At 35.3% G+C, this 72,089-nt stretch overlaps 3 protein-coding genes across 3 annotated transcripts; all 3 read right to left on the minus strand.

Moving 5' to 3' along the window:
* Positions 1 to 28,183: 28,183 nt before the first annotated feature.
* Positions 28,184 to 31,292, minus strand: LOC121421930 (piggyBac transposable element-derived protein 4-like). Its single transcript, XM_041616729.1, has 3 exons — positions 30,740 to 31,292; positions 29,559 to 29,744; positions 28,184 to 29,105 (listed from the first exon to the last, which is right to left on the minus strand). Exons 1-3 carry the CDS (start codon positions 31,222 to 31,224, stop codon positions 28,184 to 28,186), a joined length of 1,593 nt encoding a protein of 530 aa, XP_041472663.1. The 5' UTR covers positions 31,225 to 31,292.
* Positions 31,293 to 40,480: 9,188 nt separating this feature from the next.
* On the minus strand, positions 40,481 to 43,240 carry LOC121421487 (tripartite motif-containing protein 59-like). Its single transcript, XM_041616212.1, has one exon. The coding sequence runs from the start codon at positions 43,230 to 43,232 to the stop codon at positions 41,238 to 41,240; it is 1,995 nt and encodes a 664-aa protein (XP_041472146.1). The 5' UTR covers positions 43,233 to 43,240; the 3' UTR covers positions 40,481 to 41,237.
* Positions 43,241 to 64,864: 21,624 nt separating this feature from the next.
* On the minus strand, positions 64,865 to 66,864 carry LOC121422149 (probable RING finger protein 207 homolog). The gene has a single exon (XM_041617046.1). It carries the CDS (start codon positions 66,862 to 66,864, stop codon positions 65,032 to 65,034), a length of 1,833 nt encoding a protein of 610 aa, XP_041472980.1. The 3' UTR covers positions 64,865 to 65,031.
* Positions 66,865 to 72,089: the final 5,225 nt, after the last annotated feature.

Below are 72,089 nucleotides of genomic sequence, written 5' to 3' on the forward strand. Positions count from 1 at the left end.
AGTTAATGGATCCACATGTAAATGAAACTTGGACATAAATGCAACCATGTAGGCCTATCCCTGTATATCCTGTGCGCATAAATGACCAAGATCAAAGGTAAGGTCAATTAACTTTGGCCATGTTAGGGGTATTTTTTAACGTTGGCATCATATCCTAGAAAGTTTATGGATCTAGTTCATGAAACATAAACATATGGGTAATCAAGGATGAAGGATTGTTTTGCACACATGTTAGGTCTTTTGATGATGGTGTCAGATCTTGGGACTGAAATTCCCAGTCTGGTAATAGATTTGGTTCTGTTTGAAACGAAAGTAGTTACCACTTGCAATAATCACACAATCATTCAATATCTATATGTAACATAAATTTAATTCAGAGCGACCAGCTCTATAAATGTACATATAGTTAAAGAAATTGAATAATCAGAATTAAATCATGAATCACATGCATATCAACATAACATCAAACTGTATTCAGCAGTTAACATCAGCATGAATTAACCTATACTGAATATGTTACAATATGTATCTAATGAGAGTGATTTATTTATATTTAATCAAGGCCTAATAATTTGGCATTCAAACGTGACAATATTCTTGGTTATTAATTCCACCAATTAAGTTTCATCAAAAGAGGGTTTATACTTGGATGAATACCTACACTGGACCGTAGTATATCTAATCTGGTTATAATTTAAATAGTTCAGAATAAGGACCCCTTCGACATCGTCAATGACTATCGTTGGTCCGATGAATATAGTCGTCTAAGAGCGAACTGCGGTGGCTTCGACGGCGCGAAGTAAAGCGAGCGAACTCTCGACGAAAAGCCAGTCCAGATTCGCGGACGAAATGATGAGGGCTGAGAGCCACAGTACGAAGATTGCTACGATGAATCACAAGTCACGAACTCTGAGTTCAAGGATGAAGTACGAGCCCAGCTCGTCCCTAAAGAGAGTAAATAAATAACCATCTCCTAATAGACAAGGTCCAGTAATAACACTATAAATGTTCACAAGTCAGTTAAGATATACTAGCTTGAATTCACTGAGCTACTTACGGAAAATAATGTAAAAACAAACTACGGTATCTTTTATCCCTAAATAGCAAAAGGAAATCTCTCTTCTCATAGAAGTATATCTTCTCAGTTTAATGAATATTTACATCAACTATATCATATACAACATCAATACACTGATCCTGGCTATTACTCTTGTTCAGTTCACAAGCCATATATCACATAACTATCAGTTTAAAATATATGGGAATCATCATTGTCATTGAGCGTATAAACCAACAATTCTTCCATAATAAAATGTCTACTTTAATAACATTTAATTACTTCATCTTTATATCATTACTTCATGTTTAGTTGGTTTCTCCTTGGTTTGATTTCACAAAGTTTTCATTTATGAAATATGATTTACTATACAATACAACAAAGCATTTAATATTCTTTGCACTTTAGTGTTCAATACTCCAACATTAATCATAGGCAAAATAATTACTGAATTTCTGTTTTCTTTGAAAACACTAAGTTTTGCTTTTAATTACAATAATTAATTATACCAATAAAATAGTGAACTTACAGTTCTTTGGAACAGTCGTGCCTGGTGAGATGAGGGCAGATGTGGTGGCTTTACCTGGCCTGTGCTGCCTGGATCCAGCCTGCCAACGATGGGGATTAAGACTCCGCTGTGCCTGCACTACACAGCCTGCAACATACACCCAAAGTAATGGCCTACGAGAACCACACCCTCACACTCCGAGTTAAGACCAAATGTGGAAGGGTCTTCCTCTCCCGAGAATCAAACGATTTCTGATTTGCTTTTACTCAAACACCACTCCATCTTGACTCTCACAAAGACAAAGTCATTAACATTCTCAATATTCCTCTGCTTTACTCTTCCACGCTGAACATATCCAATTAAAACTATTTAACTATCCAAGCTTTAATTTCACCTATTCAAAACTCCCATCTCAAACATTCTCAACAATCTTTTCCTCTCATACATAAAAACAAACATCTATAGAATTTTAGAGTCACATCGAACTTAACAAAATATATCAAGTTAAATGACCCAATGCTCATGACCTAAGCTTGTCAAGAAGTCAAGTAAAATTCTAATCCTTACACCCCAGCGGGTTTGATCACTTACTTAAAGATACAGTTGATTGACTCTGGGACTATGACAAGAGTCAACCACCCAAATTCCTTTTATTATATACAAGCTGAATGGTTACTAGGGGTTAACACTAAATAGACTTACAGTCGCATTGTGACAGATGGTCTAAGACCATTTTGGATCAATGGGCATCATATGAATTGTTCTTACGTGAATATTTTATGCAATAGCTGTTTTCATAGTCAAAACTGCTGCTATATAAAATCGCGTAATGCAGGCGAGACTGCCAGAGGCGTTCCACCTTGATAAGCTCATTATGCCAATTAAGCTAATTACACCATTAACATTGTTTAAAGTGAAATACGATATCATAAATGAATTCCTCGTCATAGAAAACTATGAAATAGCTGTATTATTCATGTTTTCGACATTTTTAAATATAAAATTACAAAAGAATATAAATATATATACATATATATATATATATATATATATGTAATTACATTGTTTATTATGTTAATTAGCGCAGTATACTGATTGCACTAATTACACAATAACATTCGTGAAACGGGGAAAATAATGTCACAAAATAATTCTTCATCATAGAAAACCATTGGATAGCAGTAATTGTTTATGTTTTCAGGCTTTCTCAATATGAAATGACAAAGGAATATAATATGTTAATTAGCGCATTATGCTAATTACGAAAATTACATTGGTAAAAGGTAAAAAATAATAACATAAGTGAATTCCTAGTCATAGGAAATCATTGGATAGCTGTACTATTCATGTTTTCGGGCATTCTTGATAAAAAATGACAAAGGAATATATATATTTATATGTAAAATATTGCTAATAAGTTAATTAGCGCATTATGCTAATTACGCTAATCAAAAATAACATTTTTTAAACGGGAAAAATAATTTCACAAAAGAATTTCTCATAGAATAATACCATAGGATAGCTGCATTATTTATGTTTTCATGCTGTTGTAGTACTTTGACAAGTAAATCTATATGTATATGTTAATTAGTGCATTAAGTTGATTATGCTAATTACAGCGACTGCATTGGTTAAAATGGAAAAATAATGTCATAAATGAATTCCTCGCCATAGAAAACCATAGGAGAGCTGTATTATTCACTTTCGGGCATTCTCGATATGAAATGACAAAGAAATATGTATTTTATATATATATTACACACATATATGTTAATTAGTGCAATATGCTAATTATAGCGATTACATTGGTTAAAATGGAAAAATTATGTCATAAATGAATTCCTCGTTATAGAAAACCATAAAAGGGTTGTATTATTTACGTATTGGGAATTTTCTGGATAGACATCCAGAAATACATATATACAGTGTATTACACTTATGTTAATTAGCTCATTATGCTAATTAGGCTGATTACGATAATTGCATAACTTAGATATTTAAAATATTATAATGCATGGATACAACGTCACAGGACCTCTTAGAAAAATGATATTGCTTATGTTTTTAGTCTTTCTGGTTTAAGAGAACTAGTATATTACATATCGTACATATGCTAATTAGATGATTATGCTACTTAGGCTAATTAAAAAAAATTGCTCAAGGTTGCCAAGGTGGCAACCAAGCTGAATTTACTTCAATACCCACCTAGAATACGAATCAACAAAAAACCTTGTACTTAACAACTTTTCCAGGTCTTGTACATGGCCTATATGAGACCGTCTAATGGACTAGAACGGAATAGGAACACGACAAGAATCTGTACTTATTCATGGAGACAGCAAAGCGAGAAGGCTTAGTGTTCAACAGCTCCAAGTTCACAATCAAGAAAGAAGCTATCAACTTCTTTGGCTCCATTAAGCGCACTAGATCGGATATCTACCCAGATCCTAGCAAGGCAGAAGCCAACATATTACCAAATGACAAAGAGAATGCTCAGAAATGCCTAGGATTGTTCAAATATCTAGCAGCATACATTTCTAAATTTGTCGGAGAAGTCAGCACTACTTCGATACCTTCTTCACACGTTATGACTGTTCATCTGGGACGATGATTATGAACATTCTTTGAACAGCCTGAAACGTGCAGTATCATCAGGTGCATGTCTACAATTCTATGACCCAAAGAAAGAGACAACTCTCGAGGTAGATGCATCGATGAAAGATCTAGGAGCATGCCTGCTTCAGGAACTTAAGGTAAACCGGTTGCGTTTGCATCCAAAAGTCTTTCCACTGCACAGTCCAACTACACAAACATAGAGAGGGAATTATAAACCTTAGCCCTTGTGATTGGTATCAAACGATTGTACATATCTAGTGGTCTGTGATTGGTATTCATAACCAATCACAGACCACTGGAAATTATATGAAAAAAAAACATCTTAGAAGAGCACCACCACGTCTACAGCGATCGCTTATCAAAGTCCAAGGATACAAGTGTCAACGGTGGCGTAGCTAGGATTTTTTTCTTGGGGGTGGGCACTGGGGGGGCCTTGCTATTTCAGGGGGGGGGCACCATTTTTTCCACCATGAAAAGTTTCAGAAAAGTATGTAATTTATTACTACAAAATTTAAACTCGAAACATTTAATTTCAGGAGAAAATTTTCAAGGTTAAATATTGAAAATTGTTATTAACCATAGCCTGTCAAGTATAGCAAACTCGCTCTATATATAGAAGTCAATAACAAGATTCGATGGTTAGGTGTAGGATAGGATTAGGATAGGATATACGAATTAGGGTTAGAATGTGGGATTATAGGATATGAAAAATGATAGGGATTAGAATATTGTGTTGTAAAGTCACCTTAATGACACAAATTAATATATTTTTTTTAATTGATTGAAACATCGTGAACCTACATTGGGCCCACATTGGACCAATATAAAACACAGTATCATTTTCATATGGGGCCCAGATGAGCCATGCGAGGTTTACATGGGTTTCATGTGGGCTTGACCAGATTTTCCCCATATGAAACCCACATGACCCATATGGGCCCCTGATGGTTTGGATGGTGCAAAGCCCATATGGGCCCCATATGAGCTGCCCTTATTGGGCCCATTATCCAAGCCCAGATGAGCCCATATATAACCCACACGAGCCCCAGATAGTTTGCTGACTGGGTTCCGACCTAAAAAATTGTTATTCTAAGCAGTTTTTGTATTAATAAATGGGATAGGTGTGTAACTAAACAATTGATGCGAGCGAGAGGAAGAAATTTGAGATTTTAGACCTAAAAGCGGGACACTCTATTCATATTTTGTAAATCATAAAATAAGATATAGTTAATTGGGTATCATTAATAATGCGATCGTGAAGCGTGAGCGGACAGTAATTGATATTCTAATGTAAAACTGGACAATTTAAGTACACTTTGAATAAAGAGCATGCAGGCCATTGCACATGTTTTAGTTTTAGACCTAGAATCTGGGCATTCTGAGAACATTTGTTTAATGAAACATCATAGAATACACGTAGAAAATAGGGACTTGGCAAATCATACAATATGACCGAGCAGCGTGAGCTTAAAATGCTGATATGTAGACCATAAACGGACATTTTACAGAGCACTTAAATTTGTAAATGAAAAAAAAATAATGAAAGCTCGATTTTCGAGCTAAAATATATTTTGTATATTGACTTCAAAACTTTTTTCTTTTTTTTAAACAAGTTCACACCTAGTTACCAATAATGCATAGAGCATTTCCATTTATTTGAAAGCAGGATAAAAGAGCATTGTAGAATAAATGCCTTGCTCACGGGCATGAGGTGCCGCGGCCGGGGATCGAACCCCGGACTTTACATGTATAGCCAGGCGCCTGAGACCACTCGGCCACGGCACCTCCACCTAGATGTCAGAGTTAAATCCATCTGCTCTGAGGTTAGAGATTCGCATGCTGGAAATTATACGGAAAAAACCTCTTACAAGTGCACCAGCACACATCTACAGCAATCGCTTATCAAAGTCCAAGGAAACAGGTGTCAAGTCAATTACTGACCTGGAAGCGACATGATCGTTTCCGATACGTTGAGTCGACTTCCTAATCCCAAGGAAGCATGCGATGTACCGTTAGGTGTCAGAGTTAAACCCATCTGCTCTGAGGATAGAGCAGGGTGACCAGACGTCCCGTATTTCCCGGGATTGTCCCGTATTTTGCTCCTGCGTCCCGGCGTCCCGACAAACCCTTCCCGGGACGCCTATTTGTCCCGTATTTCAGAATATTGAACAAAATGTAGTTAATACATTTAAAAGTGACGAATTTTTATTAAATAACCAACAGCTGACGAAGCAGGGACAACAATTAAATCGATAACTGTAAACTTTTGCAAGTTCTGCGGTGATTTCTTGCTTACCCAATACATTGCAAACGAACTGGCCTCCTGCCTGTGTGTGGCAGGCTACTAGCTAGGCATGTAGGATCGAAGCAAATTCTCAATGGTGAAAACAATCTCACATGATAAACAGTTTTTCCACCAAAATAATCACACAATCAGCGGGAAATTCTTATAATTATACTATGGATTCTCAGATTAATGATTGGAGATGTAATCGGAGGAACACATTATTGACCTTTTATAGATCTAGTTGTTTCAGCTTTCGTTTTGAGTCTTGGTGTGCACGATGCGGCGATGTTTCATCTAATTTTTAAGTTCGACTATGGTTCACTTTGAAATCTTATTCATTTCTAAAATATTTAATTTTTCAAATTTTAAAAATACATTTAAAAAAACACCAAATAAAATTATGATTTTTATTAGATCATTGGATTTTTTTGTTTACTTGAAGTTTGAACTTTTCCCTTTTTCTTTCATTTCCCCTATCCTTTCTGCTTGCCCTGTTTTGTTCCATCTATCTTTATTTCCAATACTTTATCCGTATTATTTATTTTTGTAATTATCTGTGTTATTGTTTAAATATTTTTTGTGACTTTATTACCTTGTGAATACATCGCAATTCGGCCTTAGCCGCGATGATGTCTTGATTTTTATCACTAAACCCTTTATCTATCTATTTCCTAACTTCCTTTCCTAGACATTTTCTTTTCTCTCTCTCTCTCTCTGTTCACTTTTCTTTCTTTCCTTCTTTCTCTTACTTTCCTTCTTTATTAAATATCCTTTTTTATTTCCTTCATTTTTTTTTCTTTCCTTATAATTACCTTGGCTTCCTTGTCCCTTCCACTCTTTTTCTTTTCTTTATTTTTTCCCCTTCTCATTCTTTTCCCTTATTCTTTGTTTCTTTCTTTCCCTTCCTTCCTTTCAGTTTTCTTCTTTCTTTCTTTCTTTCAAAGAATGAAGGAAACATGTTTATTTCCTTCATTATTTCTTTCCTCCTTCTTTTTCTTACTTTTCCCCCTTTAATTATCTCCTTTATTTTGTCTTTCAAACATTTATTCATCTTCCCTTCCTTTCTCTTTCTTTCTTTCTTTCTTTCTTTTTTTTTCTTTCTATATTCATTTCAAAGAATGACGGAAACCTTTTTTTATCTCTTTTATTATTTCCTTCATCCTTCTTTTATTCTAACTTTCTGTTATTTTTTCTGTTTTCCGTTATTTTTTTTTCCTTCTCAAACATCTCTTTTCTTTCTCTCCTTCATTCTTTCGTTCACCTTCTCTTCCAATTCTTTATATTTTTTCACAAGTTTTACACTTTGTGTGGGGCTTCTTTGTTGATCTTCGTTTGTCAATTGTCCCGTATTTCATTTTGTGAAATCTGGTCACCCTGGGATAGAGATTCGCATATGCGATCGACTTATTACTCTTCGGACATCATAAGAGGACAGAACTTCAGAGAGAAACGGCTAATGATCCAATTCTCAGATCATTTTGGCGGATACTTACTCAGGGTTGGCCCGAAACAATCCAAGAGTCACCGAAATCCCTTAGGCAGTATTGGTCGTACAGAGATGACATGGGAGTATCACATGGAGTACTCTTCAAGGGAAGTCAAGTCATCATATCGAAGACACTGAGGAATGATATCCTTAGACAGCTTCACCTAGGACACATGGGAATCGAAAGTACCAGACGACTTGCTCGTGAGACAGTCTTCTTGCCAAACATCAACAAGGACATTAACCAGTTGATAAAGCAGTGTGAAACATACCAGAAACATCAAGCAAGGCAGCGGAAGAAAAGAAGTGGATTATCAAGCACATTACTTCTTCTCCACACCATCCAAGACCAACGGATTAGCTCAGAGGATGATTCGTACAGTCAAGAATCTGTTGACAAAATGTTATCAGACTGGCCAAGACATTCAACTAGCAATGATGAACCTGAGAGCAACATCAGTCGAAAGTAACTTGAGATCACCAGCAGAAATGTTAATTGTTAGACCCATCAGGACCACATTGCCAAGTCACTATATTTCTCGAGAGATTCTACCACCATTGATTTTCTCTTGAATAGGCAAGACAAGATGATGGAAGTGCATTATTTACATGCAAGTTCTGATCTACCACCACTGCTAGTAGGGCAGCCAGTGAGAGTTCTACGTCCAAGAGACCACACTTGGATACCAGCCAAAGTATTCAAAGTCTGTGAGGAACCCAGGTCTTACAAAGTATCATTGCCAAACATATTTATACAGGATGACAAGATCAGTTAAAAACTGTTTTACATCATGGTCCTGACATTAAAAACATAAATACATGTAAATCAATAATATATTATAGATGAGATAAAAATCAGAGTAATATCTAAAAGATTGTGTTTGAAATGATACAATGCAATACAAGAGCATTTACAATATGTTATACAAAGAAATGAAGTAAATGTAATTAAATTTAAGTATTAAATAACCAAAAAAGTACACGATTCATGGACGAAATGTATGAATTAATGATTATAGAACTATATAAAAATCGGTAAAACTCAGGCTAATAAAACATATTCACAAGTTGAACATTGATATGTAATAGGAATAAAAAAAGTGGTATAATTTACATTAAAGTATGAGAATACATAACACTTGTGTTCCATGTATTTATATGAAGCAAATTGAATTATAAGATATATAAAACATAATACATTATAAATTGTAACGAATTACGACAAAGATAAAGGTACTAAAAGAAAAAGAAAACAAGGTTTGGATCGAAGTGTATTAGAAAGAAATGGTAGGTTAAAGTACATGAAACTGTATTTCGGGTTTTGAGCTACAAATCCATTCCTTAATTATTAAAGCTCTCAGGTAATGTAGTACGTATGAATTGCACATCAGGGTTTGGGAAATAATTTCTTGTATTTAAATTTAAAATTATCGAATGATGCTGCATTTTGGAGACTGGGTGGAAGCTCGTTCCATACTTTAGCACCAGCATATTTAAATGATTGTTTGAATAATTCTAGCTTAGGTTTAGGTATTATTACATTTAAAGAATGTGCGTTTCTTGTGTTAAAACCATGGCGGTCACAATACATCTCAATCTCATTACATAATCTTCCAGGAGCTGTGCCATTAATGCATTTGTACATGAGTGTTGCAAGAAAGTAGTTGCATGTTTGTTCAATGTTTGGCCACGACAAGTCAGTCATTAACTTAGTTCCATTGTATTTATCATAATCAAAGTTTTTCGTTACAATTCGTGCTGCTCTTTTTTGTATTCTCAACAATTTCTTTTTGTAAACTTCCGGGCAATTACCCCATACAGAACATGCGTAATCATAGCATGGTTGAATTGTGGATTTATACAATATATTCAATAAGTTAGAGTTAACAAATTTACTAAGTTTGGCAAGAATATGGACTTTGTATGCGACTGATTTACATAGAATATTAGTGTGAGCATTCCATTTCAACTTATCATCAATCATGAGTCCAAGATATTTTACGTTATCGACTTGCTCAATCTTGTGCCCTTCAATATAAATGTTAAGTTCATTTAAGGATTTTGATTTTAATAGCATCACCTTAGTTTTATCTTTATTAATTCGAAGTCTGTTATTAACATACCATTTATTGATTTCAACCATGTTTGCCTGTAATTTTGCATTTGCATCAGTATTATCTTTTCCACTAACATAAACAACCACATCATCAGCGAATATATTGCATGAACCATTTGTAACATATTCCGAAATATCATTAATAAAGATCAGGAAAAGGGTGGGGCCAAGGGCACTACCCTGGGGAATACCTATAGTAAGGTTCCTCATCTGTGAGCGTTTACCTTGATGTTGTACAGTTTGCTTTCTATTAGCAATATAACTCTGAAACCATCCAAGCTGATTGCTACGTATTCCATATTTTTCTAATTTATTAATCAGTAAATCATAATCAATGCAATCAAAGCATTTGGAAATGTCTAAGAAGCAAGCAGCTACCTTTTCACTCTCATTTATGGCTTCATAAAAATCATCAAGTATACGATGTAGACTAGTAGAGGTAGAGTGATTAGGTAAAAAGGCCGACTGGTCGACATTGATCATGTCATGTTCATTTAAGTATTTCAATAGTTGGGATTGAACCTCTTTTTCGATGATCTTAGCAACATGGCTCACAACAGAAATAGGCCTGTAATTATTTTTATCTTTCTTTGATCCCTTGCCTTTATAAACCGGGGTTGTTCGTGCTATTTTCCAGTCGTCGGGTATTTCGCCAGAAGATAAACTTTTATTATAGATTAGGGTTAGAGAATCACATATGTATGGTGCTGCGATATTTAATAATTTTGTATCTAGGCCTAAAACATCCACCTTACTGCTTTTGTCAAGGTGAGTTAGATGTTTTAAAGTTTTGTTTATCTCAATATTTCTAAATTCAAAAGAATAAACACATTCAGGATGTTTCCATTCAATTTTTTTTTCAGGAAAAGTGTTTGCTATCATTTGACCAATGTTTGCAAAATGCTTGTTTATTTCATCACAGTCAACCTCACATGTGTTATTCTCATATTTATTGTTGCCTGTTACAGCGTGTAACTCATTCCATAGTTTTTTGGATCATTGTTGTGTTCATGAGATATATTATTGTAGTACTCTTTTTTCTTTTCCCTTATCATACTAGTAATTTTGTTTCTTATTCTCCGATATTCATTTAGAGTTTCTTGACATTTAGAAGTATCAAATTTACGTTTTAAATAATCTCTCCTATAAATTAGATTAACGATGTCTGGGGTTACCCCGGGATTAAATCGCTTTTTCATTCTTGCTTCTTTCATTGGAGCAAATTCATTACTTATTTCTAGAAAAGCATCCTTCCATTTTGTCCATGCTGTCTGAACACACAAGTCCTTTAATACATTATTACCGATAACATCGAAACACTTGGTATTTTTCAATCTTTCGATAAAATCATATTCATTAAAATGTTTATAATCTCTAAAACGCCTGACGGTATGATCCTTTGTTTGTTTCTTAAAATTAACACATGTATATATCAAGTAATGGTCACTTAGTGAAATGTTTGCTACATCACACATGCTATGCTTATTTGGAATCGAACTCAGAATATGATCAATGCATTTTGATGACGTAAGAGTAACCCTTGTTGGTTTATCAACCAGTTGGGTGAGGAGAAATAAGTTTTCAATATTAGCAATAAGATTATTGTGTTACACATAAGAATAATTTTAGAAGAATTGTAAAAGCAATTACATCCATCTATTAGTTATTTCCCTTTAAGGCTAGCCAAGAATTGTAAAGAACATTCAAGAATGTCTTTTTATTATGCAGGCCTTGCCTATTTAAAAGGCCAAGGAGTTGTATTGTTATTTCTGAATAGAGATTAGGAACAATAGGCTTAGCTATGCTATTGACACTCTTGATTTCAATGAGGTCATTCAAGAGTGTTCTGGATTTTGACTGCTCCTGAAAGGAGAAAGTTTTTTTAAAGAAAATGCTAGAACCTTCCTTAATAGTGAGTTCTAGAAGAATAGCTGCAAACTATATAAAGCTGGCGGATTCTTCAAGATTATCACCACATCATATTAGATCGCTTCATCACACCATCACATCATATTAGATCACTTGATCATCACATCATATGAGAGCAGGAGATCACATCATATGAGATCACTTCACCAGATCAGATCAGAGCAGTTTATGCATCAATGAACTGTTTGCAGTTATTTTGAGAGAGAAATTATCAGTTCTCATCGAGATCATCAACATCATCAACCTGTTCAATGAACACGCTTCAACCCATGGATTACTGAAATTGACTGTTAATCATCATCAACATCGTCTTCACGGACATTTCAACTCGTTGCAGTGACTCTTATTATTCATCGGACTTCAACATCAGTTTCATCATCGCCATCATTGTGAATTTTCGCCAGTCAACTGGGATTTTATCATTTGGATTATTACTTGGATATAGTATCATCACTTCGGAATTTTACATCGGACACTTCAAGAGATTTATGTAAGATCATTATTTGTTTTATTTTATGTATAATTATTTCCTGTAATAAAAAAAAAGGAAAATTCAAACTTTATATTTAAAAATCTTCTTTGTTATTTGTTGCAGTATCGTAACAAATAATTTTGGGGGCTTGTCCGGGAAACAAAAACCAAATTTGTATAAGCCAATTTGAAACTAAAACCAGTTGTCCGGGAAACGAAAACCAAATTTGTACAAGCCAATTTGAAACTAAACCAGTTGTCCGGGAAACGGAAACCAAATTTGTACAAGCCAAGGCAATTTGAAACGAAAACCAAATTTGTACAAGCCAATTTGAAACTAAAAACCAATTTGAGACGAAAGCCAATTTGAAACAAAAGCCAATTTGAATTGGAAACATTTTGGAAAGTTCTAGAATATACTGTACTGTGTTATTACGTGCTTGTATTTGTGTATATTCACTATGGCTACATTTGATGTTGAAGAATTTCTTGCAATGACAGAATTGTCATATGATCATTTGAAGTCACTGAAGAAAGATGATTTGATAACAGTTTGTGATCATTTGGGTGTATCTCTAGCCCCAGGATTAAAGAAGGCAGAGATAATTGACTTGTTAGCTAGTCACATGAAGCTTACAGAGGAGTCTGAAACTTCTATCAATATGTCAGATGATGTTCAGATCCAACTGGCAAACATTGAATTGGAGAAAGAGAAAACATTGAAATGGAGAAGATGAGATTGGAGTACCAGTTGAAACTTAAAGAAATGGAGTTAGTTCATGCAAATACTAACTCTACTAAAGATAAATCTCCCCAAGGCTTTGATGTGGCGAAAAACATTCGCCTTGTGCCAAAATTTGATGAAGAGGGAGTTGATACATATTTTGTGTCATTTGAAAAAGTGGCCAAGAGATTGAATTGGCCCGAGGAATACTGGACTCTTCTCCTTCAAAGTGTTTTCGTTGGAAAGGCTGCAAAAGTCTATTCTTCGCTCTCTGAAACGCAATCATGTGACTATGCTACAGTAAAAGAAACAATTCTCAATGCATATGAGTTAGTACCAGAAGCGTACAGACATAAATTTAGGAACATGCAAAGACAAACAGGCCAGACATATGTTGAATTTGCTTGGGAACAAGAGATGATGTTCGATAAGTGGTACAGATCACTGAAAGTTGACAAAGATTTTGTTCACCTTAGGGAAGTTGTCCTCCTAGAAGAATTCAAAAAGAGTCTTCCTTTTGGCATTAAATCTCACTTAGATGACCATAGAGTTACTGAAGTCAGTAAAGCAGCCATAGTAGCTGATGAATTTGAGGTCACACATAAGGGTAGTGGAGATAGGCCTCCTTTCAAGAATTATTGGAAAAAGAAAGGTAAAGGGTCATTTGAATCCCACAATAAACCTAGTGAGGGAAAATATGCAAGCAAGGACAAAGACGCTAATAAGAATCAGGCTAGTGGGGGCACAGAATCAACCAAACGGTCTGAGAGTCGTAGTTCCAAAATTTGTACTCATTGTCATAAATCGGGACATTTGAAAGAATCATGTTGGAAATTGGTTGGAATGCCAACCAAAACTAAGAAAGACATGGGTTTTGTCAAGCAAACAAGTGTTCCCTCGATGGAGTTTGTTCCATCAGAGCCCAATCGAGATGTTGAGAGTGTTTCTCTAGAATTTGCTGATAAAGTCAAGCAGGTTGATGAAACTTTTAGAAGTTTTTTGCATGATGGTGAAGTATCCCCTTGTTCGACTGGTACTGCTGGTAGGTCAGTGGTGATCCTTAGGGATACAGGGGCTGCACAGTCCCTGATGGTGCCAGGGGATTCGGCTCTTCCTCCGGAGAGTTCAGAGAATGCCAACGTCTTAGTTCAAGGTATTTGCCCAAATTTCATGTCGGTTGCTTTGCATAAGGTCGACTTAAAGTGTGACCTAGTTAGTGGTCCTGTGACTGTTGGTGTCGTTCCAGAATTACCCATGAAAGGTGTTGATTTCTTGTTAGGTAACGACTTGGCTGGAGATAAAGTTGTTGCATCTCCAGTGGTTTCAGAGAAGCCCGTTGAGGTAGCTGAAACTGAATTGTTGCAGGAAGATTTTCCAGGGATTTTCCCGGATTGTGTTGTTACTAGGTCTCAGACTCGTAGAGCTGAAAAGGATGATGCGGAATCTGCTGATGTAGAGGAGAGTACTGATGTCTGGTTAGCTGAAACCTTTTTCAAGGATTTGAATGGGGATAGTGTTGAAGGCTCTGTTGCTAACAATGGTAGTTTGTTTAGTAAATCCTCCCTTGTACAGGCACAACAGGCAGACCCAGAATTAAAAAGCTTGTTACAAAAAGCATGTTCTGAGGCTGAGGCTGATAAGGTTCCTGAGTGCTTTTATGTCAAAGATGACATTTTGATGAGGAAATGGAGACCTCCCCGGAGACCAGCTGATGAAGATTGGTGTATAATTCACCAGGTTGTAGTTCCTCCTTGTTACCGCACAGATATTCTGAAAATGGCTCATGAGTTACATATGGCAGGTCATGTTGGTATTCGGAAGACAGAAGATAGAATTATAAGGCATTTCTATTGGCCTAAGATGCACAAAGATGTTGTGCATTTCTGTAAGACATGTCACACATGTCAGATTATTGGTAAGGCACAGCCTTCTATCAAGCCTGCTCCATTGATACCCATTCCTGCATTTGATGAACCTTTTACTAGGGTTCTTGTTGATTGTGTCGGACCCTTACCCAGAACGAGGTCGGGTCACAGATTTCTCCTGACGATTATGGACTTGTCTACACGGTTTCCAGAGGCGATACCTTTGAGGAGTATCACTGCAAAGACAGTGGTGCAGGCGTTAGTGCAGTTTTTCACTAGGTACGGTCTGCCGAAGGAAATTCAATCTGATCAAGGGTCAAATTTTATGTCAGGAATATTTCAGCAAGTTATGAAGGAGTTGGGAATAAAGCAGATCAAGTCCTCTGCTTATCACCCACAGTCCCAAGGAGCGTTAGAATGCTATCATCAGACTTTGAAGACCATGATTAGGGCTTATTGTGAATACTATCCCGATGACTGGGATAAAGGGATCTCATTCCTACTGTTTGCAACTAGGGATTCCCCGAATGAGTCCACAGGTTTCAGTCCATTTGAATTGGTCTATGGTCATGAGGTTAGGGGTCCTCTAAAGCTTATCAAAGAGAGGTTTATGGTTCAGGATGATGATGTAAACCTTCTAGACTATGTGTCAAAGTTTAGAGAAAGGCTCTCAAAAGCTTGTGATGTGGCTAAGGAACACTTGAAAGAGTCGCAGGGAAAAATGAAAGCTCAAGCTGACAAAAATGCAAAAGAGCGAAGTTTCAAGCCTGGAGACAAAGTATTAGTGTTGTTGCCTTTGCAAGGTGAGCCCTTGAAAGCTAGGTTTAGTGGTCCCTACATAGTCAAAAAGAAATTGAATGATGTCAACTATGTGATCAGTACCCCTGATCGAAGAAAGTCTCAAAGAGTTTGTCATGTAAACATGTTGAAAGAATACTTTGAGCGAGAGGCTAGTCAGCCAATAGGTACAACACAGGTCAAAGAAGAAGAAAAACATGTAGATGTACATGAAGAAGAATGCTATGGAAAGACAGATAATGAATTGTCTTATACAGATGTATCTAAGAACGAACCATGTGGTATAAAGTTGTCTAACTCAGAGATGTTAAGAAATATGGATGAGGCATTAAAACACCTGCCTGAAGATCAGAGAAATGATATATCTGGCCTGTTAAGAGAATATGAGAATGTATGTAAAGACAAACCAGGTCGTACACCTTTAACTGTACATGATGTAGACATAGGTGATGTAAGACCTATCAAACAGAATCCTTATAGGCTCAATCCAAGCAAGTTGGAAATGGTGAATAATGAAATACAGTTTATGTTAGATAATGACATAATCGAACCGAGTCAGAGTAGTTGGAGTTCTTCCATTGTAATGGTTCCAAAGCCAGACGGCTCTCAGAGATTTTGCATTGATTACCGAAAGGTAAATGCAGTAACTAAGACTGACTCGTATCCAATTCCTAGGTTAGAAGATTGTATTGATAAGGTTGGAAATTCTGCCTATATCACAAAGATAGACTTGCTTAAAGGATATTGGCAAGTGCCACTGACTGACCGAGCCAAAGAGATATCAGCCTTTGTCACACCTGAAGGCTTGTTTCAATGCAAAGTCATGCCTTTTGGAATGAAAAATGCACCAGCAACCTTCCAAAGGTTGACAAATCAAGTGATTGCCGGACTTGACAATTGTGTCGTATACATTGACGACATCCTAGTATACAGTGATACTTGGAATGATCATCTGAATCATTTGCGAGCACTGTTTGACAGGCTGGAGAAAGCCAATCTAGTAGTGAATCTGATGAAAAGTGAATTTGCCAAGGCAAAAGTCACATATCTTGGTCATGTGGTTGGTCAAGGGCAAGTGCTACCAAGAGAAGCCAAGATACAAGCTATCTTAGACTTCCCAATTCCCACAACTAAGAAAGAATTGCTCAGATTCTTAGGTATGAGTGGCTTCTACAGGAAATTTGTTCCAAATTTCAGTACTGTGGTTAGTCCTCTGACAAACCTGCTGAAGGCAAAAGTGAAGTATGTTTGGTCTGACGAATGTCAAAGATCATTTGAGAAATTAAAGGCCATTTTGGTGAATGAGCCTGTTTTGGCAGCTCCAAACTTCACAAAGCCATTCAAAGTAGCTATTGATGCATGTGATGTTGGAGTAGGAGCAGTATTGCTCCAAGAAGATGAAGAAGGCATCGAAAAACCAGTGTGCTACTTCTCCAAGAAACTCAATCGGTTTCAAAAGAAGTATTCAACTATTGAAAAAGAGGCCCTGAGTCTCGTACTAGCCCTTCAGCAGTTTGAGGTGTATCTAACCAATGGAGAGATTACAGTCTATACAGACCACAATCCTCTTGTGTTTTTGGAGAAATTCAAAACAAAGAATCAAAGACTGTATAGATGGAGCCTAATGCTCCAACCATTCCCTTTGAAAATTGTACACATAAAGGGAAAGAATAATGTAATTGCTGATGCTCTATCAAGAGTATAAAAAGTGAAATTATTCATGATTTTGACCAAGTGTGTCATTTGAAGAAAACATCTTTGATGTTCATTTATTTTAACATGTTCGTTAAGTACTATATCTTTGTACACGATAACTGTAAATGATTTATCAAGATGACTTTAAACAGTTAAAAGAAAAAAGTAATCTTAAAGAAACCTTTACTACGGTAAAGCTTTCTTTTCCCCGGTGGGGGAGGTGTTACATATAAGAATAATTTTAGAAGAATTGTAAAAGCAATTACATCCATCTATTAGTTATTTCCCTTTAAGGCTAGCCAAGAATTGTAAAGAACATTCAAGAATGTCTTTTTATTATGCAGGCCTTGCCTATTTAAAAGGCCAAGGAGTTGTATTGTTATTTCTGAATAGAGATTAGGAACAATAGGCTTAGCTATGCTATTGACACTCTTGATTTCAATGAGGTCATTCAAGAGTGTTCTGGATTTTGACTGCTCCTGAAAGGAGAAAGTTTTTTTAAAGAAAATGCTAGAACCTTCCTTAATAGTGAGTTCTAGAAGAATAGCTGCAAACTATATAAAGCTGGCGGATTCTTCAAGAGTATCACCACATCATATTAGTATAGTATAGTATTTATTTCAAACCATATCAAACACAAACAATAGTACAGAATACAACATCATAGAACTCAGAATGATAGGTTTGGGACCCCAGTGAAGCACAGCTTGTTAACGGGGCCCCTTTACATAGTAAGTAACATATTTACAATGGGTGTATTAAACTTACATGTAACTTAAGAATAAATGATTTGACAGTATAATAAAAGGGGTAGGTTATAAAATAGAGATGTTTCAGCTTGCCTAGGGTAACCCTATTAACAGCCTCAATGAAGCAGGGCCAGGACATTCCCCAAAGTATCAGACAACCTCATTCATTAAAATCGGTCAAGATTTGTGAGTGCACAAGAAATGCTTAGGAAAGGACACCTCATCAAATGAACAGGAGCCCCAAGAAAACCGAAACACCACCCTTTTTGACCCCTGTATAGACAACCTCTAATAATAAACACACACATGACCCCCCCATACACACCCGATTACAAATGCACTCACACACACACACACACACCCTCACACACACATGGAGACCTCACTCATTGCAATCTGCTTCATGATTTATACATTCACATCCGACCGCAATCTATCGAAGAGATGCTTTTTACACAATGTTTTAAATCGGGACAGAGCCAAGCTATTTCTAATGTCATGAGGTAACTTATTCCATTCTTTAACACAAACTATTCTAAATGAATTTAAAGCAGTTTGGGTTCTTGCTAATGGCTGATGGAGAAGGTTTCTTTGACGAGTATGATAATGATGGATGGAAGAATTTTCAACAAACACATGAGACAAAAATGCATTCTGGCGTGATTGACACTTAAACATAAATGTGACACAGTTAAGAGATACCAATTCATCAAAAGGTAAAATTTGCAGTTGTAAAAACAAAGGAGTGCTTGGCGACCTATAATCCGAATATGTTATGTATCTAACAATTTTTCTTTGAAGAACTTGCAATTTATGTATATGAGTCTTATATGTGTGCCCCCAAGCAACATTACAGTACGTCAAATGAGGCATGACAATAGCATTATATAAAGTAACAAGTGTCTGCTTTATCTGAGTTTGATTTTAAGTGTATATTTCCATCGCTTCATCACACCATCACATCATATTAGATCACTTGATCATCACATCATATGAGAGCAGGAGATCACATCATATGAGATCACTTCACCAGATCAGATCAGAGCAGTTTATGCATCAATGAACTGTTTGCAGTTATTTTGAGAGAGAAATTATCAGTTCTCATCGAGATCATCAACATCATCAACCTGTTCAATGAACACGCTTCAACCCATGGATTACTGAAATTGACTGTTAATCATCATCAACATCGTCTTCACGGACATTTCAACTCGTTGCAGTGACTCTTATTATTCATCGGACTTCAACATCAGTTTCATCATCGCCATCATTGTGAATTTTCGCCAGTCAACTGGGATTTTATCATTTGGATTATTACTTGGATATAGTATCATCACTTCGGAATTTTACATCGGACACTTCAAGAGATTTATGTAAGATCATTATTTGTTTTATTTTATGTATAATTATTTCCTGTAATAAAAAAAAAGGAAAATTCAAACTTTATATTTAAAAATCTTCTTTGTTATTTGTTGCAGTATCGTAACAATTGGGTTGTAAATCATCATTTCTATAATCAATATTTGTATCACCAAGGAGAATCAGTTCTTCATTCACGTTTCTTATTTTTTCTATTGTATCTAGTATTTTTTCTGAGTATACGTCGTCGGCATCAGGTGGCCTATATAGACAACCGACAATTAATTTATTATCCTTGTCAGGAGAAAATTCGATCCAAGTTGCTTCTAATGAGTTATCAATAAGATCACTCCTTAGAGTATACTCAATGTTACGGTTTATATACATGCAAACACCACCTCCAAACGGAGGAATACAGACATGACAGAGAAGGAACAAATCAAACGTGAGGTAAATTCCATCCACCATCCCTACTCCAAAGCAGGTCTCAAAATTAGCGGTTGCCCGAGTGACATTGGCAACCAAAACTGCCATCACGGTTGAACGGATGGCAAACAAGAAATTTCCGGATATTCTTTTCTCAAAGAGAATAAAATTCTTCTGAATCTAGCACATGAGCCTGCCAATGAGTTTTAAGATTGACTGCCTGTCTGTCAAAGCTTGGCTAAGTCCTCCCTAAGAACCACAAAGCTTAAGTTTTGACATGATAAAAGTTGTGAAATGCATTTTACAAAGAGGCCTTTCCGTGGTACTGATTCTTTATCACATTTTCTACTTTTGCGTTTTTGGCATGGTTAATTGTTAAAGGTTAATTGTTAAATTGCTACACTAAAACTATATGCTATTAATTGTTAATTCACTAAAACAAGTCTAAATCTACAATCTTGCACCTTCATCTTCAACCTTGCATCTTCATTCAGTATACAGCTCCCGGATTAAATAAGTGTAGGTTAGAAACACCTAGTAATGGAATGGAAAAGGGTGATAAAGATAATGACAATATACGTAAGTACATTTAAGTCTGTAAAATGCATTAAAATAGCTAAATTTTTGAAAACTGGGTTTTCAAGCTTGAGACATCATGTTTGCAAAAAAAAAATGATATCGATTTGGAATTTCGTCCTCTTAATAATTGAATGTTAGGCAAGTTTACTAGACAGTTCCAAGGCAATCCCTTTATTTTCTTTATATTCATGGTCAATCATTTATTTCGCATTTTTTTATTTTGGGGGAAAATGTCAAGAATGCAGCTTTCTTCTTAAAATCTCAGCCAAAATACATTTTCATCACCTATGAAAAACATCAACTTGTAGAAAATTTATTTATCTTTAATATGACACTGATTTCGTGTTCGAAGATAAACTTGATTTCAGAATACAGGCCAGAGATTCAAATTACTGATAAGGTGGGGGTATATAGCCTACATGTAGTTTCATCCTGTTCCTTTGAGTTGTGTATTGATGTGTTAGAACTTCATGTCTATTACCTGCAGTGCTAGTATATCTTTTAACTGTTTCAAAGAGACTTCATTAAATAAATAATAAATTTGTTTATGATGTACAGAAACACTTTTTTCGTCTTTACATTCTTCTGAATCAGATATATTTCTATTACCATGCACATCACATACTCTACATAACGTTGTGCTTGCCATACTAACAAAATCGATGCGAGAGGCTGATCAATGCTATTGTATTATTTGAATGACTTACTATTAATCACTTTGCAATCGTTTTCATAGGTGTGACTGCCACATTGAGGATTAGTAGCGTACCTATGGGGGGCAGGGGGCATGCAGACTGCCCCACTGATGAGTCACAACCCATGCAAGGGACCTATCCCTGCCGCCCCCCCCCCCCACCCCCACCCCCCTCCCCCTAACGAGAACTTGAAGACTTTTTTTAGAGCACAAAATCCTTTATCCGTGATTGAATATTTTTTTGGCGGACGGTTTTGCTCCCCTGTGGGAAATCCTAAGTATGATGAGGTTGCTTTTTGGCCTAACTTAAAGCGCAAAATCGGTTAATATATTTAGCATATTTTCCTTCTATCTAAGCAAATGAAGATACTTGTGCTGGCATCAAGCCTGCCGATATTATGGTTGATAAATCTTTCATATCATGCATATCGAATGTTGACATTGTGCATTTATTACTGCTATTCATAATAAATCTGATCAATATCAGCGCATGTGCAATTTGTTTTTACCAAAAACATACAAATTTGGGCCAAAAGTCTTACTTCTTTCAAAAACAACATTATATCACCCGACTTTAAATTGAAGAATAAAGGGATTGCAGAAAATTTATACCAACAAAATAATAGATAATTAAGGCCTATATCCATTTTGGGGGTTGAAAATATGATAATATACATTAGTATATCCAAGTCTTCGATATGCATTAAAAAAGTTACATTTCTGAAAATTGAATTTTCAGGTTTGAGATAAGTTTGTAAGGAAAAATGATATCAATTTGGAATTTCGTCCACTTAATGATTGTATATTAGACAATTTTTTTCAAAAATTTTCAAGGCAATAATTATATTTCCCTTAGACGTATGGTAAATCATGTATTTTGCAAATTTTCATTTTTGAGGGGTTAAATATCAAAAATGCACTTTTCTTATTTCAATCTCAGCCGAATTATCTTTTCATCACCTATGAATAGTATCAACTTGTAGAAATTTTGTTATCTTTCAAATGACACTATAGTTTTGTGGCAAATGAATGTTTGTGTCGGAATCTACGTACAAAAATCCAAATTCCATGGATATGGCGGCCATTTTGGATGCCATCTTGGATTTTAATCCCATGGGAAAATATTTCGTTTTCGGGAACGTCAAAATTCATTGAATAGACATTATAAGGATTACAAAAATGTAGATTAAACATATATATCAATAGGGTGCATGGGAACCCTATTTCTCTCCCCTTCTACTTTGGACGGTCGGAATAAATTGGGAAGGTGGAAGGAAAGGAAAGAAAAGAGAAGAGAAATAGGAATAATATTGTTTTAAAAAGTATGTATTTTCATCGGTTTATTTCGAATTAGTCTAATGCCATTTCGTCCAATTTCCAAACTCACTTACTATCATTTGGTCTATCATCAGTTAGTCCACTATCCATATGGTCTAACTGCCATTTATTTCACTCACCAGGTTATATATTAACCAGTTGATCCAATAGCCATTAAGTCCACCATCTGGTCTAACTGGACTTAGTGCTAATGGGACAAAATGAATGAAAATAAAATGGTTATTAGACCAACTGGTTATGAAGCGAAATGGTAAAAGACGAACTGGTGATTAGATGAAATGATGATTGGATCAAATGGTTATGTGACCAAATAGTTGTTTAGACGAAATATTGATGGACGGAATGGCATTAGACTGAATGAAGGTAGGCCAGTTGGTGAGTAGACGAGTTGGTAGTAGACGAATCGACAATCTACCTTTTCATTTTCCCCATTACTTCCGGGTCGGAAAATAAGTCTGATCACCCCTAAAACAACGATTTAAAAAATATATAATTTGATTGTTGCCTTCTTGTCTGTTCATAGATGGTGATGTTCCAATTTTCTCACTGGTAATTATTGCTTTATTATCAGAGGTAAATGACAAAACAGTAATATTGAAGATACAATCATTAAACAAGCCATATCAATCTTGTCAATCAGAGTGTGATTTCAAATTTGACACGTTTCTGATTCATAGATACAGAATAACTTTGGAAAATACATGAATTGCTTACCTCAATCTGCTTGTGTCCATTATAAACGATATTATACGGGGTCTAGTAGTAGCACTATAGATATTTAGGCTACATATAAAACAAAGGAAATGACGGTGCGTACTGAATGTGTGCAAATTCAATGTTGTTTACGAATTCGAGTTCAATATCAAACTATTTTTAGAGATTTGGAATTCCCACTTATACTCAGGCAGCATATATATGTCATTTACTTCGAGAAATTGGCTAAGTCTGATTTTTCGCTTAAATGTGATTGATGACATCACATGGAACAACTTTCAACTTGGTGACAAATTTCTAATGGTCATCTTGACCATGTTAGGTGTCAAAATGGGGGTCAATTTTTGAAATTTTCCCGATTGTGTCGAGTCATATATTAGATTGTTTGTTTTGTTATACTGAACAAAAAAGTGTACGCAATCATATACTCGTGACTTCCCGTTAGGAAGTTATGACCGCATATGTCAAAAGGTCAACGAACTTTCATTAAATGGCAAATTACAATGAAGGTGTTAAGAAAGATATTTTTCTCTTTCTTTGCGTTTTTTTTTTTGTTTGCATGTGTGTACATTTTATTTTCGATTTTGATAAGTATATCTTCAGAATTCCTTATCCAGAAGATATAAAGGGTCAAGACAAGGTCAGGGAAAGGTCAAAATGTCAACAAACTTTCATTGGTAGCCAAAATACACCAAAAGGGGTTAGAATCCTAAAAGTTGGTGCTTTATTTTGAAAAGTCTCTATCTAAGAAGACATTATCCATCAAATAAAAAAGGGGTCAAATGTGCTGAAACAGAGATAGACATAGAATAATTTCAGTGTGTTATCATGGCATTGCAGAAATAACTTGAAACGACTTGACAGACCCTAATGCCCTTAAAATCGTATCATCTTCATATGATTTTATAAGTGCAACCAGCTTTTTCCGAGTTTCTTGATTTAGGAATTCAATTCAAGTTCAATTCATTTTCAATTTACAAGTCTTTGATATGTAGATAAACATTTCATCCATTTGCTTTGTACAGAATATTTTAATCAACAGCAATCATTGTAATGTATTGGAGTATGTGTAATACTATGTTAACAGAGTAAACACATGGATTGATCAATGCTCCCAGCCAAGGGCGCCGGAAGCGGGGGGGGGGGGGTGTTGCACCCACAAATGTAATAACGCCCACAAATGTAATAACACTTTACCCACAAATGTAATAATTTTTGATCGCCCACAAATGTAATAATGACTTTACCCACAAATGTAATAAATTTTAAGGGATTTTTGGCGAATCCGTTCTAAACTAAAATCCTATAGTAATCATATAGCACAAAAGTGCAAAGTCTTCTTTCCAGACCCGGTTGTTTCAAAAATTATAATATAAATCCAAAGTCTTTTTTCCAGACCCGGTTGTTTAAAAAATTGTGATATAAATCCAAAGTCTTTTTTCCAGACCCGGTTGTTTCAAAAATTATAATATAAATCCCAAGTCTTTTTTCCAGACCCGGTTGTTTAAAAAAATATAATAAAAGTCCAAAGTCTTTTTTTCCAGACCCGGTTGTTTAAAAAATTGTGATATAAATCCAAAGTCTTTTTTCCAGACCCGGTTGTTTCAAAAATTATAATATAAATCCAAAGTCTTTTTTCCAGACCCGGTTGTTTCAAAAATTATAATATAAACCCAAAGTCTTTTTTCCAGACCCGGTTGTTTCAAGAATTTTAATAAGTGCAAAGTCTTTTTCCTGACCCAGTTATTTCAAAATTTATAATATAAGTCCAAACTAAGATACGATAATGATATTCCTGTGGAAAAAAAATGGGAATCGAGCTTAGTCTTTTCTCCAGACCCAGATAATTAAAACTGGTGGAATAAATGTCTTTGTTGTTGTTTTAACTTATACGGTGTATATTGTGAATATATGCACTAAGAGTAAATTGAGAATCAAGCGTAGTCTTTTCTCCAGACCCGGTTACCTGTTATTTAAACATTATGAATAACAGTTTAAAAACAGTATAAAGACCCCATAATCTTATTAATGCTGGATATATAGCGTAGTCTTTCAGCCCATTTTTTTCTTAAAAACGCTAATAGTAAGAATTAAAAAAAATCCAAGTTTAAGACCAAACAAACCTTCAACCTAAGAACCTGTTTTAACTCTTAACATGCCATACACACTACTAACCCAATGCCACAGTGCTAATCCGATGCTAATCCCCTGTGCCAGCCACAAAACCCCCCTGTGCCACATTGTTTTTGGGGTCACGAGTCCTATTCGTTCCTTTCAATAGTCATGATTACAATTGCTTGTAACTCTCTAACGATTAGTTTATCCACAAAATATTGTGTAGTAAAGTTGTAGGAAATTTCATACCCTTTATAATGGTGCCCTCATTATATGGATTGGTTATTATCTATACTGCTAAAATATTAGTTGTATCAAGAAGTTCCATTTTGTTCAGTGTTTTGTAGGCATCATGGCAATAGTCACTTGCTATTACATGCACTGCCACTTCCTGCTCTTTGTTTTCAAAGAGCACACTTGCTTTCATTCAAGTAAAAGCTTGCTTTTATCCTGTCATAAGGCTTTTGGACCCTAGTCTCATACTCAAACTTCCTGTTTTTTGTTACAAATTATTGTCAAATAAATTGGTTCTCATAAATTTGGTTAAAGCTGTTCGATAAATGTTGTTTTATTTTGAGAAGTATTTGTACCTTTCGATGTAAAACATATTTCTTGTACCATGTAGCCTACATGTAATAGAACAATCGTCTTCAATTGCAAAATAATAAATGTAATTCATGCTTAGAAATAGTTGATTTGTTTCATTGTGCAAATATATGAGTGGATGAATGGTTTGATATTAATTTAAGTTCTCATTTCCTATGTCACTATAATTTTATGACGACCCCCTCCCCCTTCTCTTTCTATCACTCTCCCCCTTATTTCTCTCCTTCTCCCTCTCAAATTACTTTCTATCGTCCTTTCTCGTTTCTTTATCTTCCATGTTTTTGTATCTCCCTTTTTTATAACTTGTTTTTTCTATCTTTCATATCACTCTCCTTACTCTCTCATCTGCCCCACTCTCTCTCTCTTTCAATCTCTTGATATTTCATTTTTTTTCTTGTCCTCGTTACCCACCTGTTTCTTTTATTCATTTTTTCTCCTTTTTTGTATCTCTACCAGTGTCTTTCTATCTCCCCCTCTCACCTTCGTTTTTTTCTATCTCTCCTTATCTTTCTTTCTCTCACATTCTATATGTCACGATATTTCAACCTATTTATGTCGCTCCCTTCCTATGGCTGTACACTTTCTTTTTTGGAGGGAGGGGGTGGGGAGTAGGTATTCTATTTCCCTCTCTCTTCCATGTATTTCTATCTCCCTATCCCACTGTTACTATCTTACTCTTCCTCCCTCTGTTAAATTTTTTCATTATTTGTTCCTATCTCTCTCCCTCCCTCTCTTTTTCTTTATTTCTCTCTCACTCGTTCTACCTCTTCCATGTCTATCTATCTCCTTATCTCATACCTCGCTTTTTCTATTTCTCCCTGTTTTTTTCGTCACAATTGTCCATCTTTCTTTCTCTCCCCTCTTTTTCTATGCATATCTTTCTCTTTCACATCCATCCTTCAATCTCCATTTTACCAATCTTCTTATTCATTCTGTCTTATATTATTTTTTCATTTACTTATAAAACTATTCAAAATTAATTAACTATTTCACATATCACCACCATACATGTATAACAACAAAACTCCAACTATAATAACTATTGACTCACAGAATGACAAATAACTTTGTGATACAGTTGAATACTGTTTGGTTACATTTTACTGGATCCATGTGACAAATTGAAACAACATTTTATCAATTAGTTCAATCAGTAAAGTATGGCAATATTCATGGCATAAAGTTTTTCAAATGCACAGACTGTGCAAAAGAAACAATAAATATCAGCTATCAATAAATAACAAAGTAAATGAAATATTGCTTTTCACATCATAAGTTACATATGTACAACGCCTCCAGTAATATCACGGAATATTGTCAATAACTCATTATACATGTATTTGAATATGACTGTATGTACAATATTTACAGTAATCAGAAAATAATTCAGCCTTGTAAATGCTTGTCAGAGGATTACCATTACTAAAAACTATATTGCATAAATAAAGCAGGTGTTCAATTAATATATTACGGCAATAATCATGGCACAAAGTTTGAAAAATAACTTATGAAATAGACAAAATAGACAAAATAGACAACAGCCATCACCTCCAAACTACCTCAGAAAAATCGGTGCATATTCATTGACTTAGTTATATAAGACATAAATGATAACGTAAAAATAATAAGATTATCATTTAAGAGTAAACAATGGATACATGATAAAACAATAAGAAACAACATTGCACAATTATTAGGATTGCACTAATGATACTGCCATGGCATAGTCCTTTAGATAAAACTAAAAGAGGTGACAAAACCAAGACATCACATGGGCCAAGTCAGTAAACTATTCAGTGTTCAAGCACGTGGAGAGTGGTAGTTCTGGAAGCACGGTTCCAAGCACATGGGCAGTTGGCATCGCTTGCAATAGTAGGAAGTTGTCTTACGTCCATTTCCGTTCTTCTTAGAGCAAACAACACAGTCTGGGTAGTATCTCCCCTTCCCACCAGAGCATCTCTTCCCCGCGAAGTGTTGGCCTTCATATCTCAGGGCATCCCGGTTGTCACGTGTCGATTCTCTTAGTACCTTAGGGCGACCTGCTGGCTTCTTCACGAAGCCATTGACGAGTCCATTGATGACCTCCATCCGAAACTTCCTTGTTGACACAGAAGAGCCCGTAGCCAAACGATAGGCGAGATATCCGTTGACGAGTGCAACTTCAAGTAAAAGTGGAATACCACCATATACCATTTTATATGCCGGTGAGGATAGCGATAGTAGGACATACGCTGGTCCAGTAAGTCTACTCCTCCCATTGATGAATTGTAGCCACAGATTGCAGTTGGCTTGGTGACCTGACGAACCCCTCCTGCCGATCTTCTGTCACGCACCTGCCTCTGTTGACATCCAGATGGGTGGATGGTTGACAGAGCGCTGACCCGCTTTGTGTCGTGCCATGTGACACCCAGCATGTCACCTCTCCTGAAGAATTTTGGTGCGTCACCTTTCCGGGCTGCGGCAGCTGCTTCCCTCATCATTGGCGGTATGCCCCTTCGGTTGAGACGGAGGGTCCCACATGCACCAAGATTAACTTCCTTCAGGTCCTCGAATAACTGTGGCGATGTATAAAAATTGTCCATGTATACATGGCGTCCACTCCCAGCATAAGGCCGAGTCAGGTCTTTGACGACTTTGGTGCTCAAACCGTCTCCTCCTCTCCCTTCCTCCTTGCCGGTGTATACGCTCCAATCCAGACAGAAACCGTTGGATGAGTCGGTAATTACCCAGAACTTTACACCAAACTTCTTTGGCTTCATAGGCATGAATTGTCGAAAAGAGAGTCTCCCTTTGAACGGTGCCAAGCTTTCGTCGACCGCCAGTTCACGACCTGGTGAAAAAGACTGCTGGTATGTTGGGCGAACAAGGTCTATAACAGGCTGGACTTTGAACAAAGGATCATAACCAGGTTGTCCGCGGGGAATCCTCAGCTCATTGTCGACCAGGTGCAGCATGGAGTTTAGCAGTTGGTACCTGAAAATACATAAAAAAAATATATAACATTATTATAGTTTTTACAAAACTGATTTCATTGACTCTAAAATATATTGTTTTTACATCAATTAAAAATTTAAATATAAAATGCATATATCTGAAACAATGTTTTCCAAACAAGAGAAAAATGTTTTGAATTTAATGCTTCCCCTAAATTGACAGAAACAGCAAAACGTTACTGTTCATATTACTTTATCCCTCTCTGACTTTATTAGAATAAACTTGGTTTATTTTCTTTCTGCCCAAAACCCTTCCTCTGAAATTTTGAGTCAGCTGGGACCCCACTCATCCCATCAATATCCACCCTACAGTATGATTGTAACATAAATGATGAAATGAATCACACAATAAATCTAGATTGTTAACACAAATGTCTTGATCACAAGATAATAAACTAATAAATGGAAAACATAGATAATGATAGATACTAACCTATTACGACACATGACTGTAGAGAATCCAGGTGTGCCGAGAAGCCAGTTTTCCTCCCAGTACTGGTCGGTAGCAGACTTGGTCACGAGGCCCATCGCCATTTGAAGAGCTATAAAGGCTTTCAGCTCTGCAGGAGTCGTATCCGTCCACTTGTTCAATCTGGAGTGTTGCTGCAGCACACCTAACCTGAAGAGAGAAAAAAAATGTAACATTAGAGTCAATGATCATACAAAGTATATATCGTACTGATTATCAATAATACATTTTTCACAAGTAAATTGAAACAAATAAATGACAGGAAATGCGTATTTTGGATTTTTATTTAATTTTTGCAACCAGCTGTGATTCTAAACATGAGTGTAAAGGAAGCTCGGGCACATGCACAATCTTAACAGCCAAAATATAATGGAAAAAATAAATGTAAGAGTGAAGTGGAACATTTGACAGACCATCAGAAAAAAAATATCAAGAAATGGCAAGGACATTTTTCTAAAATAATTCTAACCAAATATTCAACTTTGTAGCTGAAAAGGACTGTAAAGTTCCATTGGAATTTGGAAAGAAATTTTGTAAGGAAATCAAATTCTTTTTAGTCTATAAATGCAGTTGAAATCTTTGCTTTGTTGCGAAATCTTGATCAGCATTTGCGGTGGAAGCCCAAACATTTAGGGGGGTGGGACAAGCAAAAAAAGGGTCATCAATCTTAATTTTAGGGGGACCGAAAACATTTCAGGGGGGGGTCCACGTGAATTTAGGGGGGGAACGCAGGAAACAAAATTGCAAAATCGACAAGCAAAAACAAAAAAAAGTCATCAATCTTAATTTTAAGGGGGGACCACAAACATTTCAGGGGGGGTCCACGTGAATTTAGGGGGGAACGCAGGATAATAAATTATGCAACAAAAAAAAAATTATCAACAAAGAATTTTATAGGGGGACCGTATGATTTCTGGCTCAGTCAAACACTGAACTGAAAAATCTTGGTGTAGATTCAGTCTATACTATTCTAATATAGGCCCTACATGTATTTATACAATATAGACTCTAGACTCAGTCTAGCAACCAAATTGTTAGCACAGTCCCACTTATTGATTCATGTGTTAGAAGTTCTTTATCATTCATGGGTGGGGGGGGGGGGGGTAATACACAAAGATTGAAATACAAAAAATAATTAAACCTACCTTCCAATGGTCTGTTTTGCGTACAAATTTGTCTGAGTTGCCATCAGCTCAAACACTTCATCAGGAAAGAACTGTGAGAAGTAGTCGACAGGCTCGTAGTCGGTGTGATCGAAGAGAAGTTTTGGCCTTTCTTGGTACGAGTTCTGCTGCCACGAAGGTGCCCAGTCTTCATCGCCGAGATCAATCCACATGTCTGGTTGCTGTTGTGGTAGCTGTTGTTGTGGTTGATCGTCATCATCTTCAACCTCGCTGTCAGAATCATGCTGATAATCGTCCGTCCCTAAACCGCCACCGACCTCTCCGCCCTGCTCATCGCCGGACCTCTCCGGCTCCAAGTCTGGCTCTGACTCGCTCGCACTTTCTAGCGACTCATCCGAATCAGAATCGGCCCTAGCTAATGCTGGTGGTGTCTCTCTCATAACCATCTCACGAACCTCATCAGGATCAAAAAACCTGGGTCTCTTCCCTCTCGGAGGTGGAGCCATATCTTGTAAAAAATGTAGAAATACTCGAAAAAGTCGAATGTAAACCGCATGAGTAAGTTGATCTGTCAGAAAGCCGAGTTCGCACTGCACACAATAATGATAATTACGGCGTTCACGCGATGCGCAATACAATGCAAAACAGCGTAACAATCATTGTAATTCCGAATGTGCGCAGTCATGCACGAAGCAGGCGAGGGTAGGAAACAATGCAAGCACAAAGCAATCAATAGTAGGCGTGCGAGCACGCGTGTGGCATGTTACAGTAGGATACGTAGCATGCACGAAGCACTCAATGAGTTAAAAGAGGTTTAGAGTGTTGTCTTTATTCCAGACCTAAAACAGTTACGAAAAAAAAATCTTCTAACATAAGACCTTATATTCTTATTCTCGTGGAATAACACGAGGTTTAAAACGTACTCTTTCCTCCAGACCCGGCTATTAAAAAAAGTAACTGAAAAACTTCGAATCTAAGACCAAATTTCCAAAGTTTCACCCAGTAAAATTATGTCTTTTTTAAAAATAATACTACTACCCATACAAAACATTGTAATAACGCGTGGGTAAAGCAGACATCCTTTCTCCTGACGTGGTTACTATTTGAAAAATAAAATAGTTTTTACAAATATTCTAAAACGAATATCCAATAATCTAATTACTGTGGAACAACATGAAGACCGATTATCGAAGATCGACTTTCCTCCAGACACAATTATTTCAGGAATAAAAAATCAATAAAACTCAACCCCCAACAACAAATCTAAGAACCAACAATCCTCCAAATTAAGACCATGCATGTAGAAAAGCACACGTTTAGAGCGTTGTCTTTATTCCAGACCCGGTGATTTAAAAATAATTTAAGCAATCCTAAAAACAAAAGACTCAAATTCTTATTCTTGTGGAATAATACGAGTATTATGCTTAGTCTTTCGTCTGGACCCGGTTATTTAAAAGATAAAGAAATATTGAAAAAAAAATGACAGCTGAGACCAATCTTCAAAATTAAACCCACTTAAAATGCTTGGGCTTAGAGTGTTGTCTTTACCCCTCACCGACGTATATTATAACTTTTGAAACGACCGGGTCTGAAAAAAAGACTTTGGACTTGCATTATAATTTTTGAATTAACCGGGTCTGGAAAAAAGACTTTGGACGTATATTATAATTTTGAAACAACCGGATCCGGTAAAAATACTTTGGACGTATATTATAATTTTGAAAAACCGGGTCTGGAAAAAGACTTGGACTTGTACTGTAATATTTCATTAACCGGGTCTGGAAAAAAGACTTTGAACTTTTGTGCTATATGAACGCATTACTATAGGATATTAGTTTAGAACGAATTCGCCAAAAATCACTTCAAATTTATTACATTTGTAGGTAAAGTCATTAACATTTGTGGGTAAAGTGCATTATTACATTTGTGGGTAAAGTGTTATTACATTTGTGGGCGTTATTACATTTGTGGGTAAAGTGTTATTACATTTGTGGGCGTTATTACATTTGTGGGTAAAGTGTTATTACATTTGTGGGCGTTATTACATTTGTGGGTAAAGTGTTATTACATTTGTGGGCGATCAAAAATTATTACATTTGTGAGTAAAGTGTTATTACATTTGTGGGCATTATTACATTTGTGGGTAAAGTGTTATTACATTTGTGGGCGTTATTACATTTGTGGGCGATTATTACATTTGTGGGTGTAACAGGGGGCAGGGGGGCACTTGCCCCCCCCCCCCCAAATAAAATTTTTTGGGGGAAAACGAGATCTTGCCCCCCCCCCCCAACGTGCCCCCCTGAAAGATGAAAAATACATTATCATAGTAAGCCTCGCGTCTTTTGACGAACAGTTCCTCTGTGAAACATAGCTTTGATAAGCCCCTTTTCCATCTTATTACAGTGTGTTAACGTTTAACCTTTTAATGAATACATTTCAGACTAAAACCGAATGGCAAATTGATAGTGGTCCACCAATGATTAGGTTTATAATTCTATGATGCTGGCTGTGTCGTCTAACAAACGCGCGGTCGCCCAGAAACGCTCAGACCGGATCCGATATAACTAACGCGCGTGAACACTAGTTACTCGAGCAAGATATGGAATCTATGTCATAGCTGTCAAGCCCAGAAACCATAACATCTCGAGAAACTTGTTTCAATTATTTCATTTTCAACTAAATATAAATTGAGTTAATACAGTGATAACAAGAGAGCGGTGTTGGCTCAGTCGGTAACGCGTCTGCCCGTCGAAGTCGAACCAAAGATCGTAGGTTCGAGTCCACCCTGGGCGGATGACTGAAGTCAGTGCGTTGTGTGTAAACGTCTCTCCCATATTTCATAGATGCAGGCTATGTAACAATGGAAAACACTCCGTCCCTCGGATAGGACGTTAAATGGAGGCCCCGTGTAGAGGAGAGTCACCACCTTTGCACGTTAAGAACCCACTGCACTATTCGTATAAGAGTAGGGGGAAACCCCGGTGTCGAGGTCCACCTGCATCCCCCCCCCCCCCCAATCAGTTATATCGGGAGGAGAGACCTGTGGGTCATAGTGATTCAATTCAACTCAATATAGACATGTTATCAGAAAATTACACTCAGAATAATCATGTGTAGAGGATTATAATTTGTAAAAATGGTGAATACCACTCGAAAACAACTTAGAGATAATGTTTAGACATGAATAAAATAAAATCATCTGTGAAAGTGTCTTCTTGACAGGACTCATATTATCCGAGATATGAATAAAAATGTAAAGAATATAAAAGAAAAAAAATAAGCGTTACAGTAGTGCTCTACTATAAAAAAAAAAACTTAAGATATTTTCACAGCCCCGTATTTTCCTCTATTCCTTTTCATTGGCATGATTGGAAGGCGTTTTGTCTGATACTATTTCAGCTCATATATAGCACTTTTGTATTTTAGATTCCAAAACTTCTTCCCATTACCTGTTACTAATCAGATCGAGATGGCAGCTATGTTCTCTGGTTCATCCCAGCTTTTGTTATTCATGGACGTTTGCAATAATGAAAAAAAAAACAACCCGGGATTGGGTGGGGCTGCAAGACCTAAATCTTCGAAGAAACGTAAGAGCGAGGGGATTTGTGATGGGGGAGCTTTTGCATTTTCTAGAATGAAATTGAAGGATTTCGTGCACACTCTTGGTGTATTTTGTGGATTTTGCCCTCTCGATCGGCGGCCCCCGGCTGCGTACGGTCATGTTTGTCATCTTAAAGTCTTTAAAAGGCCTATATTACACTGGTTTGAAACAATTTCGTTTGCATTAAGGCTCGTAATTTGCTGGAACTGCGACCCTGGTCATGAAGAAACACCAGGCTGGGTCAGAAGGGAGGAAACAGAATGAGCAAAAAGAACTCCAAGACTGTTTAATTCTCAAGAAATTTATTTTTAAATGCACTTAGAAACGCAACTTTTATACTCCATTTTTACACAAAATCCTTACCGTGGGGGGGGGGGTCCCATAGCCTCTCCCGCTCGATCGCTTCGGTATCTCACGCTGTCAAAAATATTGTGCCCCCTTCGGGATTTTGCCCCCCAAAAACTAAAAGTGTTCCGGCGGGCCTGCTCCCAGCTCCTAAGAAAGATGCCTAACATATTATTTGGATTAACTAACGAATAAGATAACGAGTTTAGGATTGAGGATGACATGATAAGTTGCGCTCCAATTGCTCCTTTATTAATTCTAATGTGTGACGGTTGTATTATTTCTGACAAAGAGGAAATATCGTGCAGGCATGCTGTACATGTAGTCAGCATGGTCAGTCATGGGTGTCCATCATGCTGATGTAAAATAGTCTGACCAATACTCGATCTCTGGAGCCAAGAAAGAAGACACATTTTTTATTTTGTGCTGTCAATAACACGGTTTGTACTATTTTATCAAGTGTGTTTTTTCCAGAGCATTAAACTTTGAAGACTTACATGTGTACATTTTTACTGAAAAATGAATATAATTGACCAAAAGTATGCACGAAATCCTTAAATTTCACTTTACAAAATGCAAAAGGGCCCCAAATGATAAGCTCAGAACAGCACAGCACCAGAAATGTGTATTCCTTTAATACTTGGCTCTAGAGATCGAGTAATGGTCAGAATATATCACATCAGCATAATGGACATCCATGACTACCAATGAGCATGCCTGCACGATGTCGCCTGTTCGTCAGAAATGATATAACCTTTACATATTAGAATTAATTAAGGACCAACATAAATGAAAAAGGAAATAATGAAAGAAAATAAGAAAGAAAGAAAGACAGACAGAAAGAGGGATAGAAATAAAGAAAGAAATAATAAAGAGAAGATGGAAAGAAGATAAAAAAATAGGAAAAATTAGAAGATGTAAAATAAAAGGAAGAAACAAGGTAGACATTGATAAGAAAAGAGGGTGGGAAAAGAAGAATGAAATAAGAAAAAACCGGAAAAGAAAGGAACAAAAGATTAAAGTAAGAAAACCTTAATAGTAAAAAAGTGATAGTGAGAGATAAAAGGAGACAAAAGGAAAACAATATGCAAAAATGGAGGAGGAAACATAAGAAAGGAGAAGAAAAGAAAATAGAAATGAAAAAGCAGAAATTGATCTTACTTGGCTGGAGACGACAAGCTGAAAATCCTGATTTGACATCTTCTCTTTTCAAGATGAAATTAACAGGGGCGGATCCGAAGAATCTTTAAATGGGGAGGGGGTGTAACACACACCAAATAGGTACGTCATGCCGGTGGATAACTTGGGGCCTTCCCCAAGAATATTTCGTAGAAATTTAACCCCTCATCGTATTCGATTTCAGCGTTCTGAGGTCATTCACTCCATGTCAAAAATTATCGATTTTGTAAAGTAAAAGTCGTTTTGATGACCTAAAGTTGACGCTAGGGGCTTGATGACTGAAATAGAAAAAGTGATATTATGGTAAGCATTAATCAATGTAGACATGGTAGAGTAGGCGTTAATTATCAAGTCTTCTTCTGCTCTCAACCAATAAAATATTCCAATGCAATAAATCAATGCGACCGGAACGGCGTAAGGGAAATATGCGAAGCTTTGGAGCAGATTTCTTTCTTCTTTTTTATCGACAAGAAGAAAATGCTTTGCTTTGGAGGGGTTTTAGTTCTTTTTCTCAATTAGACAAAAATTCAATGCCTTGGAACTGAATTTGAGTGTAAAATTTGGGTTCCCTCCTCGGCACATACCCACTATGAGTGCCCCCCCCCCGGCCTGAGCCCCATCCCCTTGGATTCGCTCCTGGTTAACTGATGACTACAACATATTTTAAAGAACATAATAGAAATCTCATCAAAATCGTACGAAGGAATACAACGTTATGACATTTTAAATGCTGCAGTACTTCGTTGAAACATTTTTTTTAAATCTTATGCAATGAGCAATCCGATGATATTATCTTTCTTTTTTTGTGTATTTTTTTAATATATGAAATCTTTTATTTTTTTAATATAAGAATGTTAAAAATTAGGTTGAATCCTGATTTAGGCTTATTTTGTAAAATAGCAAGGGTAGTAGCAGTAAGGATAGTAAGTGGATAGAGAGAGAGAGGAGTAACAAACAAAGAGAAAACAAAGTAAAGACTGAAGAGGGAAAGATAAATAGAAGGGAAGAGGTAAAACACAAAGGGATTAAATAGAAAAGGAGAAAATGAGTGGGAAAAAGCAAGAAATAGAAACTAAACAGAGAGAGAGAGAGATGATATAAAAGAAGGAAAACAAAGTAAAGCATGTAAATCAAACTATATTAGTAAGAAGAAATGCCATTGGATATGTTGGATTGGAGAAAGACGAGATAGCAATTGAGGCGTTCCTCCTTCTTCTCCCTAGCGCGCCTGATTAGGGCATTCTCGCTATCATTTCACAGAAAATCTTTTGACCATAGCTCTTCATAACAAAACAGTCTTTGGCGAAAATCGGTGAATCAAATCAGCAGTGTCGTCCTGAACTCTAAAAAGGCAAACGACAGATTAGTTATATTTCGTCCGGTCCGATATAGGCCTACTGTCACGCTCCACTAACTTTCGACAATGACCTCTAGTCTGTTCATTGAGTTGACAGGCATTTTCAATAGATTATCAACGTTCCAGAAGGGGTTTCCTGCTTCCTTTCTCTATCAATTTGTTTCTTTTCTTGCTCCATTGTTTCCTTCTTTCTTTTTTCCGTTCTTTCTTTCTTTCTTTTTCTTATGTCTTTCCGTCTTTATTTTTTCTTTTTTCTTTCCTTATTTCCGTCATTCCTTTTTTATTTCCTTCTTTCTTCCTTTCTTTCTTTTTTTTCTTTCCTTCCTTCCTTCCTCCCTTCCTTCCTTACTTACTTTCTATCTTTCTTTTTCCCTTTCTTCCGGCTTCCTTCCTTCCTTCCTCCCTACCTTTCTTTCTTTATTCGTTCTTTCCTTCTCTCTCTCTTTTCTCAACGATTCAATACTACAATACTGGCGAACCGATTATTTTTCAAAAAACACTTTATTGATTAATTGGGTGTATAAGAATAATTTGTTATGGTCTAATCTAAGGTATCTATTTCATTAAAATCGGAAAAACAAAATTCAATAGAAACAGACATAATTATAAACGACCAAATCAAATAAAATATGAATCTAAATTGTTAGTGTTTTACAATACATATTAAGCTTTCTTTAATTAAGATATTATATTATTACTCTTTTCCAAATTTCATTTCCTCTATTTATTTTCAAAAATTCACAATATAATTTGGGGGTTCGTACACCTTAAGAAGAAATAAAATGTAAAACAAATTTCGAAAAATTATATATTCAAGAGTATCATACAAACGGGTTTGGAATGATCAAAATGATGATCGAATCTATTTTAAATTCTTGTAATAGAAAAACATAATTGATTAATTTTGTAATGAACTGATTCTACGGGTAAGCTTGTTTTGTAGAGCTGTGAGCAGGATTATTAATAAGTTATTATTCCTAGATTTATATATCATTATTCTTGATCATATTTGTGCGAGGATCAAACATTGCATTCAAGGATCATATCGACGAACGTAGTGGGTAGCAACCCTCGGCGGTGTTGCTGCCCTCTACGTTCGTTGGACCATATCTTCCTGTTCAATGGTAAGACCAATTAAAATCGTTTTCTCTTCAACCTGGATATTTAGGTTATACTCCTCGATTCTTAATGAAAGAGAATTTCTGCTAAAATAAGTTTACATGTAGACAATAAAACAAATAACGTTACAGTTTGATTTTTCCCGTGGTATTAGCAATCATATCTGTCGTGATCTTCTATCGATTTGAGTCCTCTTCAAAAGGGAAAATCCGATGCAGAAATTTTAAATTGCATTATTGAATACATATAACGTTCTGAATATTATGTCAACATCAATTCATTTTCGTTTCGTTTAATTTCGTTAATCTTTACAAAATTGAAATATATACAAAGCAATAAATATTAATAATAATAACGGTGTACCTATAAAAAAATCAGACTTGTGTGAATGGACCATATTGACACCCCTTAACTCATTACGCCTATACTATTATTGTACATCTTTCGTGCCATTGTCTGAAATACAATAAAGTTATTTTTGCGTTTCAAAATCAACTTGTTCCAAATAATTGCATTATCAAATTGAACTCTGTACTTTAAAAAGTAGTAGTGTAGTTCAGACCATTTCTGCATCAAATGCAGGTAAATTCATTTGTAAACACTAGGCCTATACACATACATGTACGTACTTCTACCAGAAAAACAAAATACATTGTAAGGATTATGATAATTATTATTTCTATTTCTGCAAAGATTAGAGTTATACATAGATAGACACTTATATACACTTTTTATATCAATTGCAAACATCTTACCGCCACCATGGTCATTACTAGTCAAATATAATATTACATGTACATGAATGGAGAATCGCTTGATTTCTCATAAAATGTCTTATAACATTATGCCTGAAATACAAGAACTAGAAATTTCCCAACATAGAATAAACATCATGAAGATGATGCTTGATAATAGCAAATCTCAAAATAAAAATTAAGGTCCATTGACGTTGCTTTTTTATGCATTTTGTGCCATTTTCTGAAATGCCGGCAATATTTTTCTTTTAGTGTTTCACATTCAAGTTGTTCAATATAATAGCATTTTGAAATTGAAGTACTTCGCAAAAAATTAAAGAGTGTTGATCGGACCATTTCCATGAAGGTAATATTTATATATTTACACGTTATAATCATGTCTAGATAGAATCATAGTATAAAATCACGATATATTCCAATTCCAGCATAAAAATACGCGCGCAAAAAAGTTTAGCATAATATACACTCTTTTGATATCAATGATAAAGACCTCACAACCCCGTATATAGCGTTACTAGTCAAATATTATATACAGCCGTGTATATGAATAGAAAGTCATTTGGTTTGTCAGGAACAACATTATGCCTGATATGCAAGTACTAGAATTTCCCCACACAGGATAATCATGATAAAGATAATGCTTGTTAGATGCAAAATTTATGTACGTAGAAGCATCGAAATGCTTTTTATGGGTGAGAAACGAGAAATAAATGACTCAACAACTGTTTCTTGTAGTTCTATATAATAGCGGCTTACTTTAACAGAAAATGGCAACTCAGTGAGAATCCTCTTTAAAGGGAAAATCCGATGCAGATATTTCAAATTGCATTATCAAATATCTTATAATTCTAAATATTATGTCAAAATCTATTTCGTTTATTTCCGTTCCATTTCAATTCGTTGATTTTCACAATATGGATATATAAACAAAACAATAAAAATGATAATAATTGTGTACCTATAAAGAAACATCAGGCTGTGAGGATGATCGAAAATGACATCCCTTAACTCATTACGCCTATACTATTACTGTAAATTTTTGTGCCATTGTCTGAAATACAATAAATTTATTTTTTATTTCATAATCGAGATATTTCATATAATTGCATTATCATTGCATTGAACTATGCACTTAAAAAAGTAGTAGTGTAATTCAAACCATTTCCGCATCAAATACAGTGAAAACTATTTATACACAATAAGCCTATACATGTACGTATGTCTACCAGAATACAAATACATTGTAAGGATTATGATAATTATTATTTTTGATAAAGAATATAGGTATACATAGATAAACAGTTATATACACTCTTTTATTTCAATGGTAAACATCTTACCGCCACCATGGTAAATACTAGTCAAATATGATAGACATGTTTATGAATGGAGAATCATTTGATTTCTCATAAAATATCTAATAACATTATGTCTAAAATACAAGAACTAGAAAACCCCCCACATAGGATAAACATGATGAAGATAATGCTTGATAATAGCAAAGCTGAAAAAAATGAAATCTGTTGACGTTGACCTTTTATGCATATTTCGTGCCATTTTGTGAAATGCAATATTTTTTTTAGCGTTACACATTCGAGTTATTCCAGATAATTGCATTTTCATATTGAACTGCTTCTAAAATCATCGAGGAATGTAGATCAGACCATTTCCGTATCAGATGAAGATAATATATGTATTTACACATTATAATCATGTCTAGATAGAATAATAGCATAGAATAACGATATATTCCAATTTATGCATAAGAATACAAGTATACGCGCACAAACAGTATAGCATAATATACACTCTTTTAATAACAATGGTTAAGACATCACTACCACCATGATCATTACTAGTCAAATATCATACACATTTATATGGATCGAGAATCATTTTGATTTCTCATGAAATATCTAATAACATTATGTCTGATAGTCAAGTAGGAGAATTTTCCCAAAACAGGATACACATGATAACGATGATGCTTGATACATGCAAAGATGGAAATAAAAAGATGTAAGGAGCGAAATGCTTTTTATGGGTGAGAAACGAGAAAGAAATTATCCAGCAACCGTTTCTTGTATTTCTAAATAATAGCTGCTAACTTTAGCACAAAATGGCAACTCAGTGGGTATCATCCCCCCCCCCCCTCCATTATATTTATCGGAATATATAGAGTCTATCCGGGGTGCAGAAAGCGATCTCTCCTGATCGGTACTGCTGGAGGTAATACCAATTTCTATCAGGCTTCTCAATCTTGTAATCATTAACAAGGTTTCGGATGTGTCTTAGTTCATATGTATACTCGTCAATGCTCACCAAACCTTCACCATGCTTCACCTTGGCTATCAGGATTGTATTCCATTGAGATACAGCAGCGTAAAGGAGACTACCCGGTTTCTTTAATTCATGTTGTATAGCACCCTCTTTGTCTATCAATCTGATAGTATCATCTGATTTAGTGATCAGAGAACCATGGTAACTAGTGATTTGCTGTGGTACATACCCGTTACATGGTATCTCCCTGATTGCTTGCCCACCTGCTGTTGAAAATACCAATATCTTCTTGGCTTTCCTGTAGCTCACATAGATCAGATCATCATCATCAACAGTGAGCTTAGAAAACCCACCTTCATCTCGACTTAGAGTCTTAAACATTACATTCAATTTTGTGTACTCTGGTGTGTATAATCTGATGTTGTTTGAAGTATCAATCACAACACATCGACCATCAGAGAGGAACCCTACCCCAAAAATGTTAACATCCTTCAGAACTGTCTGCTGAAGCTTACCATCAGCAGAGAAGATGGAGATGCCACCTGTATGATATCCTACTGCCATCCTACCGTCTGGTGTACTAACCATGGCATTCATGCTATTTTTAGCTGGCAAAGCAACGTTCTTTACATTAGCAATATTATAAGTAGGCAAAACGACGTTCTTTTCAACTAGGCCTACATTAACAAACTTACCAAGTCCTACTACAATGTTATGCTGTAGAGTGATTTGAGCTATACAAAAACTAACTATTATTATAATCATTACATGAACAATCTTACAAATGCCAAGTTCAGCCTTTCCAACCACATTAACAATCTTACCAAGGCCTAGCTCATTCTTTCCAATGTTTCTCTTAAATACACTTCTCCCCTTCTTGCTTGATTTTCTCGGCTGCTCGTAGTCAGGATCATCTTGATCCAACACCTCTCGTAACTCTTCACACAGAGTGTCGTGTGCAGCCAGAGTATCCATATCTAACGGTATCTTCGTTCTTTTCGTTACCATGTCAGCAATGGTCGTCAACTGATTGATGCGCTTCTGGGCCGTGGTCTTCATACTTTCCAGTTCTTTCTCCACTCCTTCAGTCGTTTCCTTGACTTCTCTCTGTAGGCTTTCTCTCTTGTTTGTCAACTGCCTGACTGCTTCATCGTATGTTTTTTTTATGTCCTTGGTACACCGTTTCTTAGCATTGTCAGCACTCTTCCATTGGTCATCTATGAAATCAATGTACTTCTGAAAGCATGATCTTTTCTTGTCCACCTTTGATTTCAGGTCTTCGATTTTCTTCATGTGTTTGTCTTCATAAACAGCTCCCTCAACAACCTGGTGTCCCTCGTCTTTATGTTTTATCCTACCGCATTCGAAACAAGTGAATCTCCTGCAGGTGGAACAGAAGTAATCCTCATCCTTTTTCGGGTGATTCCTACACTTGCGGTATCTACGGACTGAAACTCTTCCTGATGAGATCTCGCTCATGGCTATGACTTCATGGCCTTTAAAGCCTTGCCATTGAGAGTGCGCAGTAAGACAAGAGGTGCAGAGATACTTGCAACATTCTTGGCAGTAGACATCAGCATGGGGCTTGTCATTTGATTTACAATTAGTGCAAATCTGAGGATGGCCCTTCATGTCATCTATCAGACTTTTCAAAGCAAGATTTACCTGTAGTTTGCCGACATCTTGGTGTGGAACCTGCGTGACGGCTCTGCAGACAGGACATCGGATCTGGGAGTTACCGTGACACTCTAAGAGGTTTTCCAGGCAAATCTTGCAGAAAGTGTGAGAACAAGACAGGATCTTGGGATCGGTGAATGTAGAAAGACACACTGGACACTCTGCACTTTGGGAGGTGACAGTCTTTGATGCTTCATCCATGGTTGGGTTATAGAAAACTGAAAAATAATTTTTACGAAACACCATGAAAAATAATATACATGCATGGACCATAGAATCTGTCATTTGACTTACATCACTGAGTAATAAAAGGATCACCTTGGGTTTGGAATAGGAAAAGGGGGAGCAAGGGGAAATTGAGAATGATAAAATGAGCGGGAGAGGAGAAAGGGGAATGGGAAAGTAGCCTGGGACGATAGGAATAAATTCGGAAGGTAAAAGGAAAGGAAAGAAAAGAGAAGAAGAGAAATATGAATAATATTGCTTTAAAAAGAATGTATTTTTATTGGTTTATTTCCAATTAGTCTAATGCCCTTTCGTCCAATTACAAACTGGTTTACTTTCATTTGGTCTATCATCAGTTAGTCCACTATCAACACGGTCTAATTGCCATTTCTTTCATTCACCAGTTTATCTAATAACCAGTTCGTCCAATAGCCATTAGGTGCACCATTTGGTCTAACTGGACTTAGTGTTAATTGGAAAAAATGAGTAAAAGTGAAATGGATATTAGACCAACTGGTTATGAGACGAAATGGTAATAGACGAACTGGTGATTAGAAGAAGCGATAATTGGACCAAATGGTTGTTAGACGAAATGTTGATTGACAGAATGGCATCAAACCTAATTAAGGTAGACCATGTGGTGAGTAGACGAGTTGGCAGTAGACGAATCGACAATTTACCTTTTCATTTTCCCCATTACTTCCGGGTTGGAAAATAAGTCTGATCATCCCTAAACAACGATTTTTATAAAATTTAATTGTTTCCATCCTGTCTGTTCATAAATAGTGATGTTACAATTTTCTCTCTGGTAATAATTGCGTTATTATTAAACAAAAATGACATGCAGTAATATTGAAGATACAATCATTAAACAAGCCATATCAATCAGAGTGTGATTTCAAATTTGACACGTTTCTGATGTATATGGCGTTTGAATGTGTAAAATAGATACAGAATATCTTTGGAAAATACATGGATTATTCAATATTCTTACCTCAATCTGCTTATGTCCGTTAAAAACGATGTTTCTCAGTTTGATCAAAGCAATAATAATATACGGGGTCTAGTATAGTAGCAGTATTAGATATTTTGGCTACATCAATTCATAATGGTGGTGCGTACTGAATCGTGTGCAAATTTACAGTTGTTTACGAATTCGAGTTCAATATCGAACTATTTTTAGTGATTTGGAATTTTCAATAACCTTTGACATGCTTTAATCATGCTTTAATTGTGCATTCATGTACTTCAATTCAGCATAACGGTTCTTTGATGGCGTGGCTTTTTTTACCTGATTGAAAATAATCGGAATGTTAGTAATATAATATTGACTTGTTTAGAGAAAAAAAAGAACGAAAAAAAGATAGAGAAAGGAGATAAAGAAATAAAGAAAGAAATGGTAGGAAGGAAAATAGGAAATAATGAAATAAATTGTAGGACGGAAAAAGGAACATAGAAGAAAGAAAGGAAGAAAGGAAGGAAGAAAGAAAGAAAGAAAGAAAGAAAGAAAGAAAGAAAGAAAGAAAGAAAAAGAAAGAAAGAATGAATGAAAGAAAGGAAGGAAGAAAGAACAAAGAAAAAGGAAGGAATTAATAAAATGAATAGATAGATAGATAGATAAAGAAAGAAAAAGAAAGAAAGAAAGAAAGGAAGGAAGGAAGAACGAAAGAAGAAAAGAAATTAATAAAGAAAGGAAGATAGAAAGAAAGAAAAAGGAATGAAAGAAAGGAAGGAAGAAAGAATAGAAGAAAAAGGAAGGAAGGAGTAAAATGAATAGATAGATAAGGAAAGTAAGACAGATAGGAAGGAAGGAAGATAGATAGAAAGAAAGAAGAAAGAAATAAAGAAAGGAATAATAAATAGAAGATGGAAAGAAGAAAAAACAGGAACAATTAGAATATGAAAAAGGAAGAAACAAAGTCGAAATTGATAAAGAAAAGAGAGTGGGAAAAGAAGAATGAACTAAGAAAAGAACGGGAAAAGAAAGGAACAAAAGATCAAAGTAATTAGATAAACTTAATAGTAAAAAAGGAGAGTGAGAGATAAAAGGAGACAAGAGGAAAGCAATAGGCAAAACATGGAGGAGGAAATAGAAGAAAGGAGTAAAATAGAAGAAGAAAAGAAAAGAGAAATGAAAAAGCAGAAATTGATCTTACTTGGCTGGAGGTAACAAAGCTAAAAATCCTGATTTGACATTTCGTCTTTTCAAGATGAAATTAACAGGGGCGGATCCCAAGAATTTTTAACACGCACCAAATAGGTACGTCGTTCCGGGGAGATCTAGGGGACCTCTTCCAGAAAATTTTGCAAACCCATCATCGTATGCGATTTCAGCGTTCTGAGGTCATTCACTCTATGTAAAAAATTATCGATTTCATAAGTAAAAAGGCCACATGATGACCTAAAGTTGACGCTAGGGGCTTGATGACTGAAATAGAATAGTAAGATTGTGGTACGCATTAATTAATTCAGATATGGTAAAGTAGGCTTGACTTACCAAGTCTTCCTCTTTACATTCATGCATTTATTTATTTATTTTATTTATTTCGTTTTGTTTACCCAGGGTAACCCCATCAGTGGACTAGCACACAAATAACAAATGCATACATATATTAACAAGTACAAACAATGAAAAGATATTAAACAAGGAAGAAAATATGTTCAAAGGGACAAGCAACCTGCAGGACACACACACACACACACATGCTGATAACCAATGAAATATTCCAATGTAATAAATCCAATATAGTCATGTCATAATGTCACCAATTATAAAAAACCACGCTTTTAGTGATGAGTAAGTTGTGTTTGTATATCAGCTAAAACGTGTCCGGTAGCGTGGTTTTGCAATAATGTGAACCAACGGAATGCCGGTGCCATTGCGATTAGGCCTGTGGGGTCGGGCCGGCCGTTACGAGGTCGTAATCTAAACATGGGTATGATACCTCATTCTTTCTGTTTTAAAGATTTCTCTCTACTTAAAAAGGACACCCCAAAATAGGGGGCTGGGGCTGACTGGGCCCCTACTCCTTGGATTCACCCCTGATTAACTGATGACTATAACATATTTCAAATTTCTTAAAGGGGGTGATACTCCAGAATTGAAATACAATGATTGGAACAGAATAATAAGGGAACGTTAGACAAAGAACTTACTGGAAATCTCATCAAAAGCGTACGAGGAAATACAACGTGATGACACATGAAATTTTGTAGTATTTCGGTAAAACATGTTTATTCATGCAAGTCGTCTTATGCAATGAGAAAGCCGATGATATCATCTTTCCTCTTTTGTGTATTTTTTCAATATGTTTAATCTTTATTTCTTAATCCAAGACTGTTAAAAATGGGATTGATTTCTGATCTAGGTTTATTTTGCAGTAACTAACAAAGAGAGAACTGAAGAGGGAAGAAGTAAAACAGAAAGGTAGAATGGGCTATTTTGATGTCTATGAAGACGGGGGCCTGATTCACCCCCCCCCCATGATATCGGCCGTCGACCGCGAGAGGGACGAAAATTGTCACGTTCGTTACCCATAGCATAATCTCCAACACTGTAGGACCAAATTTTTCGAAAAATCTCATAATTTGTTAATTATACTAATTCATGCGTAAAATCAAAGATTTGCTCTAATTAACTGCATTTATCTTATTCACAGATTCTGTGTAGGATTCTGATCAAATGTACTCAAAAAAGTTAATATCACAATCCTTTTCTTAACTATTTTGCTGTTTTTAACATTTCTTATGTATTTGTTTGTTTTTCGACTTTTTGTTTTCTATTGTTTTTTACAATGAAAATTGTCCGCGACCGTATTCTGATCATAAACAAAATGAAATTAATTGATTTTGATCAGTAAGTTGCCCAAGACTTGAACAAAACGTCATGGAACGGCTTTGCGCGGCGCCAGCTTTTCGCGTTACAGATTTACCGCGAAAAATGTCGAGGGGGCTGAATCAGCCCCCCAGTCTTTTTAGGGTTAAGTAGAAAAGGAGACAATGAGTGAGGAATAAGCAAGAACAGAAACTAAAGAGGGAGAGAGAGAGAGAGATGAACTACGCAGCCACTTTCTATAACACAGAGAATCTTTTGACCATAGCTCTTCATAACAAAACAGTCTTTGTCGAAAATCGGGTGAATCAAATCAGCAGTGTCGTCCTGGACTCTATAAAGGCAAACGACACATTAGTTATATTTCGTCCGGTCCGAGTCTTAAGACGATGTAGGCCTACCAGTGGCGTACCGTGGGTCATGGTATTGGGGGGGCACCAGCAAAAATTTCGAGTCACTTAGGGAGCGCGCGAAGCGCGCTCAGTTGGCAGGTATTCTGACCTAATAGATATATTTTGAGGACATGCAGTGCCATTAAACGGATATGTATCTCACTGATTGAATAATGCGAGCGCGAAGCGCGAGCTAAAAAAATTTCATATTCAGAGTTAAAAAGGGACATTATAAGCAAATTTTTTATATATATTGACCCTAAATAGAGAAATTTTAAGGAATATATTTCAGAATCCATTAAGAGTATAAATATCTCACCACAGTCATCTAATTCTAGTGCCATCCTTTGCTGATTTTGTTAGAATTACATCTAAACACAGTCATGAAGCACCTTTTGTAATCATTGTAATCATGATTATCATCCGCATTTTACTAATCAAATACTGCAAGCGCGAAGCGCGGGATGAAAATTTGGGAAATTTAGACCTGAAGAGGGGCATTCTAAGGCTTGTTTGTATGTATTCCCTAAGACCGTATGTATTTCACTAACAAAATGATGCGAGCGCGAAGCGCGAGCTGAAACTTTTGTACTTATTGACCCCAAACATGGATATTTTAAGGACTATGCTTTTTGTAAATCCATTAAGAGTATACATATCTCACCATAGTCATCTAATACCAGTGCCAAGCGCTTGCCGATTTTGTTACAATTACATCTAAGCACATGAAGTACTTTTTGAAGTCATCATTGTAATCATGAGTATCATAAGCATCTCACTAATCAAATACTGCGAGCGCGAGCTGAAAATTTAGGATATTCCGACCTGAAGAGGGGCATTCTAAGGCTTGTTTGTAGGAATTCACTAAGACCCTACGTATTTCACTAGCCAAATGATGCGAGCGCGAAGCGCGAGCTGAAAATTTTTGATATTCAGATCAGAAAAATTGACATTTTAAGGACTGATTTAAGGAGTTCATGAAGAGCAGAAATGTCACAAATCCACTAATGCGAACGTTAGCACAGACAGGAAATGTTTTATATTAAGACCTTAAAATAGGGCAATCACTTTAAGTAGTCATGAAAAAGAAGAATATGTCACTACATAAAGCAATAATAACTCGAATTGCGAGGAAATATATTTGTGTATATTGATTTGAAAACGGGAGGTTTTAGTACAACAGGATTATATATCTCGTTAAACAGTCTATGCGAGCACCAGGAACAATGAAACAAATAATGTTTCATAAAGTAATGAAAAAATGCTTCTTATGTAATATAACATATAACATAATATAACATTATAATGAACAATAATCTCTTCTTTCCCCACTACGTTTCTCCTCCCTTTTTCCTCTTTTTCTCCCTTTCCCCATTTTTTTTTGGCCAGCCGATTGGGGGGGGGGGGAGGGAGGGCACGTGCCCCCCATGCCCCCCCCCGTAGTTACGCCACTGAGGCCTACTGTCACGGTCCACTAACTTTCGAGGCCGTCGTTAACTTCAAGCAGGTCGCTCATGACGACGGTCTCCTGCGTTCTAAAATTTAGTTAAATAATATTTTTCATATACTTTTTTATATTCAGAAAGAGATTGTAAATTATACGTGTGTCTAAAATGTATATATATATATATGTAAAAATCTATGTAATAATTGATTATGTTGTATTATGTTGAACATGTGGAACGCAGAAATAAATTTCAAGCAAACAAACAAACAAACAAACAAACAATGACCTCTAGTCTGTTCATTGGAATTTGACAGGCATTTTTAATAGATTATCAACGTTCAAGAAAGCGTTTCATGCTTCTCCTCTCCATTGCTATATATTCATTTCCTCCCTCCCTTTCTTTCTTTATTCATTCCTTTCTGTCATTCCTTTCGTCTTTTTATTTTTCTTTTTCTTATGTCTTTCCGTCTTTCTTTTTTTTCGTTTTTTTTATTTTTTCCTTCCTTATTTCCTTCCTTCTTTCTTTCGTTCGTTCCTTACTTTCATTCTTTCTCTTTTTCTTTCCTTCCTTTCTTTCTTTCATTATTTATTTCTTTGTTTCCTTCTCTCTTTCTACCCTTTTTCAAAACAAGTCAATACTAAACTACTTTTGCCTTTTCTTTCCTTCCATCCTTCATTTCTTCCTTCCTTCCTAATTTCTTTCCTTCCTCCCTTCTTTCCTTTCTTTATTTCTTTCTTTCTATATCTCTCCTTTTTTTTCTAAACAGTCAAGTCAACACTAAACTACCTGCAAACAGATTATTTTTCAAAAACACTTTATTGATTAATCAAGTATATAAGAATAATTTCTCTTGGATTTTATTTCATTAAAATTTGTAAAAAAATACAATTCAATAACACAATAATAATAACAGCCAAATTAAATTAAGTTAAATATGGATCTGAATTGCGTTTTAAAACACATAAGCTTTTTTAATTAGGATATTCTCTTGTTATTATATTGATACTCTTTTCCAGATTTTTACATTTTATTTCCTTTATTTAATTTTCACAATTCACAATGTAATTTGAAGGTTCGTACATCTTAAGAAGAAAACAAAACGTTGAACAAATTTCTAAAAATTATATATTCAAGAGTATCATACAACCGGGTTTGGAATGATCAAATTGATGACCGAATCTCTTTTTTAAATTCTTGCAATAAAGAAAATAATTGATTTATCATTGAATAAACTGATTCTACAGGTAAACGTGTGTTGTCGAGCTCATGTGAGCAGGGTTATTAAAAGTTAAATGTTATTATTCCGAGATTTGTATATCAATATTCTTGATCATATTTGGGCGATGATCAAACATTGCATTCATAAGGACCATATCGATGAACGTAGAGGGCAGCAACACTCGGCAGTGTTGATGCCCTCTACGTTTGTTGGACTATATCTTCCTGTTTAATGGTAAGACCAATTAAAACGTTTTCTCTTCAACCTGGATGTTCACATCCCACTGCATGAATCTTATTGAAGGAGAATTTCTGCTAAAATAAGTTTACATGTAGACAACAAAACAAATTATGATATACAGTTTGATTTTTCCCGTGGTATTAGCAATCATATCTGACGGGATCTTCTCTCGATTTAAATCCTCTTCAAAGGGGAAAATCTGATGCAGAAATTTTAAATACATTATTTAATACATCATGTTCTGAATATTATGTCAAAATATATTTCGTTTCATTTGATTTCGTTAATTTTTTAAAAAATTGAAATGTATATACAAAGCAACAAAAATAATAATAATGGTGTACCTATTAAAAAACAGACTTGTGTGAATGGACCAAATTGACATCCCTTAACTCATTACGTCTATACTATTACTGTACATGTTCTGCCATTGTCTGAAATACAAGTTATATTTGCGTTTCAAAATCGACTTATTCCAAATAATTGCATTATCAAATTGAACTATATACTTTGAAAAGTAGTAGTGTAGTTCAAACCAGTTCTGCATCCAATGCAGGTAAATCTATTTGTAAACACTAGGCCTATACATATACGTATGTCTACCAGAAAACAAATACATTGTAAGGATTATAATAATTATTATTCCTATTTATGCAAAGAATAGAGTTATACATAGATAAATAGTTATACACACTCTTTTATATCAATGGTAAAAATCTTACCGCTGCCACCATGACCATGGTCAGTACTAGTCAAATGTTACATTACATGTATGTGAATGAAGAATCGCTTGATTTCTCATAAAATATCTAATAATATTAATTTTTCAGACTTCGCAAAAATTGAAGAGTGTTGATCAGACCATTTCCATGAAGGCAATACTTATATATTTACACATTATAATCATATCTAGATAGAATCATAGCATAGAATCAAGATATATTCCAATTCATAAAATACAAGTATACGCGCATAAACAGAATAGCTTAATTATATACACCCTTTTAATATCAATGATAAAGACCTCACAACCCCCGGGTGATTACTAGTCAAATATTATATAATATAGCCATGTATAATGTATAGAGAATCATTTGGTTTGTCATGAAATATTTAACAACATTATGTCTGATATGCAAGTATGAGAATTTCCCAACACAGGATAAACATGATAAACATGATAAAGATGATGGTTGATACATGCATGCAAAGTTGAAAATAAAAAGATGTAAGCAGCGAAATGCATTTTTACTGGTGAGAAACCAGAAAGAAATGATCCAACAACTGTTTCTTGCAGTTCTATAAAATAGCGGCTTACTTTAACAGAAAATGGCAACTCAGTGGGTATCATCCCCCTCCCCCCATCTTCTGCGATATTGTGATATCGTACATCAATGTTGATACCATCCATATTTTCAGGGGAATATGTAAAGTCTATCCGGGGTGCAGAAAGCGATCTCTCCTGATCGGTACTGCTGGAGATAATACCAATCTCTCTCAGGCTTCTCAATCTTGTAATCATTAACAAGGTTTCGGATGTGTCTTAGTTCATATGTATACTCGTCAATGCTTACCAAACCTTCACCATGCTTCACCTTGGCTATCAGGATTGTATTCCTTTGAGATACAGCGGCATAAAGGAGACTACCATGTTTCTTTAATTCATGTTGTACAGCACCATGTTTATCTATTAATCTGATAGTATTAAATGATTTAGTGATCAGAGAACCATGGTAACTAGTGATTTGCCGAGGTTCATACCCGTTGCATGGTATCTCCCTGACTGCTTGCCCACCTGCTGTTGAAAATACCAAGATCTTATTGGCTTTCCTGTAGCTCACATAGATCAGATCATCACCATCAACAGTGAGATTAGGAATCCCACCTTCATCTCGACTTAGAGTCTTAAACATTGCATTCAATATTTTGTACTCTGGTGTGTACAATATGATTTGATATGAAGTAGCGTGAATCACAACACATCCACCATCAGAGAGGAACCCTACCCCAACAAATGGAAATTCCTTCAGAACCGTCTCCTGAAGCTTACCATCGGAGGACAAAATGTTCATGCCATCTGTCCAACATCCTACTGCCATCCTACCGTCTGATGTACTAACCATGGCATTCATGCTATTCTTAGCTGGCAAAGCAACGTTCTTTATGTCACTATACATGTACGTAAGAAAAACGATTAGAGCTATACAGAAACTAATTATCATTATTATCATTACACGAACAATCTTACCAAGGCTAATGTTTCTCTCAAATACACTTTTCCCCTTCTTGCTTGATTTTCTCGGATGTTTGTAGTCAGGATCATCTTGATCCAACACCTCTCGTAACTCTTCACATAGAGTGTCGTGTACAGCCAGAGTATCTCTGTCTAACGGTATCTTCGTTCTTTTCGTTACCATGTCTGCAGTGGTCGTCAACTGATTGACGTGCTTCTGGGCCGGGGTCTTCATACTGTCCAGTTCTTTTTCCCATTCTTTAGTAGTTTTGTTGACTTCTCTCTGTTTGGGACAATGGGAATAAATTAGCAAGGTGAAAGGAAAGGAGACAAAAGAGAAGAAGAGTATTTGGAATTATATAACTTTATTTTATACTACAATATTTTATTAGTTTATTTCCAATTAGTCTAATGCCCTTTCGTCCAATTTCCAAACTCGCTTACTATCATTTGGTCTATCATCAGTTAGTCCACTATCCACACGGTCTAGTTGCCACCTCTTTCACTCACCAGTTTATATAATAACCAGTTGGTCCAATAGCCATTAAGTCCACCATTTGGTCTAACTTGACATAGTGTTAATTGGACAAAATGAGTAAAAATGAAATGGATATTAGACCAACTGTTTATGAGACGAAATGCTAATAGACGAACTGGTGATTAGAAGAAGCGATAATTGGACCAAATGGTTGTTAGACGAAATGTTGATTGACGGAATGGCATCAAACTAAATTAAGGTAGACCATGTGGTGAGTGGAAGAATTGGCATTAGACGAATCGACAATTTACCTTTTCATTTTCCCCATTACTTCCGGGTTGGAAAATAAGTCTGATCACCCCTGAACACCGATTTTTATGGACTTTAATTGTTTCCACCCTGTCTGTTCATAAATAGTGATGTTACAATTCTCTCTGGTAATAATTGCGTTATTATTAAACAAAAATGACAAGCAGTAATATTGAAGATACAATCATTAAACAAGCCATATCAATCAGAGTGTGATTTCAAATTTGACACGTTTCTGATGTATATGGCGTTTGAATGTGTAAAATAGATACAGAATATCTTTGGAAAATACATGGATTATTCAATATTCTTACCTCAATCTGCTTATGTCCGTTAAAAACGATGTTTCTCAGTTTGATCAAAGCAATAATAATATACGGGGTCTAGTATAGTAGCAGTATAGATATTTTGGCTACATCAATTCATAATGGTGGTGCGTACTGAATCGTGTGCAAATTTACAGTTGTTTACGAATTCGAGTTCAATATCGTACTATTTTTAGTGATTTGGAATAACCTTTGACATGCTTTAATCATGCTTTAATTGTGCATTCATGTACTTCAATTCAGCATAACGGTTCTTTGATGGCGTGGTTTTTTTTACCTGATTGAAAATAATCGGAATGTTATTGACTTGTTTAGAGAAAAAAAAAGAACGAAAAAAAGATAGAGAATGGAGATAAAGAAATAAAGAAAGAAATGGTAGGAAGGAAAATAGGAAATAATGAAATAAATTGTAGGACGGAAAAAGGAACATAGAAGAAAGAAAGGAAGAAAGGAAAGAAGAAAGAAAGAAATAAAGAATGAATGAAAGAAAGGAAGAAAGAACAAAGAAAAAGGAAGGAATGAATAAAATGAATAGATAGATAGATAGATAAAGAAAAAAAGAAAGAAAGCAAGGAAGGAAGAACGAAAGAAGAAAAGAAATTAATAAAGAAAGGAAGATAGAAAGAAAGAAAAAGGAATGCAAGAAAGGAAGGAAGAAAGAATAAAAGAAAAAGAAAGGAAGGAATAAAATGAATAGATAGATAAAGAATGTAAGACAGATAGGAAGGAAGAACGAAAGAAAGGAAGATAGATAGAAAGAAAGAAATAAGAAAGAAATACAGAAAGGAATAATAAATAGAAGATGGAAAGAAGAAAAAACAGGAACAATTAGAATATGAAAAAGGAAGAAACAAAGTCGAAATTGATAAAGAAAAGAGAGTGGGAAAAGAAGAATGAACTAAAAAAAGAACTGGAAAGAAAGGAACAAAAGATCAAAGTAATTAGATAAACTTAATAGTAAAAAAGGAGAGTGAGAGATAAAAGGAGACAAGAGGAAAACAATAGCCAAAACATGGAGGAGGAAATATAAGAAAGGAGTAAAATAGAAGAGAAAAGAAAAGAGAAATGAAAAAGCAGAAATTGATCTTACTTGGCTGGAGGTAACAAAGCTAAAAATCCTGATTTGACATTTCGTCTTTTCAAGATGAAATTAAGAGGGGCGGATCCCAAGAATTTTTTTGCGGAGGGGGGCGTAACACGCACCAAATAGGTACGTCGTTCCGGGGAGATCTAGGGGACCTCTTCCAGAAAATTTTGCAAACCCATCATCGTATGCGATTTCAGCGTTCTGAGGTCATTCACTCTATGTAAAAAATTATCGATTTCATAAGTAAAAGGGCCATATGATGACCTAAAGTTGACGCTAGGGGCTTGATGACTGAAATAGAATAGTAAGATTGTGGTACGCATTAATTAATTCAGATATGGTAAAGTAGGCTTGACTTACCAAGTCTTCCTCTTGACATTCATGCATTTATTCATTTATTTATTTATTTCGTTTTGTTTACCCAGGGTAACCCCATCAGTGGACTAGCACACAAATAACAAATGCATACATATATTAACAAGTACAAACAATGAAACAAGGAAGAAAATATGTTCAAAGGGACAAGCAACCTGCAGGACACACACACACACACATGCTGCTAACCAATGAAATATTCCAATGTAATAAATCCAATATAGTCAAGTCATATATAATGTCACTAATTATAAAAAAACACGCTTTTAGTGATGAGTAAGTTGTGTTCAGCGAAAACGTGTCAGGTGCGGTAGTTTGCGCTCTTGTGAACCAACGGAATGTGGTGCCATTGCGAGTAGGCCTGTGGGGTCGGGCCGGTCGTTACGAGGTCGTAAACTAAACATGGGTATGATGGTAACCCGACACATGCTCCGGCGACGATTGCTCCGGTGACAAATGCTCCCCAAAATGCGACATTTGCTCCGCGACATTTGCTCCTCGACACTTGCTCCGCCGAAATTTGCTCCGCCGACATTTGCTCCGCCGATATTTGCTCCGCCGACTGTTGCTCCGCCGACAGTTGCTCCGCCGACAGTTGCTCCGCCGACAGTTGCTCCGCCGACAGTTACTCCGCCGACAGTTGCTCCACCGACAATTGCTCCACATTTAGCGACAAATGCTCCGGCGACAATTGCTCCACCTATATTTGCTCCGCATGTAGGGACAGTTGCTCCGCCGAAATTTGCTCCGCGTGTAGGGACAGTTGCTCCGCATGTAGGGACAAAAGCTCCGCTGATAATACCTCCGCCGAAAATGCCATCCACCGAAAAATTATTGTTATATTTTTGTAAAACTAACAACGCTTCTTCTCCAAAGCTGTATGGTCATTATCATTATTTTATATATTTTAACATTCCTAATTGAATTGCTCAACGGAAAGAAATAGTTTGGCTTTTATCTCGATTATTTCTCCCTTTCTTTCCTTGAAAACCACCTTCTCCCCGTCCCTCTTTCCTGTTTTAATTTTTTTCTTTCTCTCTGCATGCATAGTAACTTCTGTTCCTATTTATTTTACAATTTCTAACTTCTTCTCCTATCTCTTTCTTCTCGCTCTAATGCTATTTTGGTCTGTTTTTTTTACTGTTTATTCTAATTTTTTCCTACCCCCTCTAATGTAATTGAAAACTAATAAAGTTTTACAATCTTGTTAGAAAGGTGTCTCCTGTCACCTTCACTCAATTTTCTTTTTTTCTTTTTTCCCTTCAAATACGTGCAGTGTGAAAATAACTCTCCTCTTAAAGGACATGTTCACCACAAGAAAAAGTTGATTTGAATAAAAAGAGAAAAATAAAACAAGCGTATATAACACTGAAAATTTCATCGAAATCAAATGTAAAAGAGAAAAGTTATATTTTTAAATTTCGCTTAATTTCACAAAATATTTATATGTACATCGTGGTCGGTATGCAAACGAGAGAACTGATGACATCAGTCACTCACTATTTCTTTTGTCTTTTATTATGAAAAATATATAATATTCAAATTTTCTCCTCATTTTCCTGTGAAAAGTGTTTTATTTCTCACTGAACACGTGGAATTATCATTGTTTAACATTTTAAGGGGTAGTCCTAATAGTCACTTCTTAGCTTTATTCTTATAAATCAACATAGATATATGATATCATAATTCTTATTTGAATAATGCAATCGCGAGCGCATTTTTTTTTTAAACTTTAAGTGTTTTGTCCTAAAATTTGAACATTCTGGACAATGTTATCATGAAAAGATGTGTATGCAACTGGATAAATCTACGAATGCGAAGCGCGAGCAGAAATTGTTAATACACGCTTTGAACTGATCAGAAAGATACTATTAATGTTTGCCTGCAGTTAGCCTTGAAGTAGTTACATATTTTAACAATCAAATAATGCGAGTGCGAAGCGCATGCTGATTTTTTTTTACATTTCTAAACAATGGAAATTCTTAGCACTTTTTGTGATTTCAACAGGATAGGTATACAACTAAACAATTTATTCGAGCGCGAAGCGCTAGCGGAAAATTTCCATATTGAGACCTAAAACGAGATACTCTATTCACGTTTTGTAAATTATGTTAAGGATGAGTAATTGGGGATCTTTCTAACACTAATAATGCGAGCGCATTATCTTGGTTTAAGAGTTATTTGTCCAATAGAAAACAATATGTAATTCACAATAATATTTCTTCTGATTTTCAGTTAATACAATGCGGAGTTCCACAAGGATCAATCCTAGGCCCCTTGCTCTTTTTAATATATATTAATGATTTGACTTCTGTAACACCTTTATTATCATTTGTATTATATGCAGATGACACCAACATTTTTTGTTCACATAATAGCTTAAAAACTTTAGTAGATATAATTAACCGTGAGTTACCAAAACTATCTTTGTGGTTTAAGTGTAATAAGCTTTCACTCAATATAGACAAAACAAACTTTATATATTTCAAGCATACAAACTTACATGGTAACGAATTTCCTTATAATATAAACATAGACAATATTCCTCTCAAAAGGAAAAGAGAAACAAAGTTTTTAGGTGTCACAATAGATGAAAATTTAAATTGGAATGAACATGTACGTTGTATAACTACTAGTATTTCTAGAAACGTTGGTATACTTTACAAAATGAAGAATATAATTCCACATTCAACTCTTTTCATACTATACAATTCATTAATATTGCCTTATATATCGTATTGCAACATAGTTTGGGCAACATGTGCAAAAACTAAAATTAATACAATATACTTATTACAGAAAAAAGCAATTCGAATCTGTACTGATTCTCAATATTTATCACACACAAATCCATTATTCCATAAACTAAAGACTCTAACAGTATTTGACATAAATACTCTTCAAAGCTTACTACTTATGTTTAAGTACGTAAATAACATGCTCCCACCGTCATTCCACAATTTTTATACTCTGAATACATCTATTCATTCATACCCTACCCGTAACTCTTCAAATTTCCATTTAATTAACCCCAAATTGCTTATTGCGCAGAGATCCATAAGACAACATGGTCCAGATTTGTGGAACTCTCTACCAGAGCCTGTCAAACAATGTTCGTCTCTTCACTCATTTAAGGCAAACGTTAAATCTATGTTATTATCAGAATACTTGAAGTAAAATTTCTGTGTCGTATCCTTTTTATCGTCAATTTATTCCTCCTTCGTTTTAGTCATTACCAATATCTTCATCTTGACCATCATCATCTCCATGGCCTTCATCATCATCATCATCAACATCATCATCATATCACCATCACCCTCAGCTATTTGAAAGAATATGCCCATTCTGCTTTATCAATGTTATAAATGTATTAATTCAATTAGTATAAGTTTGGGATTGCCATTTTTTTTTCAAGCAATCTGCTTATGATGACAATCCTTCTCCTGCAAATTGTTAACATCATATAGTCAATCATTTTTGTCTGAAATTATCTTTTTAGTAATCTTTATTTACAATTTATGCCAAAAATGCTAACATATTATGTTTATTATGTTATGAAAAATGTATCATACAAATGTTATGGATGCAGAAGAAAACAATAAATCAAATCAAATCAAAGCGCGAGCAAATTTTTTATATACTTTTGAACTGATCGAAAAGGTACCTATTAAGGACTGCTTGCAGTTAGCCATGAAGACTCTACATATTTTAGCAATCAAATAATGCGAGCGCGAAGCGCGAGCTAAACATTTTTACCTTTCTACATAAAGAATGAAAAATTCAATCAATTTCTTTAATCGTGAATAGGATAGCTATAAAACTTAACGATTGATGCGAGCACGAAGCGCGAGCGACAAAATTCGAAATTTATTCCTAAGAACGGGACACTTTATTCATGTTTTGTAAATCATGAATAGGATGAGTAATAGGGGATCTTCCTGTATTAATAATGCAAGAACGGAGCAGAAAATATTAATGTTCAGATCGTAAAACTAACATTTTTTTAAATCACTTTAAAACAATCAATTTGTAAATCAAACAAAATAATTAAAGTTCGATATCCGCGGCGAAATATCTTTTGCATATTGACTTCCAAAATAGATATTTAAGCTCCATATTGAACAAGATATGTAAATCAACTAACAGGCAATGCGAGCACGTGAAATATGAAAGATTCTTTTATTTTCCAAGCATTTCACTTGTCTTCCTCTTTTTTCTCTCTTTTACCTGTTTTCCCCCTTTTTTTGCTCCGCCAATAGGGGGACCCGGGCCCCTCTCCCCCTTTGATCCGCCTATGATATAAAGTGGCACAACAACTTGAATGGTAAAACAAAACAATACAAAAAAGTATGTAACGCAAATAATGAAGATGTAACAAATATTTTCGTCAGAGCAAGTGTCTTGACTTCCTTTAGGCCTAGTAACTGTCGGTAGAGCAATCGTGCGCAGGGCAATTGCTATTCGAGAATCATTTGTCACAGGTATTTCATTTAGGTCTTATATTTATTTTTTAAGCAACATGCCGACGGAGCAATTATTGGCGGAGCATTTGTCCCTACATGCGGAGCAAATGTCGGTGGAGCAACTGTCCCTAAATGCGGAGCAAATATTGGCGGAGCAATAGTCGCCGGAGCATGTGTCGTTCGGGTAGCATTTGTCGCCGGAGCATTTGTCTCAAAATGTGGAGCAATTGTCGGTGGAGCAACTGTCGGCGGAGTAACTGTCGGCGGAGCAACTGTCGGCGGAGCAACAGTCGGCGGAGCAAATTTTGGCGGAGCAATAGTCGGCGGAGCAAATTTCGGCGGAGCAAATGCCGGCGGAGCAAATGTCGGCGGAGCAAATGTCGAGGAGCAAATGTCGCGGAGCAAATGTCGCATTTTGGGGAGCATTTGTCACCGGAGTAACCGTCGCCGGAGCATGTGTCATGGATTCGGGTATGATACATCATTTTTTCTGTTTTAAACGTTTCTCTCTAGTTAAAAAGGACACCTTTTTTCTGCAGGTTGCCTCCAATAGGGGGCTGGATGGGCCCCTTCCCCTTCGATCCGCCCCTGATTAACTGATGACTACAACATACTTTAAAGTTCTTAAAGGGTTATACTCCAGGATTGAAATACAATGATTAGAAAGTAAATTAGACAAAAGGACATACTGAAAATCTTATCAAAAACGTACAAGGACATACGTTAGTATTTCGGTGAAACAGTTTTTTTTTACATCTTATGCAATGAGCAAGCCGATGATATCATCTTTCCCCTTTTGTGTATTTTTGATTTAGGCTTTTTTGTAAGATAGCCAGGGTAAGAAATAAAGTTACATAAAAGTAAGGATATTAAGTGGATAGAGATATATAGAGGAGCAAAAAGCAAAGAGAAAAACAAAGAAAGACCAAGGAGGGAAAGATACACTTTTAAAATAGTTTGGCAAAAAATGCCAAACTTTTAACCAACCACGCGCAACATACTGTCCACACAACTATTCGTTAATATCTGCCCAATTATAGCTCCATGTAATAGCTCCATGATAAAACTAATAACTGGGTAATAAATTTGCTCTGTAATAGCTCTATGATTGGATAATAGGCTAATTGCCTAGAATATATATTTTTACCAACATTACCCAACACAGTAGACAGTATGTTGCCCAGCATTTTAAGTGTATAAATATAGGAGGGAAAAGGAAAGAAGTAAAATAGACAGAGGTTAAGTAGAAAGGGAGGGAAAAGGTGGGGAGTAAGCAAGAAATAGAAACTAAAGAGAGAAATGGTAAAAGAAGAAAAGAATCGAAACAAATAAAGAAAATCATATTATGTAAAGATGAAAAGACAAATTTCCATTGGACATGTTGGATTGGAGTAAGGCGAGGTAGCAAATGAGGCATTCCTCCTTCTCTCTGGCGCACCTGATTAGGGCATGCTCACAATCATTTCATAGACGCTTTCTATAACACAGAGAATCTTTTGACCATAGCTCTTCATAACAAAACAGTCTTTGTCGAAAATTGGTGAATATACACAGCAGTGTCGTCCTAGACTCTATAAAGGCATACGACACATTAGTTATATTTCATCCGATCCCAGTCTTAAGACGATAGGCCTGCTGTCACGGTCCACCAACTTTCGACAATGACCTCTAGTCTGTTCATTGTAATTTGACAGGAATTTTCAATAGATTATCAACGTTCAAGAAGGGGTTTCCTGCTTCCTTTCTCTATCATTATATTTATTTTCTTCCTCCGTTCATTCCTTTTCCTCCCTTCCTTTCTTTTTTGTTTTGTTTGTTTGTTTCTTTCTTTCTTTATTCCTTCTTTTCTGTCATCCTTCCTTCTTTTAATTTCTTTCCTTCTTTCTTTCTTTCCTTCCTTCCTTATTTATTTCCTCCCTTCCCTTATTTATTCTTTCTTTCCTTCCTTCCATTCTTCCTTTCTTCCTTCCTTCCTTCCTTTCTTTATTTCCATTTTCTTTCTTTCCTTCCTTCCTTCCTTTCTTCATTTCTTTTTTTTTCTTTTTTCTTTCTTTCTTTTTTCCGTTTTTCCTTCCTTATTTATTTTCTCGTTCCTTCCTCCCTGCCTTTCTTTCTTTCTTTATTTCGTTCTTTCCTTCTATCTCTCTCTCTCTTTTCTCCACAATTCAACACTAAACTATTGGCAAACCGATTATTTTGCAAAAAACAATTTATTGATTAATCAATATACAAGATGAATTTGTCTTGTCCTCATCAAAGGTATTTATTTCATTGAAATCGGTAAAAAAAACAATTCAATAACACAATAATGATAATAACAGCAAATCAAATTAAATATGGTTCTAAATTATAAGTGTTTTATAACACATAAGCTTTTTTAATTAAGATATTCTCTTATCATATTGATATTCTTTTCCAGATTTTGACATTTTATTTCCTTTATTCAATTTCCACAATTCTCAAAGTAATTTGGGGGTTCATACATCTTAAAAACAAATAAAACGTATAACAAAATTATAAAAATTCTAAAACTCATATATTCAAGAGTATCATACAAACGGGTTTAGAATGATCAAATTGATGATCGAATCTCTTTTAAATTCTTGTAATAAAGAACATAATTGATTCATCTTTTAATAAACTGATTCTACAGGTAAACTTGTTTTGTAGAGCTCATGTGAGCAGAATTATTACAAAGTTCAATTTTATTATTTCTAGATTTGTATGTTATTATTCTTGATCATATTTGTGCGAAGATCAAAAAATTGCTGCCCTCTACGTTCGTTGGACCATATCTTCCTGCTCAATGGTAAGACCGATTAAAACGTTTTCTCTTCAACCTGGATATTCAGGTTATTCTGCATGACTCTTAATGAAAGAGAATTTCTGCTAAAATTAGTTTACATGTAGACAATAAAACAAATCATGATATACAGTTTGATTTGTTTTTCCGCGTAAATGTCAAGTCATATCTCTACAAAGGAAAAATCTGTTTCAGAAATTGTAAATTGCATTATTCAATATCAAAATCTATTTCGATTATTTAAGTTTCATTTGAATTCTTTTTTTCACAAAATTCAACTATATACAAAGCAAAATATAAAAAAATAAAATAATGGTGTACTTATAAAAAAAAAATCAGACTTGTGTGAATGACCAAAATTGACATCCCTAAACTCATTACGCCTACACCATTACTATACAATTTTTGCGCCATTGTCTGAAATACAATAAAGTTATATTTGCGTTTCAAAATCGAGTTATTACAAATAATTGCATTATCAAATTGAACTATGTACTTTAAAAAGTAGTAGTGTAGTTCAGACCATTTCTGCATCAAATGCAGGTAAATTTATTTGTAAACACTAGGCCTATACTAATACGTATGTCTACCAGAAAAACAAAATACATTGTAAGGATTATGATAATCATTATTCCTATTCATGCAAAGATAAACAGTTATATACACTCTTTAATATCAATGGTAAACATCTTACCGCCACCGTGGTCATTACTAGTCAAATAGTATATATTTGTATACGGATAGAGAATCATTTGATTCTCATGATATATCTAATAACATTATGTCTGAAATACAAGAACTAGAAATTTCCAAACACAGGATAAACACAATGACAATGAATGAAGATTATGCTTGATAATAGCAAAGCTCAAAATAAAAATTTAAGTTAATTGACGTTGCTTTTTTATGCATATTTGTGCCATTTTCTGAAATGCCGGCAATATTTTTTTCTTTTATTGTTTCACATTCAAGTTGTTCAATATAATGTCATTTTGAAATTGAAGTACTTCGCAAAAAATTGAAGAGTGTTGATCGGACCATTTCCATGAAGGTAATACTTATATATTTACACATTATAATCATGTCTAAATAGATTCATAGTATCAAATCACGATATATTCCAGTTTAAGCATAAAAATACGCTCGCATAAACAGTTTAGCATAATATACACTCTTTTGATATCAATGATAAAGACCTCACAACCCCGTATATAGCGTTACTATTCAAATATTATATACAGCCGTGTTTATGAATAGAAAGTCATTTGGTTTGTCAGGAACAACATTATGCCTGATATGCAAGTACTAGAATTTCCCCACACAGGATAAACATGAGAAAGATAATGCTTGTTGGATGCAAAATTGAAAATATAAAGATGTACGCAGAAGCAGCGAAATGCTTTTTATGGGTGAGAAACGAGAAATAAATGAGTCAACAACTGTTTCTTGTAGTTCTATATAATAGCGGCTCACTTTAAATACAATAAATTTATTTTTTTATTTCATAATCGAGTTATTCCATATAATTGCATTATTATTGCATTGAACTATATACTTAAAAAAGTAGTAGTGTAATTCAAACCATTTCCGCATCAAATACAGTGAAAACTATTTGTACACAATAAGCCTACACATGTACGTATGTCTACCAGAATACAAATACATTGTAAGGATTATGATAATTATTATTTTTGATAAAGAATACAGGTATACATAGATAAACAGTTATATACACTCTTTTATATCAATGGTAAACATCTTACCGCCACCATGGTAAATACTAGTCAAATATTATAGACATGTTTATGAATGGAGAATCATTTGATTTCTCATAAAATATCTAATAACATTATGTCTAAAATACAAGAACTAGAAAACCCCCCACATAGGATAAACATGATGAAGATAATGCTTGATAATAGCAAAGCTGAAAAAAAATGAAATCTGTTGACGTTGACCTTTTATGCATATTTCGTGCCATTTTGTGAAATGCAATATTTTTTTAGCGTTACACATTCGAGTTATTCCAGATAATTGCATTTTCATATTGAACTGCTTCTAAAATCATCGAGGAATGTTAGTAGATCAGACCATTTCCGTATCAGATGAAGATAATATATGTATTTACACATTATAATCATGTCTAGATAGAATAATAGCATAGAATAACGATATATTCCAATTTATGCATAAGAATACAAGTATACGCGCACAAACAGTATAGCATAATATACATTTTTTAATAACACACTACCATTATGATTATTACTAGTCAAATATTCTACACATTTATATGGATTGAGAATCATTTGATTTCTCATGAAATATCTAATAACATTATGTCTGATAGTCAAGTAGGAGAATTTTCCCAAAACAGGATAAACATGATAACGATGATGCTTGATACATGCAAAGATGGAAATAAAAAGATGTAAGGAGCGAAATGCTTTTTATGGGTGAGAAACGAGAAAGGAATTATCCAGCAACCGTTTCTTGTATTTCTAAATAATAGCTGCTAACTTTAGCACAAAATGGCAACTCAGAGGGTATCATCCCCCCATCCATTATATTTATCGGAATATATAGAGTCTATCCGGGGTGCAGAAAGCGATCTCTCCTGATCGGTACTGCTGGAGGTAATACCAATTTCTATCAGGCTTCTCAATCTTGTAATCATTAACAAGGTTTCGGATGTGTCTTAGTTCATATGTATACTCGTCAATGCTCACCAAACCTTTATCATACTTCACCTTGGCTATCAGGATTGTATTCCATTGAGATACAGCAGCGTAAAGGAGACTACCCGGTTTCTTTAATTCATGTTGTACAGCACCCTCTTTGTCTATCAATCTGATAGTATCATATGATTTAGTGATCAGAGAACCATGGTAACTAGTGATTTGCCGAGGTTCATACCCGTTGCATGGTATCTCCCTGACTGCTTGCCCACCTGCTGTTGAAAATACCAAAATCTTTTTGGCTTTCCAGTAGCTCACATAGATCTGATCATCACCATCAACAGTGAGATCAGAAGACCCACCTACATTTCTACTTCGAGTCACAAACATTACATTCAATTTTGTGTACTCTGGTGTGTATAATGTGATCTCGTTTGAAGTATCAATCACAACAAATCGACCATTAGAGAGGAACCCTAATCCACGAACGTGAACATCCGTCAGAACTGATTTCTGAAGCTTACCATCAGCAGAGAAGATAATGATGCCACCTGTACTACATCCTACTGCCATCCTACCGTCTGGAGTACTAACCATGGTTGTCAAGGTAGTAGCATGACAAGTAGGCAAGGCAACGCTCTTTACATTAACAGTCTTACCAACATGACCAAGGCCTAGCTCATCTTTTCCAACGTTTCTCTCAAAATTGACACTTAGCCTCTTCTTTCTTAATTTCCTCAGCTGCGCATAGTCAGGATCCTTTTGATCAAAGATCTTTGGTAATTCTTCACACAGAGTGTCGTGTGCAGCCAAAGTATCCATATCTAACGGTATCTTCGTTCTCTTGGTTACCATTTCAGCAATGGTCGTCAACTGATTGAAATGCTTCTGAGCCGTGGTCTTCATGCTTGCCAGTTCTTTTTTTACCCCTCCAGTCGTTTGTTCGACTTCTCTTAGTAGGCTTTCTCTCTTCTCTGTCAACTGCCGGACTGACTCATCATATGCTTTGTTGATGTCACTTGTACATTGTTTCTTGGCATTGTCAACACTCTTGGTCTGTTCATCTATAATATCAATGTACTTTTGAAAGCACGATCTTTTCTTGTCCACCTTAGATTTAAGGTCTTTGATACTCTTCATGTGTTTGTCCTCATAAACAGCTCCCTCGACAACCTGGTGTCCGTTGTCTTTATGTTCCATCATACCACATCTGAAGCATGTGAATCTCCTGCAAGTGGAACAGAAGTAATCCTCATCTTCTTTCGGGTGTTTCCTGCATTTCCGGTATCTACGTACAGACACCTTGCCTGATGAGATCTCACTCATGTTAATGACTTTATGATCGATGAAGCCTTCCCATTGAGAGTGCTTATTAAGACAAAAGGTGCAGAGATACTTGCCACAGTCTTGGCAGTAGACATCAGCATGGGGCTTGTCATCGGATTGACAATTTGTGCAAATCTGAGGATGGCCCTTCATGTCATCTATCAGACTCTTCAAGGCAAGATTTGCCTGTAGTTTGCCAACATCTTGGTTTGGGACTTGGTTTACTACCCTACAAACAGGACACCGAATCTGGGAGTTACCGCGGCACTCTAAGAGGTTGTCCAGGCAGGTCTTGCAGAAAGTGTGAGAACAAGACAGGATCTTGGGATCGGTGAAGGTAGAAAGACACACTGAACATTCTGTACTCTGGGAGATGACAGTCTTTAATGCTTCAGCCATGGTTAGATTTTTATGAGACTGAAAAATAATTACAAAACACATTACAAAACACAATGAAAAATAACATACATGTATGGACCATAGAATCTGTCATTTGACTTACATCACTGAGCAATAAAAGAATCACCTGGGGTTTGGAATAGGAAAGTGGGTGAGGAGCAAGGGGAAATTGGGAATGATAAAATGAGGGGGACAAGAGAAAGAGGAATGGGAAAAGGAGCTTTAATCTGGTAGGGAGATAGGATTCCCATGCACCCCATTGATATATTTTTAACCTACATTTTTGTAATCCTTATGATGTCTAGTCAATGAATTTTGATGTTCCCCAAAACGAAATATTATCCCATGGGGTTCAAATCCAAGATGGCCGTCATATTCATGGAATTCGGATTTTCATACATAAAATCCGACACAAACATTCATTTGCCACAAAACAAGTGTCATATAAAAGAGAAATGAACTTTCTACAAGTTGATACTATTCATAGGTGATGAAAAGGTAATCCGACTGAGATTTTAATAAGAAAAGTGCATTTTAGAGTTTTTACCAAAAATGAAAATTTGCGAAATACATGATTTACCATAAATCTGAGGACAATATAGTTATTGCCTTGAAACTTTTAGAAGAATTTGTCCAATATACATTCAATTATTAAGTGGACGAAAATCCAAATTGACATCAGTTTTCTTTACAAACTTATAATGTCTCAAACTTAGAAATTCAATTTTCAGAAATTTAGCTTTTTTACTGCATATCGAAGACTTGGATGTACTAAGATATACTGTCACATTTTCAACCCAGAAAATGGAAGTAAGCCTTGAATAATGCGAAATTATCAATTATTTTGTTAGTAGAAATTTACTACAATCCCTTTATTCTTCGATTCAAAGTCAGGTGATAAACTTTTTTAATGAAGTAAGACTTTTGACCAAAATTTGTACTTTGGGGGTAAAAATAATCGCACATGCACTGTTATTGATCAGATTTATTATGAATAGCAGTAATAGATCCACAATGTCAACATTCGATATAAAAGAGTATATATCAACAAGAATATCGACAGGCTTCATGCCAGCATACGTATCTCCATTTGCTTAGATAGAAGGAAAATATGCGGAATGTATTAACCGATTTTGCGCTTAGGTGAGGCCAAAAAGCAACCTCAGTGTAGCAGTCACACCCATGAAAACGATTGCAAAGTGATTAATGGTGTGTCATTCAAATAATACAATAGCTTTGATCAACCTCTCGCATCGATTTTGTTGGTATGACTAACACACGGTAGTGTACAGAATGTGATCATACTCGAAAACCAAATCATAGTTCAGATGACCGAAGATCTGACATGGTATCTGATGATCGTTAAGCAAAAGAAAATAAATCAAAATCAAAATCGAAAGGTCAAAAGAACTAATCGATCAGCGAAATGGACACAGCACATGATACTACCACAGATCATGATCATTATCAATCTAAAGGCAGTCCATCCAAATGGGCCACATACAGTTGTAAATTAAAGAAGGTACAGTACAGTAGCATTAGCTAACATTAACATAATATGCCCACAGATTCGGTCACACAAAGCTCTACCAAAAAGTTGACTTAGGTGCAAGTGCTAACACTACCACAGTACGTGCTGCCAAGGCAATATAAAGTTCAAAGTGGGAATCAGTGAAACAAACACCAGTAAAACCTTTAGCTTATAGTGAAGATACACTAGACATAAAATGTTAGAGTCCAAAATGGTCAACAAACCAAATGGTATATGCATTAAAGACATCTTCTAGATCGTCCAGAATACGCCAGGCTGCATACGCATGCAGATGACATAGCTATTGTAGGGAGAATAGTCCAGTAGATATTTTTCATACCTGGAAAAGTTGAAAAGTACAAGGTTTTTTTGTTGATTTGCGTTCTAGATGGATATTGAAGTAAATTCAGCTTGGTTGCCACCTTTGCAACCTTGAGCATTTTTTTTAATTAGCCTAATTAGCATAATCATCTAATTAGCATATTACGATATGTAATATGCTACTTCTCTTAAACCAGAAGGATTAAAAAACATAAATAATGTCATTTTAATAAGAGGTCCTGTGACGAGGAATCGATTTATAGCAGCAATTTAAATATCTAAGTCATGCAAGTATGGTAATCAGCTTAATTAGCATAATGAGCTAATTGGTCTAAGTGTAATATATACGTATTTGTGGATGTCTATCCAAAATATGCCCGATATGTAGATAATGCATCTTTCTTAGGGTTTTCTATAGCGAGGAATTCATTTATGACATTATTTTTCAATTTTAACCAATGTAACTGCTGTAATTAATATAATTTGCATAATGCACTAATGAACACTTACACATGATTGTGTAATACTTATTTAAATAGATATTTCTTTGTCATTTCATATCGAGAATGTATGAAAACATGATCAATACAGCTACCCTATGCTTGTTTTCTATGGCGAGGAATTCATTTATGACATAATTTTTCCCTTCTTGCCAATGCAATTGTCGTAATTAGCATAATTAGCACAATGCGCTAATTACCATATATGTGCAATATATACATTCCTTTGTCATTTTTTATCGAAAATGCCAAATACATAAATAAAACAGCTATCCCATGGTTTTCTATGACGAGGAATTAATTTCTGACATTATTTTTTTCCCTTTTGCCAATGTAATTGTCGTAATTAGTATAATTAGCATAATGCGCTAATTAACATATATGTTTAATACATATATATTCATTTGTCATTTTATATAAAAAAAATGCCCGAATACATGAATAACACATCAATCCCATGGTTTTCTACGACGAGGAATTAATTTCAGACATTATTTTTTTCCCTCTTTACCAATGTCATTGTCGTAATTAGTATAATTAGCATAATGCACTAATTAACATATATGTGCAATATATATATATATTCCTTTGTCATTTTATACTGAGTGAGAATTCCCGAAAACATGAATAATACAGCTATCCTATAGTTTTCGATGAGGAATTCTTTTGTGACATTATCTTTTCCTTTAAACAATGTTATTGTTATAATTAGCTTAATAAGCATAATGCGCTAATTAATATATATTTGCAATAAATAGATTTCTGTGTCAAAGTACTGTCTACATCGGCCTGAAAACATATAATACAGGTCTTCTAATGTTTTCTATGTTGATGAATTCATTTATGACAGTAACTTTCCATTTTAACCAATGTCAATGCCTTAATTAGAATTACTGGCCCAATGCTCTAATTAACATCTATGTGCAATATATCAAGTATATATTCTTATGACCAGTGTGTTGGCTCAGTTGGTAGAGCGTCCGTCTCACAACCGGGAGGTCGGGGGTTCAAACCCCGGCCGCGTCAGACCAAAAGACGTTAAAAGATGGGAGTTGCTGCTACCCTGTTTGACGTTCAACGATTAAAGGGATAGAGCCTCGTCGATCTGGCCCTGCTCAGCGGCTGCCGGGCCCACGATCAATTGGGCAAACCAAATTTTCGGAGTAATTCATTTCATGTCTATTTCGAACAATTAATTATGGATTTTCATTTTTTCATTTTTTTTCTGTTAGTTTATATCGAGTGTGCCTGAAAACATGAAAAATACAGCTATCCTATGGTTAGTGGTAATTAAAATACAGGTGCAATACATATATTTCGTTGTCACTGAAGTTATTGTCTCGCCTGCATTGCAGAGGGAAACTATAGGCGCCGCTTTTCCGACAGTGGCGGCGATGGCAGCGTCGTCAACATTGATATCATATACACCAAGCAATGTCAATGTCATTATAACTTAGAAAGTATACGAAGATAGTTCATGAAACTGGGACATAAAATCAATCAAGCATTACTTACATCTTGCCTTAGTTTCAGGTCGCATGACTAAGGTCAATGGTCATTTACGGCCAATTAACTCTTGTTTGGGGAATACATATCGAAATCTTAACAAAGGATAAGTTTTTGAAATGTCGTCAGAACATAGAAAGTCTATGGACCTAGTTCATGAAACTTAAACATAAGGGTAATCAAGTAATACTGAATATTCTGTGAGTTTCAGGTCACATGATCTGGGTCAAAGGTCACTTTGCGTCAATGAACTTTGGCCATGTTGGGGGTATTTGTGGAATTGTCATAACTTTAAAAGTTAATGGATCCACATGTAAATGAAACTTGGACATAAATGCAACCATGTAGGCCTATCCCTGTATATCCTGTGCGCATAAATGACCAAGATCAAAGGTAAGGTCAATGAACTTTGGCCATGTTAGGGGTATTTTTTAACGTTGGCATCATATCCTAGAAAGTTTATGGATCTAGTTCATGAAACATAAACATATGGGTAATCAAGGATGAAGGATTGTTTTGCACACATGTTAGGTCATTTGATGATGGTCTAAGACCATTTTGGATCAATGGGCATCATATGAATTGTTCTTACGTGAATATTTTATGCAATAGCTGTTTTCATAGTCAAAACTGCTGCTATATAAAATCGCGTAATGCAGGCGAGACTGCCAGAGGCGTTCCACTTTGATAAGCTCATTATGCCAATTAAGCTAATTACACCATTAACATTGTTTAAAGTGAAATACGATATCATAAATGAATTCCTCGTCATAGAAAACTATGAAATAGCTGTATTATTCATGTTTTCGACATTTTTAAATATAAAATGACAAAGGAATATAAATATATATACATATATATATATATATATATATATGTAATTATATTGTTTATTATGTTAATTAGCGCAGTATACTGATTGCACTAATTACACAAAATCATTTGTGAAACGGGGAAAATAATGTCACAAAATAATTCTTCATCATAGAAAACCATTGGATAGCAGTAATTGTTTATGTTTTCTCAATATAAAATGACAAAGGAATATATATATATATGTTAATTAGCGCATTATGCTAATTACGAAAATTACATTGGTAAAAGGTAAAAAATAATAACATAAGTGAATTCCTAGTCATAGGAAATCATTGGATAGCTGTACTATTCATGTTTTCGGGCATTCTTGATAAAAAATGACAAAGGAATATATATATTTATATGTAAAATATTGCTAATAAGTTAATTAGCGCATTATGCTAATTACGCTTATCAAAAATAACATTTTTTAAACGGGAAAAATAATTTCACAAAAGAATTTCTCATAGAATAATACCATAGGATAGCTGTATTATTTATGTTTTCATGCT

The sequence above is a fragment of the Lytechinus variegatus genome, chromosome 9 (genome assembly GCF_018143015.1).
Source record: "Lytechinus variegatus isolate NC3 chromosome 9, Lvar_3.0, whole genome shotgun sequence".
Taxonomy (NCBI): Eukaryota; Metazoa; Echinodermata; class Echinoidea; order Temnopleuroida; family Toxopneustidae; genus Lytechinus; species Lytechinus variegatus.

Bases quoted from the DNA above. Each gene is read 5' to 3' on its own strand.
- LOC121421930 (XM_041616729.1), bottom strand. From the start codon at position 31,224: ATGGCTCCACCTCCGAGAGGGAAGAGACCCAGGTTTTTTGATCCTGAT. The intron at 29,745-30,739 runs GTAGGTTTAATT...TTCTCTCTTCAG, and splicing joins GCAAAACAGACCATTGGAAG to GTTAGGTGTGCTGCAGCAAC. The intron at 29,106-29,558 runs GTTAGTATCTAT...ATGTATTTTCAG, and splicing joins ACAGTCATGTGTCGTAATAG to GTACCAACTGCTAAACTCCA.
- LOC121421487 (XM_041616212.1), bottom strand. From the start codon at position 43,232: ATGGATGAAGCATCAAAGACTGTCACCTCCCAAAGTGCAGAGTGTCCA.
- LOC121422149 (XM_041617046.1), bottom strand. From the start codon at position 66,864: ATGGCTGAAGCATTAAAGACTGTCATCTCCCAGAGTACAGAATGTTCA.